Source organism: Tyto alba, unplaced genomic scaffold, assembly GCF_018691265.1.
Source record: "Tyto alba isolate M040663 unplaced genomic scaffold, T.alba_DEE_v4.0 Super-Scaffold_33, whole genome shotgun sequence".
In the NCBI taxonomy this organism is placed as follows: Eukaryota; Metazoa; Chordata; class Aves; order Strigiformes; family Tytonidae; genus Tyto; species Tyto alba.
The window spans coordinates 16359174-16418126 of record NW_024881308.1 but is presented as its reverse complement, the minus strand read 5'-3'; the positions used below and the strand labels follow the sequence as shown (position 1 = coordinate 16418126).

Sequence of the window (58953 nt, the reverse complement as noted above, 5' to 3'; positions counted from 1 at the left end):
TTCAACAGTTTGGATTTAAAATTTTTTTTTTAAATAGATTTTTACATACAAAAAGCAAAGCTACAGATATCTTTTTAAGTACTGTATGTATTTGTCTACATGTAACAGGTGAGGCTGCGAGTTCAGGACCTCAGACACCCCCTAACCCCCCCCTCCATATTTACAGGATAAATGACAATAAATACAGAGCCTGCGCTCCGAGAGGCAAAAATCAGGGTAACGAAACAGCGACCTCGCCCTGGGACCCCCCCGCAGCCCCTATGACTGCTGGAAAAAAAAAAAAAAAAACAAAAAAAAAACCAAAAATACAAAGGTCCGAGCGTACAAACGCTGGGTTTAAGTCTTTTTAAATACGGTAGGAGGGCTTTACAAGAAGCTAGAATGTAAAATCAGATTTTTACAGTTTGATAAAAACGTTTCTGCGTGACCCTGGTGTTCTCGAAGCGTCGGAAGAAGAGGGTTATCCACCCCCGCTGGCTAAAAGCAACAAAGAAGCCCCCCCCCCCTTTGCTCCTTTGAGCCCGAGGGGCGCCGGCCTGGCCCCCCCCCCCCCCCCCCGAGCCGGACAGCGGGTTTTGGGAAAGACTCAGGTTTCCAACTGGCGGGGGGGCACCCAGAGGGAAGGACCCCGGGGCCGGGAGCTGCCGGAGGCTCCCAGGGAAGGGGACGGTCACCCCCCACGGGGGCCGGTGCAGGCGGCGGCCGGAGCTCGCCGGGAACTGGGGAGCAGAGAAGGGACCCGGACGGCTCCCGCCCGCGACTTGGCTCGAGGAACGGAGGAAGAAGCGGCTCCCAGGGGCGCCGGGAGCCAGGCTGCCGCCAAACCCTGGCACCCAGGGGCTTAAATCCTTCCAGACTCTTTGCTTTACCGGGGGGTTCACCGCACAACGGATTTTTTTATTTCCTTCGCTGGGCGGAACCGCGCTCTCCGTTAGGGACCGGCACGCCTGCAAGGACGCTCTCCAGCCCGCAGGGATCGCCCGTCCCACCACGGGAGAAAAATAGCACCTTTAGTCATTTGGCTTTCTGGGAACGGGTTGTCTTTTGTGGCAGGTGTCAAGACACCATCGCCACAGACATCGTATAAAATTGCTCCACAGCAAGGAAAGAGTGAGGTCCTTCAGCTATTTTTTTTTTTTTTTTTTTTTTTAAAAAAAAAAAAAAGGAAAAGCACCAGAAGCAAAGAGGTGAGGGGTAAACCAAGCTTCTTCTCAGGGACAAGACACGTCCAATGCACTTTGTTGCTGTCGTCGTTTAGGTGGAGCTGGGAGAAGGCAACAGTGGCCGGTGTGAACAAGGAGAATCCAACTACCTGGAGCAGCCCCACAGAGTCCGGCAGGAGATGCTGGGACAGAAACCTTGTTCTTCTTTATTTAAAAAACAAAAAAAAGGTTTATTTGAAAATTTACATGGAACCAGTGCAGCTAAAGCTGAAGGTTTTTGTCATGAATTAAGCAGGTGTTATGCCTGCCAGTGCTGGATGAAAGTTTTTAGATTGGCAAGGAAGAACAACGTACCCAGGTGAAATCCTGGCCCCCCCGAAGTCTGCGGGACGGGGGCAGCAGGATCTCCACCCAGCTGGGATCCCCTCACCCCGGCTTCGTGCCTCTCCCAGGTCACCCCGCGCTTTGCTTCTGCCTCATTTTCGCTACAGTTTGCATATATTACAAAAAAAGGCAGCTGAGCGAGGGGAGAAAAATGAAGGTCTTGGCAGAGAAGAGTGCCAGGTAGAGGATTACCTGTGCCCTTTACAGCAAAGGGTGCTTCGGGAAGCACCAACACGCGTTTCAGCGGCTGCCGATAACCGAGGCTGGAAGACGGGCCGTGGGTAAGACGCCAGGAGGGCCAAGAAACGTCACAATCTGACGGCGATTTTTCTGGAAGCTAAGAATCTAAGGGAAGAATTCCTAAGGCTGCAACCTGACTTGCCTTTTGATCTATTTGGCTCCGTAAAAAATAATAAAAACTCTCTTTAAATAGCTTTGCAAAAGGCCTGTATCATCAAGGGAAGCCCTCCAACACGTACACTGATTTGCTTTCACTTGTAATTCCACTGCTGCTGGGATTTTAGCACACACAGACGAGGTGTTAAAAAAAAACAAACAAACAAACAAAAAAACAACCCACCAACCACCATCAAAAAAAAAAACAACCAAACCTGCTTCGGACATAAAAATCTGCCCCGGTGTTGGGTTCAGGGTGGGAAGGGTACGAGCAGGCGTGTTTCCCCAGCCACGCCTGCAGAAGCTCCACCTCACCACTCGCATGCAACCCGGCTGGCTCGGGCGGCCGGGCTGGCGGGGAAGGGGAGGGGGAAGGCCAAGCCAGCCCCGCCGCTGGACGCGCCGCTGCTAGGACAGGATCGGGGTGGAAGGGAGAAGGACTTGGTTAGAAAACACAAGAGTTATTTTGCACACGTGGACGACAACAAGGCTACTTAGTTTTCCCAACATACTCCTTCCTCCCCACCCTCCCTCCCCCTACAAACAACAGAGCGGAACAAAAAAAAAAAAACCACCACACCCCCCCCCCCCCCCACGCCCCCCCCCCCCAAATCCCTAAGAAATCCAGGTGAAATCCTTGTCGTTCTCCCCGGAGTTGTCCTGCTCCTGCGGGGAGTCGACGTCTTTGTCGTCATCTAAAATCACATCATCTTGCGACATTCCCACGTCATCCTTCCACTTGATGTCGTCGTCGTCTCCCATCTCCTCGTCCCCTTCCACTTTGATGTCGTCCGGGTCTTCCAGGTACTGGCCCTCCCCGGGGTAGCACTCGTCTGGAGAGCCCTCTCCCCCGTTGTGGTCCAGGTGACCAGCGATGCCTCTGCCAGAGCAATCGGCGCAAACCCCGTGGCGGCGAGAGCCGTGCTTAATCCCCACGCTGGCCGCCGACATGAACACTCGGTTGCACACTTTGCAGACGTATTTTTTATCCTTGCTGTGGACCTGGAAAAGGAGAATCGCCAGCAAGGTTAACGGAGGCTGGGGGGGGGGGGGGGGGGGGGAAGGACACGCTCCCCTTTCCCCCCCCCCCCGCAAAGGGAAAACCACCGCAGCCCACGAGCGCAGCTCGGGATTGTCGCGGGCTTTACAGCACGAATTCGAGCCCACCGGGATTCATTCAACCCTGGCGGGGTGTCATCCAGTGGAAAATCCTCCCGAGACTGCTTTCTGATCATCCGACTAGCGCTTTTGAGAACATCACGTGTTTGGTTTTTTGTGTTTTTTTTTTTTTTTTTTTCCCCTCTTCTTGGGGTTTTTCTGGGGTGCGATAGTCGCGTCGCACCGTCGCCGGGAAGATTTTTAAAAAGGAAAAAACGAACAAAGCAAACCCGCCAAACCACCAGCCTCAAGCACTGACTCTCTGCAGACCCGAGCGGAACCACCCATGATCAAACCAGCGTTCACATCCCGTTAATTGAGTGGTTTCTCTCCCCATCTCCCTGCCGCCAAGAACCAGAGGAGGAGCACTGTTAACACATCCTGCATCCCTAAAAAAAATGCAGCCGAGTGCACTTCTAACCCTATTTCTGACTACTTTGGTGGCTGGGGAATGGTTTGTCACAAATGTTTCTGTTCTATAAATCATGCTGCATTTTATGTCCGAGAAGAACAGGCACGAGGAGCTATCACACTTACAGAATAAGCGGGAAGTGGGAAAACGCTCTGCAGGATACCCGAAATCACTTCAAGATCCAAACTTCACTATACAATGAGCAAAATTACGGCCTTTGAGCAGCACAAAAAACACCTAATCAAAGGTGAAAACCGTTGCTGGCTACTTTTGCCGTGTGTGGAAGGCAAAGAGCTCGCTCAAAACATTCACCTGCTCCTCTCCCAAAGGAAACGGCCAACCGAACCAGTGCAGCAAGAACTCCTGAATTCCACCACGAGAAGTCGCGTTGGGTACTTTCATTTTTCTTTTTTTTTTTATATATATGTATATACGCACACATGTACATTAATTTTATTTATATATAGAATAGTTTCATTGGAAGGTACCTACAACCATCATCCAGTCCAACTGCCTGTCTACTTCGGGGCTGACTGATACATACTATACACACATATATATATATTTATTTTTTCCTTCTTCGTATATATACTCTTTATTTTTTCAATATCTTAACACCACCCCAGGACAGCCCGGGAGCTCGCCTTGGCCAGCACCCTGTGGCTGGCACTGCTCAGCAGGAGAAGCTCTGGGGAGCAGAGAAGGCTCCACCTCGCACCGCCCCGCCGAGTGACCGAGCCGGGGCCGTCCCCCCCGAAGCCGTGTCAGCCAGCCCCGTCGGCTGCCAGCGCCTCCGGGCACCTAGCGCCGGCGCCTAACCCTCTTCCAAACTCATTCCTTCTTTTCACGCTCCTAACGGCCCCGTGGGAAAGGTTTTGCTGGCTGAACACACCTTGCGTGGAAAAGTCCTTCTTTTTTATTTCAACCCAGCCGGCGAGGCCGCCTCCCCGCGTGCCCCAGCACGGGATCACCTGCTCCCGCGGCCGGGTTCTCCCTCACCCCCCGCTCACTGCCCGCCCCGAATACCCGGCCGAGCTAAAGCTTTTGGGGAAGAGGACCAACAACTCGACCCATCGCCCCCCCCCCCCCCCCAGCCCTCCCCACCCCAGGACACTCGCTCAGGTTTTGTATCGCACCGGCCCCGGCCGCGTTTCAAAGCTTTTCTGACGTGCTCCGGGCTTCAGGTTTCCCTCGCTCCGAGCTAGTCCCCCGCCACGGGTTCTTCAACTGCACCACGCAAAGTCACTGTATTTTTTTTAAAACGAGGCGTAAGCTTTTATAAAAGCAGTTGGTCGGGTCCGGTCAAAGTCATCTAACGAGATCTATAGGTAGCACTCATTTTTTTTAACTGTGAGAGGAATGATTTTCAAGCATCAAAAGGTGCATGCGATTACAGAAGGTGGGCAAGGGCGCCGAGCGAGGGCTGAAAGAGTAGTACAAAAAAAAGAAATGATAGCACAGGTACTAAAACGATGTGTCATTGAAACATCTGTTAAAAAACTGATCAGCTCTCTGCCTCTTCTCCCGTGCTGACAGTTCAGCCAGTGTATTTGAAGCAAAGCACATTACTAGATGGAGCTGAGCAGAAATTAATCCTATTTCCCCTATAGCCAAATTAGTAAGTATTAAACACAAACGGTGTTTGGCCCTCTGTAGCTGAAATTGCCATTAGAAAGACCACATTCTGACTAAATACTGATATTCCAAGGGAGAGAGGGGAAAAAAATGTTGTGCTGACAACACCCCAAATCTCCGAAAAGATTTTAAAAGCGGGAAGGTTTTCAGAAAGAAAAAGATTGATGCAACCAGCTGGCACGACAAGGTGTTTGTTCCCTGCTGCAGAAGAAGGAACAGAGCTTGAAATCCGCGCGCTTGCAGCAGGACTTAGCTCAGTGCTTGGATCTGCACCCCCCCCCCCCCCGACACCCCCTCCCCACCCCAAGGGAAACACCGAAGGGAGATCTCGGGGAGCTCCCGGGCACTCAGCCGAGGGGACACACGCGTGTGGCAGCAGGAGGTAGTAAATGGTGGGGGGTTGAACCCGGAGGGCCCCGATGCTGCGAGCAGGACAAGCCGGGGGGGCCAGGAGCAGCCCAGGGAAAGGCAGAGGGATTCCCCACAGCAGCAGGGAGGGAGCAAGCTGCCTGGGGCGTGGAATGCCCGCAATAATAACCAAGCTTGCTAAGGATTTGGAAAAAAAAAAAAAAAAAATTAAAAAAAAAAAAATTAAAACAGCTACTGCAAGGAAATAGAAGCTCAGTACAGAAACAAACCTGCTCTTTCCCATCTACATTTACCCTGCCAGGTCTAAGCAGTTTGCAGCCACTTGCGACGCTGCGACAGACCAGGTAAGAAAGTTCAGTGCATACAGAACCATATGGAGACGAGTCATTTCACACTAGAACCAAGAAAATTTTGGTTAAGTTTTGGTTTTTTTTTTTTTTTTTTGTAAAGCTGAAAACCTTCAGGGGGTTACAGGGGTAGCGCTTCCTTCTGGACACAGCCCGTTCGCTGCAACGGGGCGAGAAACCTCGGTTTATGGTCTGCCACCCCACAGAACCATCCCTTGAGCTGCACATATTTTACAAGGAAAATCTTGGTTTACTTTAATATTCCAATTCAAAGTAACCAAGCAGTTCTATTCAATTTAAATTTGATATAAAGACTATAAAAATAGGCTTTTTAATCCGAGTTAAACAAATTAAAATAGTTCCTTTTGTCTTTGGTTACCAGCTGAGGAACTGAGAGAAACAAGGGGTTTGGTGTGTTAAACCTACTTCCTTTTCCTACGCATTATTTTTGTAACACATGTTTTTATCTGACGAGCACCAGCATTCGTCTTTACAGATTTACCTGAAGGTTGGTAATTCAACCCCAAAACATCAGACACAGCGGAAATAAGATGACAAGAGAAGCAAAGTGTATGAATCCAGCGGTGAATCGTGCCACCAGCACTTCAGACAGCCTGCACAGCCACTTTTGTAAATGAAGATGATGGTGTCATTTGAATATAAGAAAATACCTCTTTTTGTAGCTTCTTTTCAAAAAACTTCAGATAAATAACGGAACTGGAATCTTTCTGGGGCCTTACAACAGTACCAAACCCCACCCCAAATCCCTGTCCTTTTTTCTTTAGTGCATCCACTCCAAGATACCTTGGAGTCATTTATGGCTCTTCGGAAACGAAAAGAAATCAGTATTGTCAAGGTTGCACTTTTTTTTCAGGAATTTGCACTAAAAATTTGTAATCCAGATGGTGTTTTGCAAACGATCTTAACACCTGACATAAAAGAAGTCAGAGAGAGATTCAGACAGACCTATGTCCTTTTCTGTACGTGTTCACAAGCAGCTGACTTAATCTCCCTGGGTGTAAAACTGAACTTGAACTTCAGACTCAACAGAACCGAGTCACTCACCTCAAATGATTCCAGCAGCAAAAAAACCGAGAACTAAAATTAATTTGCCGAGCACCTCAGTTGCACTCCTGGAGGCTACTGGGCATTTTCCTGCCTGCCTCGCGGTGTGTAAAGCCATGCTGATTCTCATTAATAGAGAAATTTACTGAGCAAGAAAAGGAATTGCAAATTCTGTTACACTTGAAGCGAGCTGCGCTGACGAAGGCACGCAAGCGGACGCGCGTGCTCGCAGGACTGGCCTGAGGCACTCGAGCTCTTGGTGGCTTTTTGAGAATTACAATCAGGAAAACATTAACCACTCTAATCACACCTCGTCCAGTAAGATAGTCTCTACACTCAAAATCTAATAGGTAAATAAGACACATATAGATATCATTTAAATATGGAAAAAGTTACTTAAATGACCTCAACAAATCAATTCTTAGAGTCACTGAAACTGCCAACACTTGGGATTATTTTTTTAAATATCTCACTGTATTAGAACCTCACAGCTACCATCCCCAGTATTTTAGCAAAATTAAAATTTTCTCTACAAGCTTAGAGGGGCACCAGAACTTGCTGGTGTGCATTACTGAAATAATTACATAGCGTATTTGCTCTTTCACAATATCACCCCTATACCAAGCTTTGAGAAACCACCTTAAGACGGCAAATCGATTCTCCCCTGAAAAAAAAGCAAAGTTTGGCTTAAAATGTTGTTTCTGAAGAAGTTGTGAAAAGCCAGACAATGGCACCAGCCAGCCTCCTCGCTGGTTTTGAACAGCCATCTTTAACAATATTCTTTTTGATAACTAAGCACTGCCAGCCCAGAGTAGCTTTGCCTTGAATTCTTTGTGACCCATCTGAAAGCTTTCTGCGCCGAGCCATTAAATAAAACCCAAACTCCCTTCCCATCCTGAACGGCAGCCTTAGCTATCCTCCCCCCTCGGCGCGGGCGGTGCCCACCGCTTCGGGCTGCGACGTGGGGGAAAAAAGAGACTGGAGAAGCCTTCAGAGGGGAAAGCAAAACACAGACCTAAACCAGGGGGAAGCTCCTGGTATCTTTAACCCGAACAAAGAGGCTCCACTTCCACCCGGCGCCCGCGCGAGCTGCCTCCGGGGCCGCTCTTACCAAGGTGTGCCGCTTCATGTGCTCCCGGCGGGTGAACTTCTTCCCACAGATCTCGCAGGGGTAGGGCCTTTCCCCCGTGTGGGATCGCATGTGTCTCTTCAGGATGCACTGGTGCATGGCTGAAAAACTGCAGTACGGGCACTTGAATTTCTTCCTGATGACTGTGAACTCGTTGACTGTAAGACAGCAAGGAGAACACGCAGGTTACTTCCAGAGTGTCTCAAAACGGTCGGTCTTCTTGTTTACTATTTCAGTATTAAGTTAATTCGCTGTGAAATCACACTCTCACTTCTTACCCATCTACAGTTTTTTTAATCCTTATGCTATATTTTGCACTTATTAATAAAGCTAAAAACTTCCAAGTACCTTCATCAGAGAAGCTTCTGAACAAGCCAAGGCACAAACATTTAGCAACAGTCTGTAACACACATTGCTTAACGCTTGCTGAACGGCCACTAAAAAGAGCTGACAGTCTGCCAGAACTCTGACCTCTTCTAACGGATTATCCTAAAGATCAAGACCTGAAATTCGAACACTGTTATTTGTGGAAGAAATTACTAGCCACGAGCAGAAAACCGCCAAACCTAATCCGCCGACAGGGCCCCCGCGCTTTAGTTTCGTGTATGCGGCGATGCGAGAACATCACCACACCCTCCAGGAGTGCTCCGGCGAAGGTGCCGGGACCGAGGATTGCCCAGGAGGCCCGGGCCAGTGCCAACGAACACACCCTACAGCCCCCAACTCTCAACCAGCACCACCACTGCGGCACGGACACGGCAATGTAAAAGGATGCGTAACGCCCGATTACAGCACGACCCTTGCGAGCCTCCTTAGAAGGCAACTGTATGCAGCCCTTGCTCGACTGTTTTTCTCTGTGTGTGAGCAGCACTGCCAGCCCTTGGCTCGAATCTGCCAGCAGAATGCACAGGGCGGCTGCGCTGGTGTTTCCCCCTCTGAACAGCGCGGCAGCGCCGCATGCAAAGCGCAGAATGCGGGAGCAGAGTATCTGCTACTCCCCGGGGACAGCCACCCACTGCACATCTGGAAGTGACTGTCCAGGTGGGGACGATTTTAAGTCTCCACCTTCTAATAATTCTGTTGCTTTCCATTAGGATGTTAATTTTTCTCCTAATTATTGTTCTGTCTCGAAGGCGTTTATTGTTTACGTAACAACGAGGGGAAAAAAAGAAAGCAAGTTCTAGTTAATCACCTTAAGTACATTATCCTGTATGTAAATGGCTCCTGGTAAATGAGAACAGGTCTAGGTAGGAGAGCTAAGGGAATAAGGGAAACACCAGATTTACTATACGGCTTCTAACATACTGAGGACTTGGCAATATTTTTAGATGCTTATTGAAATGTTTTCTCCTACAAATGCCCTACCAGCCGAAGGTCCAGTGCATGCCCTCAGTATACCACAGACAGTACCCAGGAGTTACACTGTACACTGAAAACCAGCAACTTAAAAATGGCCTTTTTAAAGAAAGTCAGTAGGCCTGTGTACTCTGTGTAGTTTAACGCCTAATTTGTGGGCTTTTTTAAATTTTTTTCCTTCTGTTTTTAAAATTTATTTTGTCTTGTATTTGCAATAAAGATAAAACGATGTGAAAAGTAACTGCGTCGGTCACTCCTGTAAAAGTGCAAACTACATGACACGATTAAGAGACATCTTTGCATAAGGTAACACCACCCTTCCTAATCAGAATGAACATTTCAACACAAGCTCATCTCAGAAGAAGTGTTCTAAGAAGTTATTTTATTTTTCTAGTGCAGACTAAAAGCACGGTTCAAGATCTTAAAAGCCACTGTGATATTTTCTTAGCATTTGTTTTGACTACCTGGAATTAAACCTATCCTCCAGACTTTGATTAGCAGTTTGAATAGGATCTAATATTCTTACATTCTTTCCTTGTGTCTCTAAACTTGCTGCTTTGGGCTTTTCAGCAACTGTGGTTGGCCGTCCTACAGGTGCTTTATTTTGGTGGTTTGGTGGAATTTTTTCTAGCACATTTGTGAAGCTGTCAAGAGAATTTTCTAGCCCAAGGAAAAAATAAAAGATAAATAGTAATAAAAAAAAGCCTACTCACCTGGGCCATGGCTGCAATACTGACAACAGGGAAAGTGAACACTAAGGAATATTTCATTCACCTGTCAGCAAAGTCTACTCCCTGCGACCAGGCAGAATTTGGCAGGGCTGGTTTCAAGTGCCTATGCACCTGCACTGCTTTGGGAACCTCCCAGAGGAGGTACTTTAACATGGCCCAACGCCCAGAGCCTTGTGCAAGATCTTGGTGATAACCTAACGACCCAGCCCTTCTCCTACCCCATACCTAGCCTTCTGATTTACAAGGATTTAATTTTTTTTTTTTTTTTTTTTTTAAAGCAAATAGAATATGAAAACTCTTTCTCTTTTCTATTACAGGAAAAGCATTTTTTGCTTTAGCTTCTCCTCTGGATTTGACACTCCTTTGCCTCTACAGAGGCAAGGAGCCCACCTTCTTCTACAGCAAGTATCAATTTTATGATACAAAGCCATTTATGATAAATACGTTTCCAGTCTGATCTTGTAACTGCTCGAGCATTAGCGATAGGCACCACAAACACTCGTATCCCCCAGGATCACTATAAACCTATTACTGTGGAGTCTAGACAAGGTAAGCAAGCTATAAGCTGATCAAGGGAAGTCAGGAGGGGACACGTAACCCTCCCTGCTCCAGCCCAAGGCCACGTCCAGCGCCACCCAACCACGCAAGGACGCGACGCGTGCCGACCACGGCCGGCAGCGCAAGGTGCTCAGCAAGCCGGGTTTAACCACCTCCCTCTGGCAAAAACGAACGCGGGAGATCCCGACAGCAACCAGCTCCCAAGATGACGAAGCAAAAGTGCTTTAGAGAAGAGAATACCACAAAATCCCTACATCGCCTGATCGTACCTGATCATGCCATTTCCTAAATGCCCAGATGCTTCCTCTCCCTTACTGTCCGTACCGGCCCCTTCACTTTAGGGCTGAGCTACTGGAGAAGCTGAAAAGGCAACTCCAAATGTTAGGTGCACAACCTGCACCCCTGGCACGGTACTTTCACACACAAATAGCCACGTTTCCAACACAAAAATGTACTTCCAACAACATATTCGCGACACTTTCTGATTTCAAGATCTCTCCTGCTTCCTTTTGCCTGCATTCAGTTCAGATTGCTCGAGAATAACATTTTCAGCTTCTAGTCCGCTTATATTTAAAAAGTCACAGAACACTTTTTGCAGCTATAGTTTTATTGAAAACTATCTTTTTCACCAAATAGCCATATATTTAGTTTTTGTATCTCCAAAATTAACACCTGAAAAACAACAGCATTGTTAGAAAAATGGCAAAGTTAACATTTATGTTAACTGTGTGTTAACTGTACGGCAGAGTTAACATTTTCACAGTGCTGTTAAATATATGCACCCACAAGCACATATATTTAATGAACAACATACCAACTTTGGTATGAGCATAGTCTTTTGTCTAAATGACAATATCTTATGGAGCTTATGTATAGCAGCATTAGGGTCCTAAGAAATAATCTTTAACAAGATCAAGACCATTGACAGTAGCGCCATAGATAACCAGCTACTGGACAGAACTGTAGGAACAACAGCACCAAGAAGTGGAGAATTTAATACAAACAGTGCGATAGTAAAAAAAAAAAAAAAAAAAAAAAAATCTATGTACTTCACTTAAATATTTACAGAAGATGTGTATTTTTAAAACTGACACAATAATGCTTGGGAAAAAGCCTTCGGTATTGTCACCTCAATTAACTGTACTTGTTTCACTGAGGCTGTTAAATGAAACCGCCTCTCGCATCCCTGGCTTGAGAAGGGAAAGCACTAGTGCTACACTGCCCGATAGAGCGACTTTGTACTAACTCTGTAAACCCCTACGTGGTTAATCACCAAAATGCTACACTCATTTGGTTATTACAAAGAATTCACAAACTTTAAGAGAATTCTTGTCCACTTAATCCTCATTGTATTTAAGGTTATAAATAGCAAGGTGAAATTTAACTGTCAAACTTACACTGCCCATCATCTTCCCGTGTCATTTTCTAACACAAAAATCCTGCTTTTAAAAAGTTTTCTACACAAACTCTGTAAGCCTCTGTTGTGTTATACCCTATGGTTCTAACATTTAAAAAAAAAACTACTCCTGATCCAGAGTGTAAACAGTGGAAGTTCTCAGTGCTGAAGTCAGGAAGCACTCTGATGTACAGGCTAAGTAACATACGACTTAAACCCCTATTAGAGAGAATGAATTGACATGTCTATAGAAAAAGAGGTCCATGTTGAATTAAATTCTCGAATATGAGAAAAATCAATAAACATGAAACATCATTAGCTACTATCGTGTGAACGAATCCTTTTAAAATTTGCTGAAATTACTTTTGCTAACACCTTACTTTCCCAATTCAGACAAGTCCTACCACACTGCTCCCAAATTTCCAGGTAAGACTCATTTTGGTTGCAACTTTCTCTTCTGGCTCAGCCTTTTCATTCCTCACTTGCTGCTCTTCTTTAAGAGCAAAATAAATTACGAGGCAATTAAACTGACATCTGTAACAAGGGAAGCTGACAGGCTATAAACCATACACATCCACAGACAGCCGTGTTCCACAATACCAAATATGTCAACGGGAACAAGAGCAATAAAAATGAATGTGACTTTGCAAAAAAAAAAAAATTTTTTTTAAAAATGATCGAAGCATGGCGTGCTACACTGATTATCCAGGAACTTATTTTCAGCTCTGGCGGCACCTTGCTCAAACTTAAGAACTAAGCCAGGCTGGGAAAGCCTGGCTCCCCAGCCCTGACAAACCCAGCCCTGAGGGGCCGCCGAGCCGTCGCCCCGAAGCTCCGACCGGCGGCAGGAACAGCAGGGTCCGGACAATCTCTCTCATCTAGTTTTCCACAGCAAACTGCCTTGCAAAAAGCTCTCCGCTGGCGACCTCCAGGCTGCTCAAACCCGCTTTGTGCACGGCCAGGTATGTCTCAGTTTTGTCTCCCTGAGATGCAACGATACGACGAGAAAGAACTTTTCTGGAGAACTCTTAAGGACCATTTGTAGAAGTTGCTTGAGTCTCCTCAACTGTCTGTCTCACACATTAAGGAAAGCAAGCCTACAACGCTAAAGCTCAAGCTGCTGACAAGCTGTGTTGTACACAGAGCAGCTGGGGAGCACTACACTTAATTATGTTACTTCCGTTTCACAGTTACTTTAATCTGGTTTCGCATGTAAATATATAGCAAGAGACACAGAAACATTTTAAAAAATAAATGAATTCCATATCATAAAATAGAAATTACAGTGAGACTTCTGCCCTCCAGTAACAACCACTACTGATTTTGTACGCACACCCTAAGTTAGAATTAGATCTTCTGTGTAAAGCCTCCTCTCCTCAGTTTCAAGAACATACACTCAGTTTGGCTAACTTAATTACATTATATAAAACAAACGAGTCAGAAAAATTTACAGAACTCCTGAAAACCACGGCCATACTCCAGTACATTTTTTTAAAAGTCCTGAAAGTACTCAAACATAGCACCAATAAATACACAAGAGCCTTGCAACTTTCAAGCCCAAATAATATACTTTGTTGCACATATAAACAAGCAGCAGGTTTTCCTCCTTAAAATGACATAGAAAACCAGACTTTATAAACAGCTCACAGGGCTGAGCAGCCCAGTGCTTTCACAGCTCCTAATCTCAAGATGAAACACCCTGAAATGCCCGAATTGTCTACTGGACAGAGCACTCGACCCAGACTCAGAAGACTGAATTCTAGTATTAATCCTATTGCTAACACGCTCAAGGAGCTGAGGTATGTTATTTTCCCTAGGAATATGAGGAAAACATCACCATTTCTTTTATAAAGCACTTTGAGATCTACTGATAAAAAAAAGTTTAATGTGGTATAAGCACACAGTATCATCACACCAATAAGATAGCCAAAGTGCCCATCATATGGACTGACAAAAGTTCTCTTTGCACCAAAAACTGCAACGGGGCTGCAGTGCCTGGAACCAGCACACCAGCAACCTGGTCAGCTCTGGGGAGTTACCCTATTGCATTCCACCTGCGGTACGTCTGTTCGCAGCGCGAGAACGAGGGAACAATTTGCTTTTCCTAGTTTAAAAGAACCATCTGGTTTACGCAAGGGTAGCTACGCATCCTCGGGATCCTCGCTTTGTCCTACACTGTCCAAAAGCTCAAACCCGCCCAGCTGGGCCGAGCCCAGGTAACACGCTTTCGCGTGGCTCGCGAGGTTCTTCTGTGTACCGAAGCCCTTGCCACAGGAGAGACAGACAAAAGTACGCTCGCTCGAGTGCACAGACATAAGGTGCCGGTTTAAGTCTGTCTTGTCTCGAAACAGCTTGGCACAGATAGGACACTGCATCTTCTTACAGTTGAAGTGGATGGTCTTTTCATGCCGATCCATGTTGGATTTCAGAGTGAAGCTCGCGGGGCATTTGGAGCACTGGAAGCGGGCGAGCTGGCCGGGGGGCAGGCTGTCAGCGAGGCCGGGCCGGGAGCAGTCAACCAAGTCGAAGGGGAGAAGCATGGAGAAAGCATGCTCGTGGATGTGCTCCTTCAGCTCCGCAGCGCACTGGAAAACCCTCCTGCAGAAACCACAGGTCAGCCTCCTGCCCAGGGCTGGATCCAAGAACAGGCCGTCAGCGGTTACGTCCATGTCTTCGGATCTCGAGAAACTCGCATCTGAAATAGAAATACACAGACGTATGTACACATCAGTATCTTCTGGTATAAAATAATGGCAGTTAAAAAAAAGTATTTCTCTCGCTACTTACTTGAGTCAGAGTTATCAAACTGCCAAAGTGCTAAAAATCCATCATAAGCGGCCTGCAAATGGAAAGCATGCTTAAGTTAAGGCGTGCATTTACAAGAACACACCTTTGCAGTTAGTGCTCAGGCTCCCATCTTAGCGCTGTCTTCACCCCCTTCTCTAAGGCAGGCTCATCACTGGACTTGGCAACTCTATTTGCCTTTACAAAGGTAAGTTAACCGGGCCATATTTTTCAAGATTTGGTGTTTTGAAGACAGTGATCAACATGCCTGTTTAGGTCCTGAGTAACTACTCAGTTTCCAGTCCCGCTGAGCACCTGTAGCTCCCACTCAGGCCAATGGGAAATGCTGGGTAGAAAATTCCTAGCAGATACAACAGAACTGGAAAATTTCCCCATAGCCCTACACAGCTACTTCTTTCCAAGCAGAAAAGCCCATAGAAAACAAACACCTTCTGCACAGTTCCCTTTATGCAGCACTCTCTGGCATTGCCGATCCAAATTATAAATAAAGCTGATTTTTTTTTTTTTTCCAGTATTTTTTTTTTTTTTTCCACCAACCATTTGCAATATGCCAGCGTGCAGCAGATGGCAACCCTCTATGAGGCAGAGGCATGATGCAGCCTGGGCAGGTCTGCTGGAGACCGGGCAAGCGGCTACCAGCCGTTCTCACCACCTCACTTTGACCTAAGGTAACTGCGGAAGAAAAATCTGTGTTTCCATCCATTTGTTTAATGGAACTGAAGTATCGTTCAAAAATACTGAGCATAAAAAAAGCCACCGAAAGCTGGGGATTTTGTGTCAAACTCCTGACTCCTGTAATACAGAAAGCCAGCCTGCTCCTATCTGAATTTAGACAGTTCCAAGAAAACCAAATGCGAAACACCAGAAGTGGGCAGTGGCTAGCTGGGGTCTCAGCTATCTGTATGCCATTATTACATTCTTGTATGCAATGTTTTGCAAACAAAGGGGTTTACGATAAAAAGAGCATGTATACCTTAAAAAAAAAAAATACAGATTTTTGAACACAAGTTCTGTTGAGGTAAGGCAGAAAGGCTAAAATTAGGACAGCACTAGCCCTGACCTCAACAGACTTCTAGTTTTAAAATAACCTATATTTAAGAAAAAAAAAACAAAAAACACAAAAAAATAACACAACATGCCCCCCACCCCGCCAACAAAACCAAACCAAAAAGCTATCAGATCAAAGTATAAGGTATTACAGTCTTTCAAAGTACTCCTAACTGGGGAGAATTCGATTAAACAAATCTGTTTGCATTTAAATTTACTTGCGTTTTGCCCCCCCGACCTTACCTGGGTTGAGGAAGGCACCTCTCCTTTTATCATGGTTTCTGGTGACATTTCACCAGAAGAGCAGATCTCAGGGGGGCTCTGAGTGGCAAGGTGTGATGAAGGCAGCGGGGGAGACGGTGCTTCCACTTTGCCATCACATTCGCCCCTTGAACGATTCAAGTTGGTGCCAGGCCCTGGGGAACACAGGAAACGAATCTCACCCACGTGAACTAGCACCAGCTGGTGGTTTTAAAAAAGGCCTTGCAAAGGCAGCGCACCAGCACTCGCAGCTTATCTTCTGTCAGTGGGAGGGAATGAAGCAGGACACTGATGCCAGGCTTTGCTTTTTTTTTTTTTTTTTTTTTTTTTTTTTTTTTGAAAAAAAAAAAAACAACCAAAACAGCCTCCCCACCCAAAATGCCTCGTCTGTGCACGATGTACGTAGCGGAGTTATATCGCGTGGCACGGTCACTAAAGAGTCCGTCGGGAGAAGCACAGTGCAGCACAAATATCCAAAGCAATTGCATTTCTGAAAGACACCTCTTGGTGAAGCACCATTTCAAACACATACATTGCAATCTTTAAGTAACGTACACACAAACTTTATTCTACTACTAACTTTCTCAAAAATTTATGTCAAAGCTTCATATCTTGTGATTTGACCACGGTGTTTTATTGAACACAGTACTGTCAGTCCTTGATCTCAAAGTGCTTTACAAAAGATGGGAAAATGTATTCCTTTCATTCTATAGTTAGCAAGCACGGAAGTTCAAATATTTATACAAAGCTATTCAGTTATACCTGACAGTTGTTACATTCTAAAAAATCTAGCACAGTTAAAAAAGAAAATGTTATTTGTACAGCCGAAGCAGAATCGTTCCCTTCTGCCTACACTGCAGCAACAGCCAAATGGCAAACAATATTCCAGAAACTGCACTGATAATCAAATGACAAATCTACGTACAAATAAAGACTCTGTAATCAAGACCAGCGTACATCACAAGTTGTTAAATGAACTTTAACTCACACCTTGACTGAATATTGGAATGACATATTGAACAGGTCATTATTTTTGAAAAGCAAGCAGGCAAAATCAGAAGCAAACATGGCATGAAAGTAAACAATTTCATATTTATAGCACTCTATGCCCTAAAGGCTTTTTTATTTCTAACACAAAAGAGTCTGATTGAAACTTTTACAGATATAAAAAACACACTCTTTAATACAGCTACAAATAACAAGTCCAAGTTTATACTATGTCTGAATACAATACACTGTGATCTGGGTCACAACAAAGCACTCGAGTGAAACCACACAAAGGTTTCTAAATGTGAACAATCCCAAACCTAACTTTTCATCAGCTATCAAAGGAAATTCTGCTCTTGTGCCACAAGCTGGATGTTAGATTTACCTTCCTCTGCTTTGATCGCAGATTGAAATCTTTCCCAACTTAGTTAACTCTATTCAAGTGTGATAACAATACTTCCAGTTTTCGTTCTGGTGGTGCTCATCCATTGCTGTTATAATTTAAAGGCAGGACAACAAAACGCCAAAACCCCATAAAGTCAAGGAAGAAGAAATAGGGGAAAAAAGTGAGTTCATCAGTATTTCCCATTCCTGTTACCAGGAATCCATAGCAAAATTCCTGCCTAGACATCCACACGTTCCTTTTTTCCCCCGGGCACCCCAAACTGATTCATTTGAATATTGAAGCTGCACACTGTGACCATCGGCATGTTAGCGGCATCCCCGGGTTGCACTTCCTTAAACAAACGGTATTTTAGCATACAGTAAAGATAAACCAGTGGGGTCTGGCTTGATTCATTCATTAGCACCTCTACACAGGTTCCTAAGAAACTATGCACTTGTTAAAGCAGCAGTTAAGGCTAATGAACAAGCAATGAAACAAGAGTAAGGAGAAACAATAAAAATCAATCATCCCACGAGTCACAAAGATGTACAACAAAGTACAAACATGATTTTAAAACCAATAATTAATGTTTATTTGATCTCAACAACTGCAAGTAACAATAAGAAAACCCCACGACCCACACTTCATACATGAGAACACAAATGGCACCTGAATTCACATTTTGTCCCGTTCTGACTAGTACTGCGAGAGAACTTTTTCCCTCCAGAATTTGTATGGAAATGAATTTTAATGAAAAGTATTTTAACTTCGAAATCAGACATCAAAAGCGCTCTCCTTCAGTCAGCTTTGCATACGGAAGGTGATGCACTGGTTTATCAGTATTTATATGCATACAGTGTTCTCTGACAGCTGGACAGTAAACTATTGTGGGAAAGAGAAAGGCAAAGGTTATTGCATCTCCTTTAAAATTGCATCCGTTCTCCCCTAAATCTTCGTTTACCATGTACAAAAATTCCACACCAAACTGAATACCTTTAACTCCCCTCTTGGGAAAGTTGACCACTGCGTAAAATGTATTCCTTTAACATCCAGTGAAAGTTTAAATTATTGGATCCAATGAACCACTAACTAAAAATAAAGTATTAGCTGGTTTGCCCAAAAGAAAAGGGCTCTGTGTACCGTGTAATCACTTGGCCAGCAAGCTTCATAGGAATTGCTTCTATAAACAGTTTCAGTTGCAACAGGGTAAACAGGAAAAGCCAAACTTAGACATATAAAAAAAAAGTATGCAATGTACTATTCTGAAAATGTGGAAGAGTTGCCCTTTAACGGAGTCAGTCACCCCAAAATCTGAAAGTTTTCTGACTTTTTTTTTTTTAATGAGAAAACAAAGATGTAAACTAACCAACTAATTTTCTAATGAATATTAAAGTTCTCATTCTCTTGATTATACTTGGCAAAACCTGGTAAAAACATTCAACTAAAGCCTTTGAGACTTTTGTAGATGTGGTGTAACCGTGCGGAACAATGCTACCAAAGTTCAGTATCATAAACAAAATAAGCCACACATTATCAAACCAAGGAGCTCAGTAGAACAGCACTGCCCAAGTTGGAGATCGGCAGAGAATAACCTGCTTTTACAGACAAACCATGAAAACATGTGAAGACGACGAAATGTCTCATCTGAAAGACATCCCCAACAACAAACTATGCAGGTTCAATAACTAAACAGTTCCCAAGATGACCTCAGTATTGCCCATAACTCACACATACTTTTTTTTTTTTTTTTTTTTTGTCTGCAAAACCTGCCCATTCTTTAGGTTTCTGACAAGCATATGAACAACATCAATCTTGACCGTACACCTTGAATGTCATAAATTCTCAAAGCCCTTCAGCTGCCTGTTATCTGGCAACTGTGTTACCCAAATACCAAGACATTTAAATTTGCCCTCCTGATTTTAAATGAGCTTGAACTGTTTAACTTTAGAAATGCTCTATTTCTGTTTGTCTACATCATAGTGATACAACACCCCCTACACATCCTGGGCTTCATTTTCCATCAGCAGAATATTAAGCAATTTCACACCTCTCATGATCATTACAATATACAATGAATTAGGAAAAAAGAGCACATGGTAAAATTAAAACCTTGGGGTATCCTCTATTTTACAACAGTACGAACTATGCAGAAGAAAAAAATTAAAATTTGTAATGTATGCAGTAACTTGGAGAAGAATATCCCCTTTAGAAATGGCTCATCAGAATCTTAAATGTGTGTAATATACTCTTCGGATATGTCCACCTCCATTAAGTCTTTTCCTCCAGAAAAGAAAAATAAACGTGAATACTGCTCCTTGAGTCAGTGACTGTAGTGCTTCATAAGAGAATAGGAAGGCAATCCAGTGATAGCAGTTAAAACTAAAACCACACTTCACTCTTCCTAAACTCAAGAGACTGATCACTTAAAATTCTCGAAGTTAGTGCATTTCCTCTTCAAATCAGACAGATGAAAACTGTGCTGGGGTTTTTAAAAAAAAAAAAAAAAAATCTTTTTCACTGTGCTCCTGCCTACTCCCACCGCTTTTTTTTTTTTTTTTATTTAATATAACCCAGGACTTAAAATGACTCAACATCCTCAAATTGTGTTTGAAGAAAAATGTGAAAAACACCTACAAAGCTAGCACCAACCTAGACTGTGCTTTTAGATCTCCAGAATCTTCTTACCACTTGCTTTACTGTCATTTTATACACTGAAAATTCTCATTAAGCTTGATGTATTCAGTAACGACCACTTAAAAGCAAGAGAGTCTTATATCAGAACATCTTTTTCAAGTGATTAAAATAAATTGATACCTGTGAATCTGAATAAAATGAAAGAAAAATATGTCCCTTAACTCCCTGCTTCTGTAAAAATCCTCTCACAAGGCCACAGCCACATCTACCTACCGCCGTGAGAGCTACAGACCAAGCGAGCAGTCTTCCGTTTGTCTTATGCAATTCACTTTGCTTCCATTAAGATGAGATAATTGAAGCTTAGCTAAATGAAATTCAAGTAATAGTGAGAGGACTGGAAAACAGGGGCCTCAAATACAGGCTGGAAAGACCTCCTGAGTCACGGCGCCCCTCAGTGAGCTACCATTAACCCCCTGCCTTAAATGTACCCAGCTTTATTTTAAACTCAGTTGGTCTTCTGCCTACACCACGTCTGTTCCCAAACTCTGCTTCTCAGCTGCTTAGGCAAGCTCTAATGTCGAGCCCTAATTTACGACTGCCTTATACCCGTCTGTCTTTACACCGAGCGGTCCTTCAGCTTTTCAGTAAAACCTAAAGTCCTCCAACCAAGAGCAGGACGACAAAGGGCAGCCCCGTCATTATTCCAGTCTATCGTGACAGAAGATGACACCGCTGGTTTCGCCTGTCCCGAGCCACAGCTCCGACCGGGCGGCGTGCAGATCGCCCTCACAGCCGTGCAGGGATCTACGCTCCCCCCGTCCCGGTGCCAGCTGAGGGCACTCTTCGCACTGCACGCGAGCCCGGCCACCGAACCGCTGCACAGGGGCTGTGCTATCTCACTGCACCGAAGGGATCTGCAGCCCCAGGGGCTGTGCTATCTCACTGCACCGAAGGGATCTGCAACCCCAGGGGCTGTGCTATCTCACTGCACCGAAGGGATCTGCAACCCCAGGGGCTGTGCTATCTCACTGCACCCAAGGGATCTGCAACCCCAGGGGCTGTGCTATCTCACTGCACCCAAGGGATCTGCAACCCCAGGGGCTGTGCTATCTCACTGCACCGAAGGGATCTGCAACCCCAGGGGCTGTGCTATCTCACTGCACCGAAGGGATCTGCAGCCCCAGGGGCTGTGCTATCTCACTGCACCGAAGGGATCTGCAGCCCCAGGGGCTGTGCTATCTCACTGCACCGAAGGGATCTGCAACCCCAGGGGCTGTGCTATCTCACTGCACCGAAGGGATCTGCAGCCCCAGGAGCCCAGTTTGATCTATCGAGATCTGATTTAATTGGAGATCTACTGTACTGTAGTGAACTACTGTAGAAGAAACAAGAACACCGCGTCAGCGATTCCCTCCAAACATTTAAGCTGTGGAGTAAGGGACAAAGATTTTTTTTTTTTTTTCTCTAAATTTAGAAATATTAAAAAAAAAAATAATTCTACTGTTCAAACATGAGAAGCGAGAAGAGATACAAATACTGACCTTACGCTGTGCAGTTATTTTCCCTTATCATACAACTCAAATGACCATTAAAATTTATCTATCTTTTGCCATTGAGGAAAGTAAAGATAAAATAAAACAACAGATCTCTTAAGTGACCTTTTCACTCTATTTACTTGGCCAGTTTTCTCAGTATAGATTAAAATAAACCTTTTCTGCTGGAAACTAACATGTAGTACTCCGACAGCCACCGCCTGCTCTATTTTACATCACAAATTAGATTCCCATCTTCTGAGAATGTTATTAAAATACAGCATTAGTGACTTTTCTTTCTTTGTGCTCTAGAGAATCAAACCGTTTTACGATTGCAACGACGAAAATATAAAAGCATGCTGAAAAATAAGGTGTCCACACATAATGGTATACATTAGCTGTCTCCAACAGATCACCAGTAGAAAAACATTTGTTTTCATGTAGAAGTATAACAAAACAATCAGTAGCTGCTCATTACTTAGAGCGACGTCTAAAAAGCAAACAGCAAGAAGTAAAGATATGAGATCTACAAAATCACAACTTTTGCTGCAGGAGCAAAAGTCAAGCCTCCTCTGAACGTCAGTCAATTTTGGAACCAAAACCTTTGGAGCTACTTCTTTTACCACAAGGACTCAAATACTTTGCATTTTGTTTGTCAGTACCATTTGGCAGACGAGTAAAACAGAAATGTGAGGACAAGTGCTACATACATACGCACTAAACACTTTCTTCATGGCTTCAGCAGTTAACATTAAAGTTGCATCAATACCAGACACAGGTTTCCAAATACTATGGAAAGCGATGTTAGACAGGACTTAAAATGGGATATAAACCCTTCAGCAGTAGTAAATGAGGCAGTGACCTGTATCATCTTCTCGCTAAAGATTTCGCTTAAAGTGTCAGCTAATGAAAAATATAAAAGCACAAACTTACGAGAGAGAGAATGCGTGCCTTTGGGCAAGTACTCAAACAGCAGAGAACTATCCTCTCCCAGCATGTCGGCTTTCAGAGACAGCAAACTGTTCTTACTCATGAGAGCCGCGCGCAGGTTGGCGACGGTGGCAGCCTGGAGCGCATCCTCCTTCTCCGGGGTCAGGGGCTGCGAGATGTAGCTGGCTTCCCCACCGACGAGGGCTTCGTCCACGGCTGCGTAGGGGTCCGGCCGCTCCGCCCTGCTGTCGGAGCTGCTGGGCTCCGTGACTGCCACCTCGGCACCTGCGTGACGAAAAGAAGCCGTCAGGGACACCGACCGCCTCCTGAGACGGGGGCGCACCGCCCGCCTAACCACGGGGCCGGAGAACCAGGGACTTGCCCCCTGTTCCAGCCTTATCGTCGCTTTTCTCTGAGAGCGTGGCTTCTCAGAGCCCCTCTTCCAAAAACCCAGAGGTGAACTCGGCCGCTCAGAGGCTCGGCAGCCAGCGCGCCCGCCCCGCACCCTTCACCTCTGCCCCGGCAGCGGGTCTCGGCTTCAGTACGGCGCCCGGTGACGGCGGGGCTGAGGGGGCCAGACGGGTACAACCTCCTCCGCAACCAATAACCCCATTAAAACTTTATTTATCCATCGGCTGCTTTAAAACGAAGATTTCAGGATAGTCTGCTAGCACTGAAATTACGTTCAAATGTTTAAATTCTGGATTTTTTTTTTCCGTAATTTTGCTTCAGTAGTCCAAATTTTCATTCTTTGCTTTCTTCCCCATGATGATGGTTTTGAAAAATCCAGTAATAAACAGCTCATAATAGTGGATTGCTAATTAGTAAAGATCCCTTGGGGTCACTTATCTGAAAAACACACAGTAATCAGGGGTTCCCAGAATATCACAGGGTGGGTTTTATACAGAAGTAATACAGTTAAAAACAAAACCCAAAGACACAGATTAGCCACTTGAGAACAGGTAGCTACAAAGAAGCTGTATAAAAACATAACAGACTATTAACAAAAAGATTGATTAGTGAACCCAGACGGAAATCAAAGAGCTATGATAAGGTTAATTCCTCCCTGCGAAAACACCTGTTATTTTTGTATTTTTGGGGAAGTCCAGTTAAAGACTCTTTCTTGTTTGAACTTTGACTCTTACAGTCTTAAATAATTTATGTATTTTTACGTACAGGAAAGTGACTGTTATAGTCCTCTCTGTTCTTCACACGGAACAAAAAAATTATCACCAAAAAGGGCTGTTACCCCATTTATAAAGTGCGTAAACCAAGTTGCAATTACCTACTATGGCAGCAGAACGGAGCTGACGCGCTCAAAGCCCAGTCGAGTACCTGGCAAACAGGGCTAAAGCTTCCCAACAGACCGAGGCCTTTGCAGCATTCGTACTAGCATGATGTAGAGGGAAAAAAAATCCAAATCCAAAGAGAGGGCATTGATAATGAGTGATCACATGGAAAAAGAAGTCGTTTTGCAGATCCCGAACATTTTATTGCCCCCTAGTTCAAAACACGTTTAAAACTACTTAATGCAAGAGGCAACTGTTACAGTTCAAAACGGTGGTATGACATGTACAAAATTAACGCTCCACTGCTTTCACAAATTCATCTTGTGCTTCTTGGGGCAAGGAATTCAGCTGTTGTCCATACACACCACGGCAATAAACTTATTCCCTTACAGGTTTCACGGCAGCTGAGCTCACGAGAAGGGAAGAGGAAGAGTGTGGCACACGAGCTTTTGGTTGCTCTGTTCAACAACTTCAAATCAGGGCAAGACATCAATCTGCACAGCCTTATTAAAAAACGCTAATGAGGACACTGGTACAGTGCCTACCTCCTGTAACCTGGAAAACCGCTAAAGGAAGATCATTATTTTTATCCCCATTTTACGGGTGGTAGCTGCCGGAGAAAGACTGGTGACTTGCTCAAGGTGTCCAGCCCGCGGAGCTGGGATCAGTCAGGGAATTTCTGAGTCCCAGCCGAGGGCACGTCAGAGCCTATAACATGTTGACATTCGCTTCACTCAGCTGTACTGTATTGCCAGTACCCCTTACTGGGAAGTTTTTCCACTTCCTTTAAAAAACAAAAAGCCTCAAAGCAAACAATAAGGAAAAAGCAATCATTAGCAGAGTACTCCTACACCCCGGAGATGTACGGAGTACCCAAGGCTGAGGGCTACAAACACACAAGCAGCAACTCCATGAGCTATCAGAGATGCTCCTCTTTAAATCAAACCATTTTCCCTCCTCCGTCTGCATTTTGCTTCTATAATCTCATATGAGCAGTTTTATCAAATCTTAACCAAACAGAAGAATTCAACTGCTTTGAATTTTTAAATATTTTGTCAGCCCTCTGCTACCGAGTGAGCGGTTAACAGGTATATGCGTTTTTCTAGATAATAATGAAGTTTGTTTTAAAAACAAACATTTCCGCATAAAGGGACATTACCAGAGTTTTAAAAACAGCAGCTGCTACAAAAGGTGGTGGAGAAAGTAAATTCTAGCCCATTAAACTGCTAATGTAACAGACAGCTTTATCAAATCAAAGCCTGCTATTCCTCTGCTCCTCACCGCCTACACCGCAAATCACAGCAAATAACTCAGGCCAGAAAGCGTGTTTGTCAACAAAACGGTGTTGCCAAATAACCAGGCAGGCAGTAAATCACCTTGCCTTCTCTCCCGTCCCTTTTCAGAGCCAATTACAGATGCTGATTGACAGTTGCCAGAATCTGTTGCTGCCTGCTGCACATAAACACTAATTGCTAAAACACATGCAGATTAATTGTAACCACAACAAGACATTAAATGTTCCTCAAAAGCCAAGATTAGAGACAGACAGTGAAACAGAGGCTTTGGAGCTTCCAGTATTTATAGCTGATGTAACCTAATCAAATACATATTAAGACAAAATAAATATCCACTTAGTCACATAAGTACTAAAATATTCTCAGTGCACCAAAACCCAAAAATGCATGAAGTTCCTCTTTACAGCTCCTCCAAAACCACTTCTCTCTTTCCTCTAGAACACAGCTTCTTTAACAAGATTTAGCCGAAGAATTACATGAATCAAAAGCATCCGTCACTTCCCGGTAATCTAAACTGTTTACTACGCTGCTTCAACAGTACGTAAACCAAGCTTTAGTAAATGAGCTTCTATTTTGCAATTATTCAAGGCAGCGGGTCACATGGCAGCCCGAGAGCTCCGTCCAACTCCTCCACATCTCGTTTTTCACACCGCTGAGACAGTCCCTGCGACTGCCCGGATTCCAGGCACCGCTCGCAGGAAATCCCGATCGGGGCAGCAGGCTAAACACGGGATTAATGCTGCTCTGAAAAACTGAGCTCATTAGTCTCTTTAGCAAATAATTATTTTGCAGTTATTCCATTACGCCACCTACTTTCCTACACACAGAAGCTTTAGAAAAGCTTTATTAGCTTGTTGATTTGGATGGATATTTTTTTTATTATTATTTTTTTATTTTCAAATAAAACACAGGGCCTATTTTTTATAATTTTGGCAACAGTATTTTCATGCATCTCAAACTCCAAAAGCAACACTTAACTGCTGAAGTTCTTACCTCGACATGAAAACCTAATGCAAAGGAATACAGGAAGCCCAATTACGAGCACGTTCTCACAGAGATCACACATCCCAGCTCAGCACCTGCACGACAAAACGCACTTCACTCCCAACCATGCTGACCAGGCAGGCTTTAACAGACCTAGAAACAGGAATAACGCCCATGCCAGTACAACATCCCAAACGTGCACAGGGGTGGCTGTTGTGCAGACATTCACACTCGGGCAAAAAAAAACCCTGAACTGTACGCTGGCTCTGCAAGGGAAGTACAGCCACAGGAAACTCCTCTGCTTTGCTACACAATGCGAAGCCCAATTCTGGATCAGAAATCCCATTTATCAGCAGGCATGTCGCTACTACCATCAAAAAAAAAAAAAAAGAAGAAAAAAATTTACCCCAAAGTCATCTAAACTGAGATCCTGACACAAACCCAGGTATGAGAAAACCAAGTTGAACTAGTCAAAAAATCAGGCAGTACTAGAGCCATCTGCCAGCCCCTTGGGAAGGGCTGTGGCAGAAATAAAGGTGATGCAACTTACTAAAAGTATCCAAATGAAATGTTAATGGGACAAATTGTTTTCCAAGGTCTAGGAGAAAATCGACATTAAAAAGCATTAAACCTAGTCAAACAACTGAAAAAGTACACACGAAATCTCAGGAAGACCAAGGAAAAGCTTTTCCATTTTAAAGAACCCATTTGAGTACTTTATTCAATTACTTTATTACACAAAACAAATTTTTTTCTTGTATTTCTTCTCCCTGCTTCAGTCATTTTTTCCTCCTTGCAGCTTAAACTCAGCTGTTACCAAACTACCTCCTCAGTGTCTGCTTCTCTCACACCACTTATTTCTTGTTTGTATTCTGTTGTTACCTTCTCAGTAAACCCCCAGTTGTGTTTTCTGTTGTTTCCCGGACTCCCAATGCTATTATTTTCTTTCATAATTTGTCTTTTAAAATAATTTTTTCCTCTTTCAACTTTTATTCCTGCTCTCTGATGTACACAGTCAAACAGCTCTAGAAATCTGTAGCTGGAAGACTAAACCCATGAGAAGAGAGAACGGCGTGAATAAAAGCCATACAAATCACATCTGCTGCTGGAAAATTCAAAGCAGGAACAAGCCCTTCCCCGAGAACTAAAGGCAATGTTTTGCCAGGTCGCTATTCCTCAATATTGCTCTTTTCAAGGTGAGAGGAGATCCAAGAAGTCTGTCATCTTCTCTTCAAAGTCCCCTCCTGTTTGGCAGAAATACAAAGCCGTAACGCTTCTCCCTCGGTCTCCCGAGTTTCCAGGATGATGAGGTCGCACGACGCGCGTCGTCAAGCGACTGCCTACCTCCTCAAAGTGACCCACCCGCCAGCGGGGTGGGGGCAGTCAGCCAGCAAACACAGCGGTCCCTGAAAGGACTGCAACAGTATTTCGCTTATCATTTACAGCCAAAGCTTTAAACCAGTTTCTGGAAGTTCTCTCTATCACCCTGGCAAATTTCAGGAAGCTTTTAGGAGCCCTCCCAACCTCTCCTCACCCCCCCCCAAATTTAGATGACCCCCCACGAGCTGCTCCTCCCAGCACACCTTTTTGAACGGGAGGTTATCGCTGCTCAGCACCTGGAGTTAACTCATCAGATCCCCACGGGTCCCCACAACCTCCGAAGACAACGGCAGTTCGAGCCACCTCGTATCCTGGGACGTGCCCTTACCCTTCCCGCACAGCTCAGCCGCTCGCACGGCCGCAGTACCTGTTAGAGCCGAGCGAACGCCGTCGTCCTGCCCGTTCCACCAGCACCCTTTTAACCCAACATCAGCTGCACTGTCAGCTAGGCTCTGGCCGCCTGCATTTTGCAGATGCTTGCCAAAGCTAAGGGTGACAGCAAGATCCCACAACTATCCGGAGCTAATTAAAGAAACCCCGGCTAATCTTATATCCTACTCTTATTTATAAAGCACAGTTGACAGTCATAAACAATAGAAGCCCCGGCTAAGTCCACCAAATACTTTCCCTCCCACAGGCAAACATGAAGCAGGGCTGACAAGTCATACTGCTTCTTTTTAACACGTGCAAGAACGAAGCACGTAAAAACCCACAGCAAAGTCGACACAGGGAGAGAATATTCTCTCTTTACGTAAGTTAGGGTGGAAAGGTGAAAAGGAAAGATTGACAAACTTTCAGGTACCCAAGTCCTGCTGCCAGAAACAGAAAGGCGAGCGTCCAAGAAAGTACAGTTTGAAAACAGCAGCAACTGAAGCGACGTCCGAAGTGGTGACACCAACAGGCAGCGAGCGAGTAGCCGTCCTGACTTGTGACAGCGTTACTGCTGCACTGACTGGGTCCATTTTAAGAATCGTAGGATAAATGGAGTTGAAAGTGACTTCAGGGCTACTTTTAGAGTCAGATCTGGTTGTTCGGAGCCTTGTAGAGTCAAGCTCTGAATATCTGCAGGGAGAGAGATACCACAACTTCTCCAGGCCCTTCATCCATCATTTGACCACTCTGCGAAGAATTTCCACCTTTTACCCCGTGAGAATTTCCCTTCCTGTAACCTGCACCCCTTATCTCTCATCTTTTCTCCATACACATCCGAGAAAGGTCTGGCTCTGGCCAATCCATCTACCCCCTTCTCCGAGGTTAAACCAAGCTGTCTCAGCCTCTCCTCATATACAAGGTCTTGATGGTCTCAGCCGGGTTTGCTCAAGCTGATCAAAGTCTTTCTTGTCCTGGAGACGCCCAAACTGGATCTTGTCCTCCCGACGTGGTCTCACTTCCCCCGACACGCTGGGTGCGCTCTTCACACGGCATCGCTGCTGCGAGGACACGCAGGCCCTTCTTCAGCTCCTTACTCACCAGAACACAGTTTCTGCAAAGCTGCTTTCTCTCTCCTTGGCTGCCAACACATACTGGTGCACGGCGTTACTCTGTCCCACGCGCAGGACCCTGCATGAATCTTTGTTGAGCTCCTGCTGTGCCTGGCACCGCTGCCTTCCAGCAAATCATTCCTCCCACTCTGGTGTCATCCAACAACTTGCGGAGGGTTCACTCCATCCCGCCACCCAAGTTGTTAATGAACAAAGTGAACAGCATCTGCTCTGGAAGCTACCTGGGATGGAGGCAGGCATCGTGCTTTCTAGGGTAGTTGTTCAGGATCCCCTGCACACAGCTGGATAATTTTTAGTGACGTTGCAAATGTCTTTTTTTTTTTTTTTTTTTTTTTTTTTTTGTTTACAACATGGCAAGCAAAAAGGACAGAGGAGGGTGAGGGAAATTATCCCATCAGCAACTTTTCCCACCCCAAATGCTCATTCCTGCATCCTCCTCTGCTACTCCCTCAGTGGTACCAAGACTAAATGTAGAGTTGAGGTGAACTTGAGACAGGAACTAATACATTAAAAATAAACTGGTTTATTAAAAAAGTTATTTTTAAACCCAGATCAGTTCCCCAATCCGGTTCACTACAGGGTTGCACAGACATTTTCACCGGAACAACTGCAGGAGAGCGTGGGGGTGTAATTAAGTACCAAGGGAAAGTGGGAGCCACTTAAACTCAGCTTTTCTCTCAAGGACGCTGTCAAATTATGACCCGAGACAAACTCTTCTGGAACAAACTTAGGTGAAATCAAAGACTTAATTTTCTGAGGTTGTTCTACCCATTTGTGTTAAGTATCTATACAGATCTGCCTGACAGTAGATTTCATCTAAAATTTCAGGGCTGATGTTTCTTGTATAGGTTTAGGAAGTTTGGCTTGATCTCCTTCTGTGCAAAAGACATAATTTTTAAACTCACAGAAAAAAATAACCCTTTCATTTCCTAGTGTTTTTTCCTTAGGAATAATAAAAAAAAGGAGCACCTGGGCTGGCAGAAGAAACAACCACCTCTTACCAGCTGCTAAAAATATCCTTGAAGCTTGTATTTCAGATACTCCCTCCCTTCTAACAGAAAGCCTTCAAAAGCATTTCACAACTTACTATTTGTTAAGTAAAACCAAGCATTCTCACATACTGTAATATTTACATAGATAAGTGATGCCATGAGCTATATTGGTTTTGATTATCACTATTTTACAAACATAATAGTATACATGTGGATATAATAAATGTGTGCAGCATTCAAAATAAGCTCCAATTCCATAACTCAGGAAACCATCAAGCAAACATAGATATTCAAACCACAACATATACGATCATTAAAAACTGCCTTTATGTTAAAGACCGTAACATATCTTAAGTGAATGCTTACAGAACCAAAAATGTGGTTTCCTTCAGGCTGTCTTTTCCCACCTCTCTTTGTCCTACTTGAGTCCTACTACGGAATCCAACGGTGACTCAGAGCGGGGTGACCTGAGACACTGTCCTGCACTGTTGGGATCTGAGTTGCTGAGAAACACCAGCCTGAATAAAACTGCACATTTCCAATGCTGTGACTGTTGCTGGAGGGCTCAGGGGGAGGCCCTGCCAACTGAAAGGCGGCTTTCATCATATAGGCTTGAATCAAATTTTCAAGCCTATAGCCATAGGATGGTAAAACATATATGGTGAACAACCGAAGCATTCTCCTCAATAACTCTAGAATAGTATTTCTAAAATAAACCAGGCTTATTTATAAATTTATTTTATTTCTTTGTTTATTTTATTCATTTATTTGTTTATTTTACAAATACAATCTGGTTTTATATTGATATTTCTGCAGTGGTATTCTGAAAGCACAATTATATCTCTATCTTTTCCTCAAAACAGTAATCAGTGTGCAACTATCAAGTGGAAAATTCCCTTCGCTCCTCCAGGTATCTGAAAAAAATAATCAGTTTTTATCTCTTTCCTGTAACATTTGTTTTTCTAACATGAAATCAAATTCTGCAGATATTTTTCTGTGGTCTACAGCAGCAGAAGGAGCTCCTGGTCCCAAACCCAGCTGCTTGTTGCTGCTCTCCCACCACCTGTGAGTGACCCCAACTCAACTGTTCGTAGGGTTACAGAGCAAAGCTGGTCAATGAACTGTTCTTCCCCAAAACGAGATACAACAAAACATCCAAATCCAAAGAAGAGATAAATGGTTAAATCAGAGTAGTTAATTTTATTTGAATCTATTCTATAATGGAATAATAAAGTGGTCCTTGCAGGAGCAGGAATGACTGGGCAATGCAGAAATACCTTAAGCCACACTCTTGTTTCCACAAAATATGCAGAGAATTGTACAGTAACTTCAAGCAGACTATCACTTTAAAAATACTAAGGTTGACTGTGAGCTTAACTTCTTTTTCTAAGTCTCATAACTCACGCAGTAAAAGGACTGATACTATTCTCTGCTGCTCCAGTCTCTTGCTGCACATCTGCACATTAACAGACAGAAACATGAAGGGCTAGAAATATAACATTCAAGTATCACATTAAATATGAATGCTAGTACTCATGATATGACAGGATGCTGAGTTATAACCTTTGAACATCCTCAGAACAAATATTTACCTTTTGAAACAAGTGCCTGTAAGAAATGTAAAAAAAAAATAAAATAAAATTTAAAAAATTTTAAAAATCAGAGACCAATGCAGTAAAGTTAGTTTTTGGTTTCGATTCCTAGGCACTGCATCTAAAGAATGAATTCCTACTACATTTTAAGGCAAAAGCAGCACTTCAAATAGGAAAGTGAAAGTCCTGAACAGTGATGACTGCAAAGTAGAATTAGAAATCTTTTTATGTTAAAATTCTAAAACCTTCTTGATTTTTCACTTGCAATTTCAGTAAAGAAACAAAAAAGGGGGAAAAAAAAATTTCTTTTGAAGGGTTGAGATCTCTGTAAAGATGAGCCTAGTGTAACCTTGGCACAAGGAACAAATAAAATAGCGAGAAGGACACTCAAGAGAGGGGAAGTGCCTCTGATCTCTGGAGTTAAAGCAGATTAACAGACTCAGGGCTCCTACCATAGGGAGGAGGAAGAGGAGGAGGAGGGCTTTGGAGCCTGGGGAAAATGGAATGCAGGGTGGGGAAAGGAAACAGACACTGAGCTTTGAGCTAAAGCTGGTTTAGGGTGGAACCATTTTAAAGCCAGGGTGTAGCCAGGGAATAAGTGTCTGGGTTTAAAGCAATGATTTTAGTTTCCAAACTTGAAAATAACCGACCTAACCTTTTAATAACAGAAACTCAAAAGAGTTATTCCTGCAAAGACTGCATCCTAATAATTTGGTTAGCCTGTAACTGTGGTGATAGAGAGAACCTAAGTTATTGACCGAGTGCTCTCTGCAATGTTTCTGCAAAATTCAGCATACGGACACAGAGGTCAGGGGACTTGGGGGGTTTTGGGGGTGGTATTTTTGGTGGGTTTGCATTTTGCTGCAACTAGCAGTCAGCTCCCTACAGTAAACTGGATACTTCATGCACATGAAGAGAGTACCAGAGATGGTCTAGAAACCTGGGCAGCTCAGTACTCGCAGGAGGAATGCAGAACAGGGGCTGAGCTGATTTTGGGGGTGGCATTAGAGCACCAATCTGTAACTCCTCCAGGTCTGGCTGCGAAAGAAAGACTGGCATCACCGACTACCACTGTTTAAGGCATGGAAGTATGTCCCCAGTAAAAACAATTGAAAACCCCTCAACTGTGGCAAAGAAATTTTTCATACCTTGCACTGTAACTACAACTTCATGAAAAGCAGGTGGAAAAATGCAATAATTAACTTAATTTTCAAAGGGGCGGGCAATTTGTAATTTACTATTACCTACCCTCAAAAATACTCCAACACCTTTCCAAGAAGCTGAACATTTTGATTTAAAAATATCTCTATCCTTGAAAAGCGGTCTTTCCAAAACTGAGCATAAAAGAATGATCTAAATAATGAACTAACAGTAGGAAAGTATTAAAATTTGAGACCATGTTGTTTTAGGACATCAGATATTAACCTGACAACTGAAATTTTAACCAGCCTAGTTTTCATTCATGGCTGTAACAAATATTTGAACACGTGCCTTAAGTTTTTACATTGCAACCGCAACTCAGACCATGGCAGATGGATTGGAGACTCCATCTCTACAAAGCAAAATCCATTTAAAGGAAAAATAAATGCCAGTATTCTGTCCCAGTGATTTTTTTTGGCTGTCACGCTATGTGGATCACTTCAACACTGCATGCTTTCAACATACCTACTAAGACTTCTCTTGGCATCTCCTTCAATACGTTTGTTTTCATCCCATAAAAATCTACAGTTTAACTGTATGCATTTTAAGTAAGGTGAATAGTGAATATCAAGTAAGTGATACCGCATCTCAGAAAAAAAATGGGCTTTTCATACACTTTTTGAAGAGCAGGGCAAGAAGTTCTGGAGAGGCCAGAGTAGACAGATCAACGTACCACTAATGGGAGAGAGGCAAGGCAGAGCAGCACGTGGGAGCACCAGTATTTACTGTGCAGCTGCATCTCGAGCTAGAGCAAAAGGTTTTTAATATTGGGCTGCAGAAGTTAAAAAGAAGAGCGAGGAGAGAGTTAGTTTCGGTAAGGTTTATCCATCTCTAACAGGAATAGCTGGGCACAAAAGCCTGGATGCTCAGCAGGTATTCCCGGCACAGACGCGTTCAGGTTTCACACTGCTCCCTCATCTCTTCAGTCTGTCTTGGTACCACCTTTACTACACCAAATTCAGACTCTTTGTTCTCAGTTCTCTTTTTCTATTATCCCTCTTCCTGCTCCTTATTCTCTTCTCCCCTATTCCATGCTACCTCTTCTTCCCTTTATCTCCATTCCATGTTGGCATAATCCTTCACACCAAATAGCCTCCATCACCGATTGCAAACCCCCATTATTTCTGAGCTCGTTCATGTTGCATTTTCTTTATTTCTTCATTAACATTAACCTACAGTGCTAGCATGCAAATCAACTTCTTTATTCTCTCTTAAACACCACCTCTTCAGAACAGGTAAACTGATTATTTATAAAGCATCATGTAAAGCAGAAGTATTATACAGGTTTTGCAGAACAAGAAAAAAAATCTTAAAGAGTTCCTTAAGCACCTGAATTCTGAATACAAACACCACACAATTTTTTTCCTCGTCACTATGCAAGACATCTATTCCACTACTTGGACTAATATGCTTGCCAAATAATCATAACAGAAACAATGGAATTTTCAGTTTTTTAAAATAATAATACTAGTTAAAAAACAAGGCAAGATTTGAAGATTTGCAATGAAAAGGTTACAGAGTTACAGGGAGTCTGGTAGCTTGCTGAGAAAAAGACCTTTTTTGCCGGAAAAATATCATCCTATAATAAAGACAATCCACACATTCACCTACACAGACAGGTCCAGAGACCTCACCTGCACAAACTTAGTTGAGTATTCATCTAGACTGAGCTATTTCTTGCCCATCTCAGAAGCCGCCTGAAATGTAAGCTCACTATATGATCCAACTGTTAAGCATCTGTGCTCGCCAACAACTCCTGTAATCATAATTTGCTCCCTAGAAACCAAGACAGAAAAAGGGATAGGAAATGGCTTACGATACCAGCTGTCTCCAGTAGCACAACTCCCTGCAGCAGGCACTGAAATCAGATTGTGTCATTGGAAAATTATGAACTTGAATGTCTCCTCACCACAAGGGAGGAAACTTGTGCATAATTAAAGATTTTGATGGGAAAATATTAGACGGAACTTAGAACTCTGCAAAGTCAGAAGGATATAGTGAAGTCCAGCCTTCCCACGGAGGTCACTACTCTGGACTTAAGTCAGTCCTGAATCTCTTCTTACATAATACAACAATTTCACTATATGTAACTAAAGTAAAGCAAAAAGTTCCCAAACTATAGCATCTCTAAAAATGACTGTTCTGTTTTGAAAATAATTAGCTTCATTTCATAGTCAATTGGCACACAAAAATTCACTTGCAGCTTTAGGGTGCAAACACTCAGAAGATGTGTGGGAGTATTTCCTTAGAAATAAATTCCTGAATCATAACTACTATGCTTGAGCTAACACATTAATAAAACCATCAATAAATTCTTCAAAAGACACTCTCCAAGTGACAGTATCCCATTATATGAAGAGGCAAAACCAGCAACATTTTGCTAGCTTAACAGCTCTTCTAGTGAAGGTAACTGTCCTCTTTGGTGAGAACGTTTTAAATACCGCCTGATCCTGTAGTTCATGTACTCAGGACATGTAATCCTGTAAAAAATTTATCTAGCAATGTTAAAGGAACAGCAGCCTATGGAGAATTAAGATGCTCAAGGCACAAGACCGCTTCTGAGTTTTGTAAGCATCTCTGGTATTAAGACTAACAAACAGCAGTATGTTTCTTTAGGAAACCTACAAAATTCAATAAAAAAGGTTAAAATAAAAGGCAGACCTGTTATTTTGGCAAGTCTGTGGAGAAAATTCTTCTTGGCTCAGTTATGAAGAAAGTTATTATTTATAAAAGCCCATCCTCCAGATTACTTTGGAGAATTGCTGGTCCAAGTTAATGTGGCTTGGTGAGGAAAACGTATATATGAATGTTTCATACAAGGAAGGACAGACCGACATCCTGAACAACCCAAACAGGATGAGAAAGAAAAAAACTAATGTGTTTTATGCTAAACAGAGAATCAAAATTAATAAATTGTAACTAGCACGAGAAAATGGTCCTCATCAAGCTCTGTGCTTGACTGACACCACCCTGTAGAAATTGAGAGCTTAATCACATTTTCAATCTAGCATCTCAACTTAGTTTGGATTCTTTCGCAAATTCTATTTGATCATTCTTTCTTGGATGAAGAAGATACACTCTTCATGGCAGACATCAAGAATTTCTTGCTTCAGTGGCTCTTTCCATTGTGTTAGAATACCATTAATATGATTACTCCAGACACTCCTTTTTACTTTAATCTGTAGTATGATCCAATTCAAAGCCTCTCAGCAGCACCCCACCAGCATCTGGAAATGAATCAACTGATTCAGAGAGAATTTTCTTATCCTTTCAATAAAAAAAAAAAAAAACAGTGTCTTTTTGAGACCCTATTGTAACATACTTAAGCACAATCTACCTACGTATCTGGGACACTAATACACCCTGCCTATATTGATATGAACATCTGTTTCCCACTGAAAGAAGCACCACTCAAAGTGTAAAGGAGCTGTTAGTTGCCTCAAAAGCAAATTTTTAGTGACAACAATGAGTTTCTTTGCAACATAATGTCAATTAAGTGATCCTGTGTAGCCTAGCAGTAGGAAAGTGTTTTTAATCTGTGAAGTAATCGGCCCCAAATAACCACTGAATTGAAAGGGTGATGCAATGGTTACTTGCAAGATCCACCTTCCAAAATACTGCTTGCATCTTGCTCAAATGCAACAAATAATTTCAGGAGGAAGATACCAACACTGAACTTTAAGATGGCCTCTCTCTCCTGACTCAGCTTTTGCACTGCCAGAAGGTCCACGTTGGTCCTTCAGTATAAAGGCATTTGCAAATGGCACCCAAGTTATCCCACAATGAGCGTTTTCAGACTGAACAAGCAGCATCTTAAAATAACTGAATAGATCAGAAAAGTGAAGGAGCCTCAAAGAACAAAAGAGTTCTAGGTAATTTTCTTCCTCTTAGCTACTTATGAAAGAATATTCAACACCCGTTTCCTCAGCAAAGGAGTACCTTTTCATCTTAGTCATGAACAATACAGATAGGGACACTGCTAAATAAATGAAGCAAAAGAAGAAAAAAGAACCCTAGACTACGAAGTCTATTTTAAAGAATTAAGCCTGACACTACTAAATCAAAGACAACTTCAAGCTGAAATTTAAATGCATCCTAAATACTCATTACACAGTGCAGACACTTGCCGTTATCTGCTTTCACACAAGAGAATAATTTTTTCTTCATCCATAGGATCTAAGTTTGCAACACTCCTCGACTACTTCTGAATTCCAGCAGGAAAGTAAAGAACCTGGGGTACCAATAATGAACCTGAGGAGAACCCTGTAGCTTGGCAACCTGGGAGATGGAGCAGTTTGCAGGAGGGTTGCTTCCACCTGCTGGAGATGGGAAATATTAATGTGAGACCAAAAGACCCTATTGCATGTAAGGCCCAGGACAGGGATGGTTTGGGGGAGCAGGGATGCCTTCACTTCGTGCTGAGAGAGAAGCAACCTCACCCAACTTGGATTTCACCCAAGCCACAAACCTATGGACACAAGCACAAGAGGCTTGCTGCTGATGAGATGGCCAAGTGTTAACTGAAACTGAACACACACAGAGCTCAAATCCTCTGAATTCATACCCCAAAAATCCCCCAAAAGACAAGAAAATTCAACCTAAAATGTGCGCAGGGTTCCTCCTGTGTGCTTCCCCTAAGCATGCAGGCACACACCCATCCCATGCTCTCAGGCTCCACAGCACAGAGAAACGTCCCTTTTCAGCTGGGCAGAAAAGAGAATTTCATCTCTGCTCACCTCTCCAGATGGCCAACGTGGCGAAACCATGAGCAGCTCAGTGTCCAAACATCCCCCTTGCCCAGCACGGTTACTTCTGCTTTGCAGACCCTGCTCTGGGAGCAGCCCCCCGACCGGCTGGCCACGGCCACCACGCGCCGCCCCGGTGCCTGCTCGGTTCTGGCATCCCCCTTGTTTTGGAGGGTGAGAAGGGGCTGCTATTCAGTTTTGCCTTTTGCTTTACCAGCACCAGCGGAATACCGAAACTACTCCCCCCAACCACCACCACTTGGCTTCCCCTTTCCCATCATTAGAAACACCTTTTTTATTGGAAACTGCATTTAAGACGAGATTTGGAACAAATAATTTGATTGTGCCTGACGATGCGCTGCCTCAGCACTGTGCTGAGTCAACACCCGAAGCCATCTTCCTCTCATCTGCAAACACTTGTAAGGAAAAGGGCCACTTCTATTTAATTCCTTAACAATTAGAAATTAAATAATCTAAACTTCATTCAGCTTCCAGTAATACAATCTCTTATATTTTGCACTGTTTTCAGTAATTTAAAAGACATTCAAGCTATAATTCGTTTGCTAAGACAATCAGCTGCAGCTCTGTTTCTGCAGTCACTCCAACACGTGTGGTTTGCTTCATGCACCCGTCCAACCACCACACACCTCATGGACAGCACAAGGGGTTGAGCTGTTTTTATGGGATGCCGTGAAAGTGAAATATGTTTGTGTGTGAACAGCACACCAGGCAATTCATGCTGAATCTTCATTCAAAACAAATCTAAAATACATGCATTATAAAAACAGGACTCATCATAAATCACTGTTATCTTGCATTTTTCTCCTAAACGACGTTGTTTAGATTTTATCATCAGCCAATTAGAATAATTACATGCAAGCTTGTTGCAGCAGATAATGTAAAACATAATAAATCTAAAGACATTTGTGGAGGTTACCCGTTCAATGAAAGCCACATTTAAACTTCAGTATGTAAGCAACTTAAACGTCCTTTTTCAGCCCATAAAGACTCTTCAGACTTTCAGTACTATTTATACTGCTTTTTTCATCTGAATTTGGCAACACAAGGGTATATAATCTCACACACCCTTCTCCTGGCTGACTTGGATTCTGGTATGCAGTGAAACACAGGCTAACTCACAGCACAGACAAAAGTCTTCAATTCAGCTTGAGGGAGCTTAGTACCAGACTCCCTTTAAATCCATAAGAAAAAAAACACCCAAACTCCTGTATCAGTAGGATTCCTGGATCTACTAATTGCCAGTGATTAATGAATCAGATAGGACAGTTATCTTGAGACAGAAAAATAACTACTGAGGATTCAAAAGAAGACACGAAAACACTTTTTTCCTTGGCTGTACACTTTAAAAGCAGCCACTCATCTCAGACTACAAATAGCCACACTTCAAAATACATTTTAAGCCTCAGTAGTATCTCAAAACCCCACATTATTCTTAATTACATCATCAATATACTGTGCAAGGAAAATTCTTCAACCTTGACCTCAGTTCACGCACCTGCTAAAATAAATTCCAACCTTTTCTCTCATGAATTCCAACAATGATAATGGTGCTTTAGGGGTGATTTAGGCCGTTCTATGTTCAAGGCCAAAACAGAACTACCGATTTCTTTCACAGAAGAACCAGCCTCAGTGCAGTGACACTGAATTTCCTGACCTAACCGTGCAGTGCTTGGTTCTTTCAAATTGCTGGCAACACTGGTTTCTACATTCTTCAATTCCTGGCAAGCTAATACATTGCAGAGACCGGTAAGATCATACCGTAAACAGATCTAATTAACTCAACGTTTTTAATTTCAGCCACGAGAATCAGACGAACGACTTACTTGGGTCTCGACTGCTGTACGGCCATCCCGAGGCAGGTAAAAAAGATGGCATTGGAGAGCTTGCCCTGCTGTCATCCTCCACTTGCTGCGTAATATGCCGCACAGTTTCTTTATTTTTCCTGTTCTTCCTGCGCCCAGTGGGTTGCCAGCCATCCCCTACTCCTTGTTCTGAGAACGCGTTCTGTATTGCACTATCCTTGGCAGAAGGTAGGTCACTCCCTCCATAATGTGACGGTGAAACCTGCTCCTCTTTGATACGTAAAGACCCATAGCCCATGTCACTAGACCAAAGAGACTGGGATGAGATGTCTTCGTGGCTGTCTGTTTTTGGTTCTTGATCCTCTTTTCCATAACTACTCCCTCCTTCGTGGCAGCTGGCAATAGCTGAATCTCCAGAAGAGTTTGCTGGACTTGTGCGCCGAGCTAGCCAGGGAGATATACTCCTGCCAGCCACGACTGCTGAAATCAAAGCATCCGTACTACTGCTGGAAGGGGCTCCAAGTTCATAATCGACGAGGTCATCCGAGGCATCAGACTTTATGCTTATGTCGAGAGCTGCTTTTATGAAATTGTGACAGGCTTGTACAATATCTGTCATCTGCAGATAGCTAGCAGCTGACATCACCTCAATGACGTTTCTGCTGGTCAGCGCGAGGTGTGCAGAATACATGAAGTCAATGATTGCTTTAAAGCCTTGTGCGGTTACAATGTCTAAATGGGTGACTGTGGCCTGGTCGGAGGTTTTCTGGACCTGGCAGTACAGCGTTTTGAAGTAGCGACTACTCCCAAGCAGGACGTTTTTGTGAGCCTTAAATATCTTCCCCTCCACTATAATGCAAACGTCACAGAGGATGCCGTGTTGCCTCTGCTCGTTAAGCTCACGCAGCAGATGACGGTAGTGGGAAGCAATCTCCATATCTTCCTTTCGGTTATTCATTTGGAAATCTTTGTGTTTCCTCTTCCACAAGTCCTGTGTGGGGAAGGAAACGTCAGTATTACCAAATCCAATACAAGCTTACAGACGTGTTTTTCAGAGACTGGGACAAACCCCAAGCTGTACTGAATTAAGTAACAGGTTCATCTTGAAAGAATCCTACAAAATACAACTACTGCCTAGGAAGACTGCACATTCATTACACAATGCAGCTTATTTTTACCAGACTTCAAATAATTTAAGTTAAAAGGGACTAGATTTGAAGTTCAATCCTCCAGCGGCTCATAACATCCCAGAGAAACATTTCTTTAAATTACTACAGACTTGTAAGAAAACCTGTCTTAAGTTACTTGGGTAAAACAGCTGTCAGTCTTCACTGTTTGGGTTCAGTAAAGTTTGGATTTGAAAGAGGTACTACACTTGAAACCACACGGATGGAGACAAACTATTGAAGAGCACTCTGTAACACAATTTCCTCAAGGGAACAAGCATTATGTGTAGCACACTGAATAGCTGAAATCCTCAAACAGTGAAAGCCAATTGAAACCAGCCATTTCCCTTGCTATATTGTGGTTGAGGGGCTATAAATACTGTTTTCAAGTCAGAAGAGCAGTAGGCAAATCCAAGACCACAGATCACAGAATTTTAAAGTCCCCACCCAAACTAAACAGGCAATATATCAGATCTACGAAATTCATGAAACTTGAAGCTTAACTACTTATAAGCACAAGATTTTAAACTCTGCAATAATGCATGTTATTTCCTTGGCTTTACATCTCCAAGTTTACCCCACAACCACCCTAAGATATCAGACAGAGAAATTCTAATGATCACCTAAACATTCGTGTTTAGAAAGGATGCTTATGACCAAAATAACAAAGCATCCATCAAGCCGAGAAGCATTCACAAGGCTTTTGATCACCTTTCATAAAATTTGATAGTATTATCCAAAAAAAGGCTAGTTAGCGCCAGCAGCATGGCAGAGACACATATCTTGTAAGTTATGCTCCAAATCATCCTCATCTTACACCTCAAAACAGAAAAAAAGGTCTTAAATGCGGATGTGTTGACAGTAATCAGTGGCACTAGTATTTTCAGACTGAATTGTATCCCACCTGCAAAGTACAAATATGAGAGAAGCAGCACATCAACACGGACGAGCACACCCCTGCATTTCTCGCAGTGTTCAATATGTCACTCCTACTACGCAGCTCGCTCTGTTGTCCGTTCAGCATCATCAGAAACTCCCTGCCCTTTGTCTCCCAAGGAGACAGGTCACTGGTGTCAGGCGTACCAACACATTCTGTCTCTCGAGTGAGATGACTTCAAGTTCACAACTCTCAGGGTGTTAAGGATGGACGCTGGCAGCACCAGAACAGACCAGTGAAGTACTCTCCAAGACACCACACCTCTGCAGTTACTACCTTTGCAACTCCATACCTTTGCTGACACAGTTTTACAAATTCCTTGGCATTCTTTTCTGCCATTTTATCTAGCCTACACCACTTATTTGGAACTTGCTGTCAAGATTTACATACTGTGCAACAGTGGCTTGATGGTCCAACTGATTACGAGCACCAAGCTGCCATGCAACGCGAAGGATATCTGCTCCTTTCTCTCAAAAGCTTCAATTTGTTCCAGTATAAGAAGATCTAACCATAAAATTGGTATGTGGATCCATATGTCAACATACAACTGTAAAATTGGTATCTGCTAACAAAACCAAATTCCAAATGTAATTATGGGCAGGCACACACATCAGAAGCCCGGATTTAGGCTACTGGTGGTTGCTGATAAAACCAAAATCACTGTGCTTCAGAGGCCTTACGGTCTTGAAGAGTACATGGTTAAATATAAGCACTGTCAGTAAGAAGGCTGATGCGAGCTTGAAGCAACATTCTAACATACATCGAGTTCAAACAGAAATTCAGTCCCATCTGTTCAGATCGGCTCCCAGCAGTGGGCAATCCTAGGACAGCCATGATTAAGAAAGTTTCCTGTACCGTGGAATACAGATCCGTAAGACCTCTGCCCCCTTCCCCTACTCTGTGCTATTATTATCATCTACAGGAGCAAAGTAGCTACAGTTTATCCAACACCATTGGCTAGAAAACAACCTCTCAGCCCACAGAACATACGTGACACAGGACCTTTCTTCTGGAGAGCCACCTGATGATTCAAAAGTTCAAGTTATGCAAGATTAACTGCACAAGCTTCTCCAGCTCCACGAGAATGGAGCTGACACTGTCTCTTCAGAAGTGTCAGAAATGCTAATTTGCAAGACCAGCTGGTCCCTGATCATTGAGAAGCATTTGCTTCCCTCCAGAGACGAAAGACCATCTTCCTGCAACACAAACAGGCTGAACTGGTGTTCATCTATTTCAAATCCATACAGCTTTTCTACAGAATTAAGCACAGAAGGCACAAAGCAGCTTATCTTTATTTTTTTATTTGAACTGGAAGAGGTCAATAATAGTGTAGGTCTACACTATCTGAACGGCACTACCTATTTACCATTGAAATCTGCTCAGAGACCTCAAATCGAGTTCTCACATGGAAGCCATCTCCAGCTCAAATAAATAAATAAATACAAATCAGAGTCAGGGAGTAAGGGAGGAATAAAAAAAAAAAAAAAAAAAAAAAAAAGTAACAAAAAAACCAACAAAACAAACCAAAACCCCCCAAAATTGAATAAAAATAATTGATTTTTCAGGTGTTTGGCCTGAAAAGGTTGTGACAGAACCAGCCAGCACAGCAGCTCTCTAATCCAAGCACAGAAGGTGGCTGCCACTGCTTCCCAGCATCTTCACGTTTGAGAGAACCACCTCTTAAGGCAGAATGACAGTTCAGTTTTCTCTTTATTCCAGCAACCACTTCTGCATCTACTTTTAGGAGCTGAAGAGTCAGCTTAGTCCCCTCAGGAAATATTAATTGCCGCACAGGATAAAGTGAGTTGTCCATCACCAATCCTATCTTCAACAGCTGCCATATCCACATGATTCAGAGGAAGAAAACCTCACAGCATACAATTATGAGGAATCAGAAGGCTTCAGATATGGCATTTCCTTTTGCTGTTCCTTCACAGGTATCAAAATCCATATTCTAAAACAAACTCCCTGGAACCGGTTGGGGGAAAGAAAAAAGAAATCTCCTGCGAGGATAATTTCCTCTTCCTCAATTTAATACAAATTAGCATCAGGAGTATTTGTCAATGTCTTCACCTGCTTTTGTGAATTTATGTAACAACAGCTTTTCTTCTTGAATGTTTTTCACCTGGAAATGACACCAATTCCTTGCAATTTTCTTTACTATTTCATATATTTCTTCAGCTTAGTTCAGTGGGTTGGGCTCCCCCTCACTGTTGATAATAGTCTATTTCAGATACACCTTGTCCTTTGTTTAAACTGCCTATGGCAGAAACACAGATTAAAATATTTGTCTCTTGCTACCTTTGGTTTAGACTGGACCAGCTTGAGGTTCAAGCACTGACTAAGCTGTTGCTCCTTACAGAGGAAGCACTTCCTAGCCTCTTTGGGAAATAGCTTTTCTGTGACTTTCCTATCAAGGGATTTTTACTATACAGACACACACACACACACACAAAAAAAAAGCTATGCAAGATTCCTTACTGGCCTCCCTCCCACCCACCAAGCTCTTGACAGAAGACACCCTCCAGGCAAGCCATGGATGAACAAAAGCCTGTCATTACAGTAAGATCATGCAGTCCTTGTGTCTTACTGGCCCACATTTGCAAGGACACTGGGGACAAGAGCAGAGGGTGGGTAGGTGCCTTTTGGACAAGAAAAGTAAAAATACCTGACGTTCTAAAATATGATGAATGTAAGAAAACACGTTAAAAAGTTACAATATACTTTCCTCTATGCAAAGAAAAGACAACTTGTCCTTGTTCCAAAGTACTTTAAGTATAAAGAGATAGAGATGAATGGGGAGGACACCCATCAAAGAGCAGCATCCTTTCCGCTGACAGGTGAGCACATTATAGCGCCTTCAAGTATGCAAGCAATGATGTGGGTACTCCAGTGTTCAGCCTAATCAATAAAATTTAACATCTTCCAAACCAGCAATTATTATGGTAGATGTCTTGATCTCTTCTCTGTCTAAAGGTCTGCTACCTTATACACATCGTTCCACATTCAACATTTGTCACAGCATTGTACCTTTTAAATGAGAGGTCTTTGGGGGAGAAAATTAAATATGCCTCAAATTCAGAGGAATTAATTAGTTTCCCGTCTACCCATGTCAAACCAGAGCATCCGTTTAATGTCAAGGATCACTAGGGAATTAATCCAAGTTAAATTTAAGGCAATTTGCTAGTAGTTAAAAATTCAGGAAGCTTCAAAATCCTGTGCTGTTGTGTTCCAATTTTACATGCTGTTTTGTGGCTTGTTGTTGAGGGGTTTTTTTTTCCCTTTTCCTGGTAACGATATTTATCTCCACTTAGAAGATGCTGTGGGAAGATTTCTTCAGAAAAGCAGTACCCTCCAAACTTCTTGTGGAAGCATGGTAAAGACGGAATAAACTGTGGAGATTTTTTAGAAACAGACCTCAAGAATCAATGATGTATTTTTTTGTTTCATCTGAGAAGGATTTCGAAGTTGAGCACCTACTAAAATCCTTTCGGCCTGGGCCTGTGATGACAGCACATGGCCACAACACAGCTTTCCAAGAAGCCAACGAACCATAAAAGCTCATCTGTAGATTTTCCACAAAATAAATTGTAGCAGAACGGGCTTTCTTCATAAGTCAATTTGCAGACAGCACACTAATTCAAGTCTATTACTTTACCAAAATTAACTAAAAAAAAAAAAAAAAATATGTCCCTAAACAAACAAACACTTGCATGTAACAACAAAAAAACCCCAAAACATGAGCAGATTTAATAATCACTTTCATGCAATCTTCTGTCAAGATACAGGCCAGCTTTTAGTTTTTCATGTTGCCAAAAACCTGGTCTTAAAGTAAGCATTCATAATTTATATCATCTTTAACCCTAGCTAGAAGGAACCTAATTTACAAATATAGCATCTATGAAAACTGTTTATTTTGCACTATCAGTACAGTTATCTGAACATGAAAATACCACCTGATGACATAACAAGAGTCTAAATAAACACAATCTTCACCTACTGTTGGAAAGGTTTTAAAAAGGGTAACCAATAATACTTACAAAGCCAACCTCTCCGCATATGTACCCACAATAAGTCTCCTGACCAAAATCTTTACACAGTAAAATTAAGAGGTACAAATTTGTTGCATCTAAAACTCAGTGCATTTTTTGAATTTTGACAAAAAGCCACAGTCAAGGAATGGAGTACACACATGAAAGCCTCTACAGTACAGTCCCTTGGGAAATGGTGGGGACAAAAATAAACTCCGTTCACTCAGAAAGAAAACAGGAAAGAAAGAAAGAAAAAAAAAAAAAAAAAAAAAAAGGACTAGAGGGGGTTTTCAGGTTTTTGGTGTTGGTAGGTTTTCTGTTTGTTTACTTTTTGCTCTCAGAATACATTAGAACCAAAAATTTAAACTACATGACATTTAGTCTGTTACAATTTTCTAAACATGTTTCTACACTTAATACTAAGAACACACAAAGTACCAAAATATTCACCAGTGCACTCCTCCACCAGCCACTCTATGCTCCCTAGAGAAAACATGCCAACTGGAATTTAACCAAAAATGTGTTGTTTCCTCCCCCCTCTCCCTTCAGAGAAAAGTAAAAACAGATTAAGGAAGAACTCAAATTCACTCCAGTGGTTTATTATACAAAAAACCAACAAACACGCCCCACTTCTCTGCTTCCCCTGTGTCCTGTCCATGTCTCCACTCCCAAGACATTCCAACATTTTTTAAATTCCTCTGCAAAGGAGCTCTGTAAGGTGAGATTGGGCTTGAAACGCCTCCTTGCACAACAAGACACGGTGTGTATACGAGTTTCACTTTTATCCAATTAAAAGCAACAGAAATGCATAAGATTCCTCCTATTCGTGTGCCCTGTGCTGAAAAGAATGGAAAACAAAAGACCCCAACGTAACCTTAGCAACTGAAAAGGACCGTACCTATACTACTTCTAAATGAGAGAAAAAGCAAAATACTTGGGATATTAATGGATGATAACTCCCTGCAAAGACACCGCTCATGAGCTTTACAAGTACAAATCTCCAGAAGTACAGTGTTTTCTCCTAGGTGTGTTTGAGGAATAAGTGCACACAATTCTAGAAGAGTTTTAATTTCTTGATACTAGATACCTCGAATTTATATTCGTATGTTCAGCTTTGTTCTAAGTAGATGCAAGTAACAGTTTATGGAAATGAACAGTTGCCAAAAAAAGAAACTCTTCTACCCTATTCTGATTCATGAAACCAATCATCCCTTAAGTTGGCCATTCCAACCACAACTCTGAATTCAAAGAGAAACAGGCAGATGTTTGTAAACAGACCAAACCAGACCCTTGGGCCAAAGAGGCTACTCACAACTCAGTTGCATGAAAACAACAGCGTACCACTTTTCCCTTATGACTGGGGATGAGAGGGTTTAATTACAGCCCAACAGAGCATGTTCATCCTTACGGGTTAGGAGTCACAGGAAGAAAATAAAAGTTTCGTCATTCAGTTTGAGAAATACTACAGAATTACAAGAAAAGGCAAGAATTCCGGAGGAAAATGATTCTTAGTGAACTGAAAGAAAAATAGTTATATTTTTACTATAAAATTTGAGAAGGCCACTTAATGACTGGAGCGCAAAAAAAAAAGCCCAAGCCTCTACCAATATTTAATTAACATCTGCCTGATGAGGATTCGTTAACATTTCTCCAATTTCAAGCTAGCGCTGCTCCATCATCGACAGCATTAAAACAGCATCTCCATTTAGCATCTCTGTAGCAGTTGCAATCCAGAAAGTCCACGAGTGAAGTTCAAAGAACAGCAGCAGGGCAAGCATTACACCTTCAGCAGCTGCGACACACCGGCAAAGAAATCACTCGCCCAAACTGCTAGTTCTCAGGGCAGACAAAGAGATTTCGACTCCTCGTTGGGCCAGGTTAGATTTAGCCAGGAAATATTTAAGACCATATTGTCAGTTTACAGCTGCTTCTACCGTGAAAATACGTAGATCCAAATGCAGTTAGGAACTAAAAGAAGGCCAATTTCAGCAGAACTAATAAGGACATGCAAACCACTGTACGCATCTGGTCACTCATAGCATCAAAGCTTTGTTGCTGCAATCCAAACATGAACCACAAGCAAAATCTCACTCCGATAAGCAAAACATAAAATAACAGGTTATCATTAAATATTTCACTCTACTCCAAAACTTTGAACAAGCGACTTGGCTTTGGCCTTCGACCTATCAAACCATCTACCTGAAGTTGCGGGGCCAGCTAGTGTGCAGAAGCTGGACACTGCAAAATTGCAACCAAAAGACAAGATTTCTGAAGATATCTTATTAAAAAAAAAAAAAAAAAAAAAAAAAATCAATTTATTAACTTTCATTGGCTCTGACAGTGCATGAAGAATTTCAAGTGAAAATCAAGTCTGAAAATGAAAATTAAGAGAAAACTGTTAGCCTTCACATTTTGGAATGAAGGCAATTAGAAATGAGAACTAGAAAATCAGAAACTGTTAAGTTGAAAACAGGAGGGGATAAAAAAAAAAAACAAACAGAGATGCAGATTTTGCTATAGTATTCTTCAAGTCATAAGCAGTGAACGGATTTTTACTGATTTTGTTACAGAAAGCATGCAAACTTTTAATATTTAAAAAAAATACATAAAATCCAAGACAATTATTTCTTACCAGTAACAAACTGGGTTCCAGGTCTAGCGTTTCTCCTACAACAGCTGAGGACATCAACAGCCCTAGGGCAGCACAGGTAGTGCACTGTTCTGTGACCGTGTGATAGCACTGGTGTGCACTCTTGTAGGAGAGAGACAGAACTAAAACATAACAAAAAAAAAACAACAAAAAAAAAAAAACCAAAACAAACAAAAAAAGAGAAGTTATTAGCATTAAACTACAAGCTTACTGAACAACAGTGATACATTTTTAAGTGCTTTCCCTCCGAACTCACCTTATAAGGTCTATACCTGCAAATGTTAACTCAGAGCTATCAATACACTGCAGGTAATTAAAGCCTGGTTGCATTTTTACAATAGTATCAGCAAGAGTTAGGTCTTAAAGTATGAGAAAAGAAAAGCCTAATTTTAGATACTAAACTTCAAACAGATCCTTGAAACAACAGGGTTTCCTGTTTGGTAGCTTTTCAAAACATTCTCACTTTAATGAGTTTTTAAAGAGACATTTGTGGCCCAAAGGGCACTAATTCACCTTATCTGACCTATCAAATACTGAGGTTAAAAAGCTACCAATACAACTCCTGAAAAAATCAAGTTTGCAATGGAATGTCCATGAGAATTTCCTCTTGAAATGTTTAATGGCCAGTTTCACTGGCTGATGTCATTCAAGGTTAAGAGACTAAACAATTCCAAGATTTTGAAAATTCTGTGTAAAAGAGAGATACTTCAGCATAGTAAGGCACATTCACAGGTAAACTTCTCAGATAAAACATTAACACTTATGATTACAAGATATAAAGAATAGGAATAGTTCACCTACACAAAGGTTTTTTCTCTATAAGGATGCAGCCACTATCGCTTTGTACACCTGGTTTTCCTTAAACAAAGGACTTGTTTTTCTTCAGAATTACATATTCACTACACTTGTAACATTTAACTTCGACTAAAAGTTCAGACTACACGTTATTCAAAAGCTTATCCCATTCATATACCATGAGTCATTATAGCAAAGTATTTGCCATATATTTCTGATCTCTGTATTTCAGACAGCTTCAATATACAGACGAGCTCTCTTAATGAAAAAAAGCTATAAATCAATACTGTTGATTTCAAGACTGATCTTCTGTAGCAACAGATTGTGAAAGAAAATATCAGAAGATACAAATTAAGAAAGCTTTTCCAATACAAATTAATGTCATTATAAATGGTGAAATAACATATCTAATAAACAGATGAAGTAATAAGGAAAATCCAAGCATTCTTATGGCAACAAGCAGAACTGTGAAAATCTTGAAAACAAATATGACCCAATTGAAGCAAATACCATTGACTTTGTTCTCAACTTCTATTTCAAACTGCCAAGTCTTGCCTTTCTCTAATTCTGATTGCTTCTCCATAGCAATTGTTTTGGCTAGCTCTTTAGTCCTGCTATTTAGACAGTTAAAAAAAATAAAATGGGGGAGTGAGGGAGCCAGACCAACACAGACACATGGGAAAGCACTTTGTTAGCAAAGTGTAAAAGTAATACATATTTTCACTTAGACTTAGGACTGTGTCTGTTAAGACTCTCATTTACACCTCTGTCCTAGAGTCACAAAATGAGCCAGAACAGGCTGGTAAGAATAGTAAAGCTGAGACCTACACTATTTTGCACTGCTCTGCATTTTTCTTTCTTGCTTTGAGCTCTGCACCTGTTTTCCTCTTCTAATCGAACAGACGAGAACCAAGTGACCATGATTAATGGAGGCAGCCCTGCCACAAGGTAGAGGCAGGAGAATAGCCAGAGGTATTTCTTCAACTTTTGCAGTTCAGTAAGATTTCTAAACGAGCCTTTGTTATCAATGGTAAGTCAAATTTTATAAAGAACTGTAAGTCCTCGTGACAATGTTATATCCAGCTACGCTTTCTCTTTCCCTTACCACATTACAAAAATATCTTTAAATGCGGAGAACTTACCAATATTTGAAAATGTTTCCTGTTAGCAGAAATAAACGTCACAATGTTTCACAGCTGGATAGTGCATGATTTAATGAACAGAGGAGAATGGTCTCTCGTAACAGGCTCCAAAAGGTTCCTCAGATGTCCTGTATTTGGGAATGGAAAGAAGAGGAGGCAAAAATTAAAATCTATACTTTCATTTAATACAAAAACCTTCAGTGTCACACAGATACAAGCAATGGTTAAAATAACTGCATATTTACAACACTGTTTGCCATTCTGAACAGGAAATATTCTGATATATAGGAAATACATTCTGATACATTCTGACATATCAGAAAAATTCCTTAGCCCTTGTATTAAGTTAAAGAAAGAGTTTAACATACAAATTTTAAGACTATTAACAACTTCTGACCATGCTTCCAGGCAGAAGTGCTTTGAAGAAGTCACTGTGAAAAACAGTGCTTTATATGAAAATTTCAAACAATTTTAACAATATTGTTTGTTCTTCTTTGTTCTTCATGAGAGTTTCAGTTAATATTTCTGCGACACCTGCCATCCACACACTTTAAATGGGTTTACTATTAGCTAACCTTATAGTTACAGTGATTCCTCTGCAAACCAAAATATTTGCCTAAGGTTACAGAAAAATGATGTGCCCACATTACAGAAAAGTAAGATATTTCAGTTCCATTCCCACCCAGCTTGACTGAGTCACAGCCTTCAAAAGTCAGTGTCACCCTCAAGTTCAAAAGCAGCATGCACAGAGGTATTAAGTCAAACAGTTGGCTCCTCTTACAAGAATTTAAAAATTTTGAAAAAAGAAAACCCACAAAGGTACAGGAAAAAGTGAAAATACCTAACAGAAAGTAAAAGTTTTATTTTCCATGCCTGTAAAATCTATGCAGCCCAAACCAGAATATTCCAACTAGTAACAATTTGCTAATACAACAGGATGCACCTTTCCAACAGGGCACTAGGTGCAAGCTTCTAGTTCAAAATGCTTACTTGCAGTAGTATTTCCACTGCACTTTGCATTTTCTCTGCGTTTCCCTTATTCATTTCCCCGTAACTTCAAGTTCTGTTCATGTGCCTGTCTCCATCATGGAGAGCTCCATCACAGTACAGAAACAGTTGCTCGTATCATTCCCCTATTTTTGATCTCTGTTCTCTCTTCCTCTCATCTGGCTGCACCAAGAGAGGAACCGATCCCATGTCACGGACCTTGCAGAATGCAGCAAGAACATGGAAGAGCTAGCCAGCACTTTAAAAGCAAGTACCTTACAGGGTACGAGGCTTGAGAAGACTGGCAATATCAAAAAAATGTAAGACTTTAGCTACAGATATATCTGCTACTCTAGCAGTGAAGGTTAAAGAACAGCCTGAAAAATTCAAAAGCCTGTGGCTAGTATGACACTTACCTGTCCAAGCGCCATTAACCCCTACCAGATCTTAAGCTTCCACTTAAAAAGAGAGTCACAAAAGAAATCTAAGCAAAAGGCTTTGCCCTTGTGCATCTATTAGCCAAAAAACAACAGAAAAAAACAACTTGAAAAAAAAGAGGATTAAAGAAGTGCAAGCATCTCACACTGGGAATTGCCCTGAAGAACGGTTCCCCCCAAACTTTCTCATTGGTTTTTGGCTTTTTAACTAGGGGATCTTTGCTAAAGTTCCCAAACCCAGTACATAAAAAGGGAGAGAGGCAAAGAAGGAAGAAGAATCATGAGGTAATTTTTAAAGAGAAGTATAGTGGTAGGAGGAACCGAGTGAAAGAGCACCTAAGAGACAACAAAAGACACGTAAGGAGTCAGGAATAACCCAAGAGTGAAAAATCAACCAGTGCAAAACTAAAGCTGACGTACGAGGTCCTCTGCAAACAATCTAATTTTGTTTGTGTAATTTGCGGTACAAGCACTTAGTGGCTTGTATCCCTTTTTACTTTTTAGTATATATCTCATAATCCAGATTTGATCAACTATTATAAAAGAAAAAAAAAAAAAAAGGAAAGAAAAAGAAAGAGTGGAGTGAAGCCAAGAAGGGTACAGTGGTAATAAGAAGGAAGTCAATAAGCTAGTTTTATATTTAGCCACCACCTCATTCTCCACTACTATAGGGGCAGGACTTTTAGGAGTACTGCATCCTGACTACTTCTTTCATCAGGGCTTAAACTAGTCTGGTTGGGGATTGGGTATTTTAAGCACCTAATGGCTAATACAGACGACTGATTCTTCTGTTTCGGAGCATGATTTGAGCACTACTCAGAAAGTTATTTCCTCCAACGGTGTATTAGTGCAAAAGGTGCAAATTTTGTTTAACCCCTTCAAAGAGAGTGAGTAACCACCTGAAATATCAACTGTCCGCAGAGTTGTTCTTGACAAGATGAGAAATACCAGGAAGCAAACTCGCTTGGATGGAATAAGCAGATTGTTCAACACAAGCTGAAGAAATAATTAGGAAAGATAACTAGGTAATTAACTATACACAAGTATAAACCTATTCCTTAGTTTGTAAAACCCTACTCACTTTTCTAAGTAGGGTTCTTGCGCAGCTAAGTTCCTGGCACACACACTGACGTTCTCGTTACTAAATTTATTTTAATCCATACACAAGCTAGTAGCTACGTTTGTAGAATATTTCTGACGCCTTGTTGCCTCCCTCCATTACAGGAGACCCCGACTCAGTTTTACTATAAAGCAAACACTAGGCAGCTTCCGACACTTGCACAACGTTTTTCTTCCCAAGCGCATGCTCGGACCAAGTGAGTAACGGGACAGGAGGGATCACCACTGTACGGGCTGGAATAAAAGTGAGCCACATCCCCAAAAAGCGAGGAAAAAAAGGTGAGTTTCAGCTCTAACTTGGCATCTACTCGTTACATTTCAAAGCTACTGCTCCCCTCCGCAGCTGTGCCGCTGGTTGCAACGCACACGTACATCCTTACCTGCGTGCAACAAAACACCGCAAAGTGGAACACATTTCCATCTAATTAGAATTACTGTCGAGGATCTCATCCTGCCTGCGAAGCACTCGGAAGCCATTCAAAACCAACACTTCAACGGCAGCCTGATGTTTCTTAAATATATGGGTATGAAAGGAAGTTAAAGCAACTGTTCAGAAAATAACTGCACCACAGTTAACTTGGTAAGGGGCAGAAACCCCCAGCCATGAGCCTCTGAACTCCACCATATCTCACAGGAAATTCAGTGAGGACTTCACATTAGTTTGCATTTATGGAGAAAAAGTGTTTCTAGCACAACTATGATTTTTCATCAGTGTAACAGAAAATGTTTCGGAAGAGCTGAATAAACCTTGGCACCCCTGTTTCACAGAAGGAGAGACCGATCAAAAGCATTTATGACACCAGCACGTTCAATCAACAGCTACAGGACGGGAAGAAAATCCCAGGCAGCTATCCCTCCAAACTGGAAATCCTTGTGCATCCAAATCCCCAAGGCTGCACGAACCAGGAAACTACTGAACTGTTTAGGGAAGTTGAGATTCTCTCCTCTTGCATGTCAAGTGAAAGAAGTCTCGCAACAAGCGATACACGCTTTTATTTCTCATCCTGCCTAAAGGACTAAAAACCTAGAGGGAATTGAGAAAACCAACTACTGAAGGTTGTATTTAAGGGGGCTGTAAAACAAACATATTGCCTAGTGAAACAAAAAGTCCTCAAGAAGGAATAAAGTGAAGTTTTGAAGCAACGAATTTTAACACTGGAGTCCTGACTGTCATTGTACTTGACCAAAATATCCTAAAAACACTCACAGACATCCTTAGGTAAGGAGTAGGATCGCAGTACTTCACACAGACCAAATACCTCCCTCTATCTCACAGCTGTGGTAGGTCCTTGTACTCTCGCCTAACGTGACCCCTGCTATCTACAGACAACCCCACAGCGTGCTTGCTTTCACTATTAATACATTTTACGTTTCAAATATCACACGCACAAAACCCAGGTAAGCTACGCACTTGAAAATATTCAAGCCAGCCAGAAGCAAGACAGAAACACGGTATTAATCCTTTTGTGCAAAGTGTCAGAGTTTTCTAGGGTAACGCTCGCAGCCAGGAATGGACACGAACCACTGGCTCCCGGGAATTATAACGGACATGTGGGATAACCATTACAACTGCAGGTAGCTCTTCAAAGACTTAAACTAAGACCTCTCTTTGCCCTTTTGTTTGCCCATTAAACTAAGCACACAGGAGCCAGGAAAGCCCCTGCGAATGTTTTTTACCAATTTAGGGGGAGTCCAGAGAGCGTTACAGAGTGCTCCGGAGCAGCCGGTAAAACCGGCAAGTACATGAAGGGAAAAATGTCCTGGGAAAGGTTGAGCTGTTTATGAAATAATTCAGCTCTGAAAGCAAGCAATAGCAGTTTGGATTGGGTGTTAGCCTGCTGCTGTGCTGCTGGGAGGACAGGAAACTTTGCTTGGCAACTTCAAAAACATATATCTAAAAAAAAAAAAAAAAAAAAAAAAAATCCACGCAAGTGGATAGCAAAGACAAAAAGAATATGCTTAACCTCACAGCAACACAACACGTTACCGGAGGCAAAGCAGGCGTGTTAACAGCAAATAACAGATCTTTCCAACACGGGGCATTTTTCCTTTTAACGGAGGACTGCTGGGGAGGGGGGGGGACTGCTAAACTGGTTTTCCTCTAAGCACTTCCAGTTACTAAAAAAAAAAAAAAAAAAAAAAAAAAAAAAATATCTTCTTGCGAAGAACATATCCACTGTTGTACAACTGTCCCAGAAAACAAAGACCACGGGGAAAAAACGGCCCATTTTCTTCAGTCTCCAAGAACCCCGTGTACAGGTCATGTTTTCAAAGGCTCAACCCTACACGCTCTAGAACGAAGCAGCATTTAAAGTATATGAATAAACATCTAATGTTAGAATTATTAACATACCCCATTTTTTGGTACCACACTAAAATTGACTCAATTACACCCAATCTAACATACCGACTATGAAAACAACTGCAAGAGAAGTTCAGCTGTGAGTGAGTTTCCCCCTCCTGGACAGGCTGCATCAAAAACAAAAGACTAGTTTTCTATTTCAGTTACAGTTATCCCACTAGTGTACCAGACCACGTAGTATTATTCAGGAACGTATGTTTGGGAGCTCCCCTAAATATTGCTTTGTAGCTCTCCCCCCAGCCCACGAGGCAGGCTCCTCTATCCCTTTCTTGTCAGTTCCCAAAAAGCACCTTAAAGCGCTAATTCCTCACCACATGTTGAAAATATTGTGACTAATAATACACTCCACCCATTTTTTCCATCACTAAGGATTTCAAAATATAAAACTCGACAAACAGTGAGAGAAGATAGACGGAATTTAGAAGGAGAAAGTAAAATTTTATTTCCAATTAAAAGATGCTATAAAACCAAAAAATGTTCAAGCAAGGTATTGATTAAAGTGGAAGAGCTATCCAGTCACAGCAAGCTTCTTCCTCAAAATCACATTTTTCTCGCTCTTCTTGGATAATGTAATTTTTCCTTTTAACCCCCACAGAAAAAAAAAAAAAAAAGGAAAAAAAAACTCCCTCTCCTTTTTGAGAAAATATATTTACTGTATTAGTAGCAGGGCTGCTCTATGTACACAGAGAATCCACACTTGTAATAAATACTTGATCGAGTTCAGGAACTGAGACCTAGATCTATATTACAGTGACTAAATCCTAAAAATTATACCAGTGATGCAATTAAAATGCATGCAAGAACTTTGGTACAGGTGTCTACTATACCACTGTTTGCTAAACACATCTCCTAATTAGCATGGCTTTAAACAATGCTGATAATAATCCGGTCCTGTAAGGCTTGCCAAATGAATCATTGAGATTGCAAAATAAAAAGCATGAGGAATTCATTAAAGAGCTGTTAAACTCTCCTTTGTTTATCTTTCCCCTGTCAGGTGTAAAAATAAATAAATATAGGTTTATATCTCTGGATTTCATCCGAACGCTCAGCTTCACAATAATGCGCCGGTGAAGAACCTCCTCAGGAGGTACCAACATTTTTTTTTTTTTCTCCTTCGTTTCAAAGAGAAATCCTCCCACTATTACAGTCCTGAAAATCTGCTCCATTCTCTATTTGTCATCTGGGATTGAGTTATCAGACACTACTTGTATTACTTTGGGAACTGACATGTCTATTTACAGAGACACAAAGGCAATCCAGCAGCACAACCCCTTCTTTTCCCAGTACCTTTCACAGCACCTCTCCTTCTCCCCTGACCAAATTTTACAAACACTTTCTTCAGGGGAGGGGGGAGGACACCTCATTAGTTTCCCAGCATGACAGAAAACATTTCCAGCCACTTTTGCACTTGTTACAGCCTTCTGAAAAATCACCTATATCCCCCCCAAAGGAGCAGCATTATTTTTTCAAGGGTTTCTTCTGTTTGTTGGGTTTTGGTTGGTTTTTTTTTTTTTTTGGGGGGGGGGGAAAAAAAAAAAAAAAAAGGTCACTTCCCCCATTTCAGCCTGCAATTAAAATGGAGGCAAGGCCAGGCGATCTATGTCTGGCTTTAGGGGGAGACAATAACCCAAAACAGGCCTGGCTTTAAAAAAAAAAAAAAAAAAAAAAAAAAAAAAAAAGAAAAAAAAAAAAAGAAGAGGAGAGGGAGAAAGAGAAAGAGAGACAGGCAGAGAGAAATACAACATGCTTCACCAGTATTATTACCTCATCCCTTTTTCCAAGCAGTTTTGAACCACACTCCTGACAAACTCTTGGTCCAACTTGCACGGATGCTGGTTTTTAGGGGGCGGAAAGGGTTTTAATGCTGGAGCCGGGATTGAGGCTGGCTATTCGCAAGTGGAGCTGCTGTTAAAATGCCCCCTTGTCTCTTCTCCTCTCCCTTGAGCTGGGTGTTGACGCAGCAGAAATTACCAGCTGGAAAATTCCCCTTTTGGAGGTTACGGGGAGGGGGGGGGGGGGGGGGGGGGAGGGCGGAGGAGCGAGGGGAGGGGAGGGCCGGGGGAGGGGGGTTAAACCCTGGCACTTACCAAGTTAAGCCATCCACCCACACCAAATAAGACATCGCGTCCCAAAGAAGGCACCGTGCCCCCCTCCGCGGGCAGGGAGCGATCGGCCCCCGCTCCCCCCCCCGCGACGGGCGCTGCCCGGGGCGCAGGAGGGTGCCCGGGGTGCGTGTGTGTGTGTGTGTGTGTGGGGCGGGGGGGTGATAATAACGATAATAATAAATGAGGCAGCGAGGGGGGGGGGGGGGGGGGGCGGGAAGCTCCCCGCCGCCGCCCCCCCCGGAGCGCTGCCCGCCTCACCTCCCCTCAGGGCGGCCGCGGGGATGGGGGCGGCCCCCCCCCCCCCCCCCCCCGCCGCTGCCTCAGGGGGCGGGCGGCCATGTGGGGCGAGGGGGGGGGGGGGCGGGGGCGCTTACCTGGGCCCCATGGAGGAGAGCGGGGTCTCGGAGCGGCCGGAGCTCTGGGCTCCGTCGGTCACTCCGCGCCTCTCCTCCCGGGCGGGGAGGGGAAGGGGAAGGGGGGAGGAGGGCGGCGGGGGGGTTGGGGGGGGGGGGGAGAAGCGGGGTGAGGCGGGGGGGGGGTGGGGGGGGGGGGGCGGGGGGGGGCAGCCGGGCGCGCTCCCGCCGCTCCCTCGGGCGCGCGGGGCGCGAGCCCGCGGCGGGGCGGGGAGGGGGGGGGGGGGCGGGAGGGGGGCGGAGCGTGCCGGCGCTTTTCCCCGCCTTCCTTTTTTTTTTTTTTTTTTTTTTTCCCCTCTCCCCCATCGGTGATTGGGCGGCGGCGGGGACTGGCCTCCCTAAGCACCGCCCCCCTTCGGGCCACGCCCCCTCCCTCGCGCCATGGGGGGGGGGGGGGGGGGGGGGGCCGGCGGCTGCTCTCGCCGCGGCCGGACACCGGAAGTGAGGGCGGGGGGCGCGCGCGCCCGGGCTCGCGGCGCGCGGGGCACGACGGGACAGGGCTGAGGGCGGGTGGCGGGGCCGTTGGTGGGGGTCCCCGTCCTCCCCCGCCCCTCCGCACCGGGACCGTACCGGGACCCGCTGAGGCTCCTCCGCCGGTTCCCACCTCCCCCCCCCCCCCCCCCCCCCCCCAGGTGCGCCCCGCCCTGGGGAAGGGCCGCGTCGCCGCTGCGGCCGGTTGTGTCCCCTCGGCGGGGCGCGTCCCCTCAGAGCCGCCGCGGCCCTTCCCCCGGGGATCCGCGACCGGGCCGAGGCGAGGAAGAACCGAGAGGAAGGACGGAGGTTTTGCTTATCGCGGGAGCCCGCGCTCCCGGAGGGGCTGGGCCGTGCTGCAGCCTCCCCGGCACCTTGCAGGGTGAGGGGAGAAAAAAATAATAAAGAAAAACCACTTTTCTGCTCTCTGAAGAAATAATCTGTATTTTACACCACCCCCCCCCCAAAAAAAAAAAAAAAAACAAACAACAAAAGAGCTGCAGCCCTGCAGACTTAAGAGCCCCCTGGCCTAGCGGGGCGAGTGGCCGGGGGGCTGGAGAATGAGGTTCTGCTGCTGCGAGAGATCACAGCTGCTCGCCCGCCGTCAGATCCGGGGATGAAAAAACCTCTTGTTGCAACAAAGGGCAGGATTTTGCCCTTTTAGCTGTCGCGCTGAAGGATCTGACAGAAGCTGCCCTGTATTTCAAAGGATGGAGCTTAACAGGACAGGATAGGTCTGGAGCGCGGTGGAAGTCGATGCCGATGGAGCGATAGCTGTGGCGAGCGGGGAAATCGGTCTTGAAATCTCTGCGGTTGCTGGATTGTGAAAGCAGGAGCTGGTCCAGCAGATAAAATG

At 43.2% G+C, this 58953-nt stretch overlaps 1 protein-coding gene across 8 annotated transcripts; it reads right to left on the bottom strand.

Moving 5' to 3' along the window:
- Positions 1 to 2540: 2540 nt before the first annotated feature.
- Positions 2541 to 57703, bottom strand: ZBTB46 (zinc finger and BTB domain containing 46). 8 transcript variants are annotated; one of them, XM_042801215.1, is made up of 11 exons: positions 57588 to 57703; positions 56873 to 57095; positions 50204 to 50331; positions 48249 to 48388; positions 39504 to 40473; positions 22684 to 22965; positions 16195 to 16367; positions 14887 to 14938; positions 14483 to 14794; positions 8041 to 8216; positions 2541 to 2945 (listed from the first exon to the last, which is right to left on the bottom strand). In XM_042801215.1, exons 4-11 carry the CDS (start codon positions 48300 to 48302, stop codon positions 2559 to 2561), a joined length of 2406 nt encoding a protein of 801 aa, XP_042657149.1. In that variant the 5' UTR covers positions 48303 to 48388; positions 50204 to 50331; positions 56873 to 57095; positions 57588 to 57703; the 3' UTR covers positions 2541 to 2558. The 8 variants fall into 8 exon arrangements, with proteins under 8 accessions (XP_042657149.1, XP_042657148.1, XP_042657150.1 ...); XM_042801214.1 differs by having other exon boundaries at positions 56873 to 57082; XM_042801216.1 differs by having other exon boundaries at positions 56873 to 57053.
- Between the last annotated feature and the right edge of the window lie 1250 nt (positions 57704 to 58953).

What these genes read in the sequence shown, in the direction of transcription:
- ZBTB46 (XM_042801215.1), bottom strand. Translation starts at nt 48,302, where the DNA reads ATGTCCTCAGCTGTTGTAGGAGAAACGCTAGACCTGGAACCCAGTTTG. An exon ending in GTTTGATAACTCTGACTCAA is followed by an intron (nt 14,795 to 14,886) that starts GTAAGTAGCGAG and finishes TTTCTATTTCAG; the next exon opens with ATGCGAGTTTCTCGAGATCC. An exon ending in ACATGAAGCGGCACACCTTG is followed by an intron (nt 2,946 to 8,040) that starts GTAAGAGCGGCC and finishes CTCCTTTTCCAG; the next exon opens with GTCCACAGCAAGGATAAAAA.